The sequence below is a fragment of the Lontra canadensis genome, unplaced genomic scaffold (genome assembly GCF_010015895.1).
Source record: "Lontra canadensis isolate GAN:19392208 unplaced genomic scaffold, GSC_riverotter_1.0 scaffold106, whole genome shotgun sequence".
Taxonomy (NCBI): Eukaryota; Metazoa; Chordata; class Mammalia; order Carnivora; family Mustelidae; genus Lontra; species Lontra canadensis.
In genome coordinates this window covers 6,926,366-6,998,454 of record NW_022631100.1, presented here as the reverse complement: position 1 = coordinate 6,998,454, position 72,089 = coordinate 6,926,366, and the positions used below count along the sequence as shown (strand labels likewise).

Below are 72,089 nucleotides of genomic sequence, written 5' to 3'. Positions count from 1 at the left end.
TCTGGGAACTCATTTTGAGTGATGAATACGCTTATTAATACAATGAGTCTCACCGAGTTTATGTTCTCTCTCTTAAAGGAGAAGCCTGGTTATTACCCTAACCTCCTCCTCTAGTTGGGGCCAATTCTGCACATTATCTTCTTTCAAAATGTTCCATTAAGTCAGGCTTTTCACTGTCTGACCTTTTCTTCATTAGATGGGATTAGTAAATGTTTATTCAATAAGCATAATATAAATGGAATCCCTTTATTACCATTCTGGTCCTGATCTCATTTCTTGAATTTAGTTATTAAAAGAAAATCTACCCTCTTGACTAGCTTATAAAGTACTAATTTTATTACTTTATTATTTTCAGTTATTATCTTTCTTTTTTCCTCTGCAAAAGTTCTACTGTAGCTTTCAATTACACAGAACAATTTTCCCAGAGAATGACTGGAAATTTAAAAGTTTTAATCATTTTGATTCTTAGTTTGGACATACTCATCCAAAATGGCATTTTATGGGGGATTAAGGAGTACATTTATGATGAACATAATGTTGTATGGAAGTTGTATGAACATATGTTGTATGGAAGTGTTGAGTCATTCTATTGTACACCCGAAACTACCATTCATGGTATGTTAACTAGCTGGAATTTAAATAAAAACTTTAAAAAATGGTCTTTTATGGAATATATGCAGAAAGGCAAAAAAAAATCAAGTATTTTCTTATTTTTCAATAACTGTCTAATAAGTGAGAGCATTTTAGAAAAAGAACAAGTGCATAGGTAAATCAGTTTGTTTGGAGCCACGTTCCTTGCATCACACTTTGTTCTGCTTAATTTTATTTTCCAGGGCATCTGAAAACTACTAGGCTGTAAGCAGTCCGTCTGGTCACCCAAGACAAAGTCTTGGCACTAATCTGAAATAAGATATGCCTACCCTCCAGTATTATGTGACTGGCCTAGTTAGGGGATGTCTATACATGAGAGTCAGAGAGACATCATTAATATGGATGCTACGGAGTCATCATGTCATGAGTAATGTTACCTGTAGCAATGATAGGAACACTGAATTAGAAAGATTAAAATATGAATGATAAAGAATTAAGAAAAGAAAAAAAAACCTCAACATACCTAGTGTAATACCAATTTGCACAATTTAGTTTGAAACACCAAACAGCACAGGCTTAAACCTTCACTCTTTTAAAACTATATTTTAGATTCCAAAACTAATTTTTAAGTTAAGTCTTCTGTTTTTGTATTCCAATTTTCAAGTTATATTTTACCTTATTGGTTCCAATATAATTAAGACTTTTTAAAAACTATGTTTTGCCAATATAGAGCTCAAAAAGTATTATCCCCTAGTCTGAATTTAAGCCTCAGAATCCAGAAGTCACCAAGAAACACTTCTACTAAAGATACTTTTTAACACTTGCATGTGGTCCCATGCCCTATGACCTCAGAAGTATTAGAATGACGTTGATACCTACTAAAAGAAGCATCACGTAAATTTTAAGGGAAAAATTCACTTACATACTTGCACAAAGAGCAACTTGAGGACTTGAATTATAAGGGGAAAATGTGTGGAGGATGAAAGTAATAGGTACTATTAATATTTTGAGAAAGCTGCCATGATACTAAGGTTCTCCTGTTAATTCTGTTACAGTAAAAATCAGTTCCATTTATGGAGTACCTAGTAGGTGCTAGACGTTACATGTAAATTGTTTCATTTAATCCTTAAAAACACCACCATTTTCCCCACTTTATAAATGAGGTAAATAAAACTTGGTAACTTTGTCCAAGGACATACACAAGGTAGGAAACAGAGCAGGGCTTTGAATCCAAGTTGGTCTAATTCCAAAACCTATTCCTTCACTAGGCTATAATGTTCTACCTTCTGTTCTACAGCAGGGTTGCAAACCCAATGCCAACAGAAATCCGGCAACTAAACTAAAGTGTATGCAGTGAGTTTAAAAAAAATAAAAATAAAGAGTAAGGTGGTTTTCCAACCAAGCATACATCTGCCTATCTAACCTGGTACACATTGTGCAAGCATAACAAAGCAGCCAAATAAAATATGTCCACCGGCCACTAATCTGCTGGACCCAGGTTAAAAAAAAAAAAAAAAATCATCATTAGGGAATCACCAGAAAATAAAAAGCAATCCTAGTAGGAAAGTATTTTGAAAAAATTAGTGATTTTCATATTAGATGTATAGGACTAAAACCAGTCATTATGGACAAGTAGACTCCTTTATTCCTGAATCTTATATAAAACCTAGCAGCAATCATAAACTTTGTAGTAAAGCATCATTTAATATTGGCAGTCCTCTTTTATATATAGCATTTCCAAAGATAAATTTGAAGGCTGAAAGCATACAAATCTAAAAACAGACATACATGTTGTAATGGTGGTCGTGTTCCTACAGTACCAAACATAATCAAATCCCCAGTTATGGCTTTAAGGGCACTACCTATTTCCTGAACACCGCTCATTCCCCAAACCACCAAACCAAGGAGCAGCAGATAACCCTCACAGGTAACTCAACCCTCTGTTCCCTCAAGGAATTTGAACCAGTTATTTCTCTTTCCTACAAGCCTACAGTCCTTCCATTGACCAACCCTCACTCCCCACAAGAGCAAAAACTGGGTGGTAAAATGGCAGAAGAGTAACAGAAAGGAAAAGGCAGTACATGGGGGAATCCCAGGCCGATGGGCACCACTATAAGCAAACAAATTCCAAACCACGGCTGTGTGGTGATCCAGAGAAGCTCCTAGGCTATCTAGGAAAACTGGGAGGTTCCCTTCATGAGGCAGGACACAGTGAAAATACTCAGACCACTGTCAGCCCAATTACCTAAGCTAAAAAAACAATGTCAATGATCTGGGGCAAGAAATACCATAATGCAAAAGTTCAAAATTATCAAGTCTCAGGAAATAGAATATAGAAGATTCAATCCCACATGCAGGAGCTCAGGATGTCAATATAAGCACAGAGTGTTTATGAAAGTCAAGAACCACAAATACATACTATCATTTTATACATATACAAAGGAGGCTACCATAATAATACCCATATATTAAGAACTGTAGGTATTTATGAACAGATATTTAGGCTAAGTAGAACTGCTGATTTACAGATGAAATACCACACTGATAGGGCCATTCATGAAATGACACTGCCAAGTATCTGGCATATAATCATATTTTCAACCTGTTCTAACATTACATTTTATTTTACTTAGTATTATCCACCTATACATCACTGTACCAGGTTTATAACACTGACCATTTTTAAGAATCATATATATCAGAAAGTCTAATAATGTTTGATCCTCTCATCTCATTTTCTCTTCTTTATCCATTCAACAGGCTCTGTTAAATGCCTCCCATATAAATATCCATCACTTATTCTTCTACACAAAATTGTTGAGCAGCTCTAAAGAAATCTAATGCTTTAGCTAACACTACTAATTTAGCCACTCTAATTTCATGTATATTTCTTTCAAATAAAAAATTATGCATCTAAGCAGAGCTGATGTTATAACAAAAAAAAAAATCATACATACCCTCTAACCCACCCACAACTATTATAAGCACCAAAATTTCTCACTAATACTCATATCATATTCTAAATTTATTATTTACAAAGAAGCCACTAAATGAACATATTACTCATATGATTCTAGAACTAATTGATTCTAGAACTAATTGATATAACCAGAAAGGGAAGAGGGTAGAAATCACAATTAATGCTTACCTAGAGATGAGTGATTTTTATAATGTACAAAATGAAAATTAAAGGTAAATGAGGGAAAATTCTCAAAACAAATAAAAAGTGAAAATACTATTGTTCTTAAATCAATAGCTTAATTTCTTTGCATTTATGTACGTGCTTTCAGCAGCAAATAGTGAATAATTTCGTGGCTCCATTCTGGCATTTAATCTGCCTCAAATAAAATCATTTGTGAGCTTCTAGTTAAAAATTGGGGGGCTGCAAGTTTCTATTACAAGTAGTAATTACAAGCTCCCAGCTGGGAAGTAAATATTACCTGAACAGAACTTCTTAAAATGTTCTTTACAATTAAATACCTAGTAATCATTCAACAAGGCCAGAAATTTAAGGTTTATGGTGGGAAAAACAACCAAACACTACTTTACAACAAGTTTCTGGAAACTATGAACTCAACTGCCAGTTCACTAATTACCGGAAAGGAGAAAGGATGTTGGTTCCAAGAATCTCTGCAACAATTTAGATACAGATGTAACAGGACCTAAATAAATTGCTCCTTGCATAGAACAGGGGTACAATATTCTCAACAGAGTCCTACAGGTTACACCCACAGTCTGTTGAAAGATAGTCATCGGTGGGAAAGCCATTCACGGGGGCTTGAAGTAGAAGTGATAGAGGAAGTCTGATATATTCAGCATTTTCTCTAAAAAGAAAGAAAAAATTAGGCTGGCAAGATGACAGGGAACCAGCAAGATCTGTCTCCCGTGTTACAAAAGATGTAGGAGGCTGCTTGAGAACTGACTAAAAAAAATCCCCTGGAAGCCAGTAACAGATTTTTTAAAAAGTAACATGTAAATTATAACAATAGGATATCACCACCACACTTCCAATCCTTTTTTTTTTTTCCTGATTTATCACCTATTGAATGAGCTATAGTCTTGGGGAAGGGGAGACTTCCTTAAAATTTTAAAAATAAAGGGTAAGTTTAGTAGAGGAAATATATATAAATTATAATTAAGAAATTTGTTGGAAGACAATGCATGTAACCAGATGACCATGACTCAGAATTGTGTAGTTTACATCAGAATGGCATGAATGCTCTGAAATAGCCTAATGATCTCTGGGCCACCTGAAAAACATGGGAACAAGGACCTGTTTGCTGGTACTATATGGAGATTATCTGTCTAAACACTAGTTTACAGTATACAGATCTGGACTTCAGTGTAGAAAACTGAATTAATGACAGAACCAAAGTGAATGACGATTTCTTTTACCCATATAATAAGTCAACCAGGCTCAAAATCTGAAGATTCCTTTTCCTTTTTTTTATGCTTTATAATTATTTAAAACTAATAAAAGTTCTCTCAAAATGTTTATCTAATCAGCATAGCATCAAAATATCCCCCTCAAATATTGATCAATTATGTGGCAGGTTTAATTTGTGTCCACAAATTCTCTGACAGACCTCCTTCCAGGAGGTGGAGCTTGATTCTCCTCCCCTTGAATGTGGGCTGGACTTGTGAGTTACTTCTACTGAACAGACTACTGAAAGAGAAAAAAGCAACTTTGGAGAAACCTGGCATCCATCCCCTTATCAAGCGATCAAAGTTAACATCACCAGTAGTAAGTCATGATGATACCATGTACCCCTTGATATGACACAATGAGAAGGGTTCTTCAGACATCTGTGGTATTCTTCCCCAAAATACATAAGCCTAGTCTAACCATGAGAAGACATAATCCAACCCAAACTGACAGACATTCTACAAAATATCCAAGTAGTACTCCTCAAAAGTATCAAAGTCAGGAAAAACAAAGAAAGCCTGAAAAAGTATTATACATTAGGAGAGACCAAGGAGATATGACAATGAAATGCAACATGATTTCCTGGATTGGATCTATGAACAGAAAAAAGTATTCGTGGAAAAACTGGTGAGATCGGAATAGTCTACAGTTCAGTTAATAGAACTGTACTGATGTTAATTTCTTCATTTTGATCTATAGTTATGTAAGATGTTAACACTAGGGGAAGCTAGGAAAAAGAAATATGGGAACTCTGTACTATTTTTATAACTCTTATATAAATCTAAAATTATTTCAATATAAGGGTTATTTTTCTTCAATTTCTTAACCATATCCTCCCTTAACTTTACAGAGCTGCCACTCTAGCTCACAGGCCCTAACACAGAGATTTTCCAGATTCTCATGTCTTTAGGATCCCCCTCTCTGATTTATCTGACACATACTGAAGGATCAATCTTAACCATTTCTATCATCTCCTACTCAAAAACCACAGATTTTTTTACTCAAACTGTAAATGGTCCTCAGGGTGTCAGTATTATTTATCACCAAGCTTATCACTAAAGGGCATCTGCAAAATAGCTACACATTGCTTACCTAACCTTACATCTATACTGGAAATACTTTTTTCTTAAAAAGATTTTATTTATTTTTTTTTAAAGATTTTATTCATTTATTTGACAGACAGAGATCACAAGTAGGCAGAGAGGCAGCCAGAGAGAGAGGAGGAAGCAGGCTCCCCGCTGAGCAGAGAGCCTGATGCGGGGCTCGATTCCAGGACCCTGAGGTCATGACCTCAGCCGAAGGCAGAGGCTTTAACCCACTGAGCCACCCAGGTGCCCCAAGATTTTATTTATTTATATGAGAGAGAGAGCACAGAAGCACAGGCCCGGGGGTGGGGGGATGGGGGGTGGAGCAGAGGGAGAGAAGCAGACTCCTCCCTAAACAGGGAGCCTGGAAACATGGGGCCCGATCCCAGGACCCCGAGATCAAGACCTGAGTTGAAGTCAGATCCTTAACCTACTAGCCACCCAGGTACCCCAGAGATACTTATTTATCTTTTATCATATACCAATGGCATTTAAAAAAATTTTAATTCAGAAATAATACTGGGCATTCTGGGCAATAAGTGGGGGATTTAAGAGACAGAAGTATGGATTTTGCTTTTAGAAGGTTTTTCTTAAGTACATGATGGTTATGTATTTTATATTTTTATCTTATTTCCCATCACTTCAGTGAACTTTTTTAGTAATTTTAATAGGTTTCCTTCAAATGATATTTTGGTTTTCTAAATATTTAATAATATCTTCTATAACAAAACGCAATTGTCTATTTCCCAGTATTTACATATCTACTTCTGACAATGGTTAAGAATCTAAATTAGTTCTCTTTTCACATGAAAATACTGATTAATTCAGGTGCCTGGCTGGCTCAGTCAGTAAAGCATACAACTCTTCATCTCAGGATTGTGAGTTCAAGCCCCATGTTGGGCACAGAGATTACTTAAAAATAAAATCTTTTTTAAAAAAAGTACTGATTAATTCTCAACAATTACAAATGATGATATTATAAAATGGCACAGTAAACACACAGCTTGACCTAGAAGGGAACAAGTGGTAACAGAATTTCCAAATCTTATCATCAGACTCTAAAGAAGAGTCCCGAAAACATTCTTCCCTTTGCCAAGAAGCTTTTTTCAGTCCATTTTAATGGATAAATAATTCTCTAATTAACTTTAAAAATATTTTAACTATGTCCAGCAAGTTATTTCATGGATATTGACGCTGATTCTAAATTTTATATAGAACGGCAAAAAAAGCAGAACAAGTCAACATGATACTGAAGCAGAAAAATAAAGCTGCAGGACTGATGTTGCCTGACTTCAAGATTCACTATAAGCTACAACAATCATGGTAGTGTGACACTGCAAAAATGACAAATAGTCGATAGAATAGAATTAGAAAGTGCAGAAATAGCCCACATAAATATAGTCAACTAAAAAAAGTAGATAGATATAGTCAACAGATTTTTGACAAAGGAGCAAAGGCAATAAAATGGAAAAAAGATAGTCTCTTCAACAAAAGATGCTGGAACAACTGGACATCCACAAGCAAAAATGAATCTAGACACAGACCTTACATCCTTCACAAAAATTAACTCAAAATAGATAATAGACCTAAATGTAAAACACAAAACTATAAAACTCCTAGAAGATAACATAGGAGAAAATATAGATGACCTTGAATATGGTGATGCCTTTTTAGGTACAACACCAAAGACACTATGTATGAAGGAAATAATTCATAATCTGGATTTCATTAAAATTAAAAACTTCTGCTTTGTGAAAGATAACTATTAAAGGAAAAGATAAGCCACAGATTAAGAGAAAATATTTGCAAAAAACATATCTGATAAAGGACTGTTACCTGAAACATACAAAGAGCTCTTTAAAACTCAACAATAAGAAAACCTGAGGAACAAAAAAAGAAAGGGCCTGGGTACCTGGGGTGGCTCAGTGGGTCAAGCATCTGGCTCTTGATTTCAGCTCAGATCACGATCTCAGGGTCGTGGGTGGGATTAGGTCCTGAGCCAGGCTCCATGCTCAGCAGGGAGTCTGCTTGAGGATTCTCTCCCTTTCCCTCTGTTCCTCCCCCAGCTCACACTCTCTCAAATAAATAAATAAGATTCTTATTTATTTGAGAGAGCACGTGCACAAGCAGGGGGAGCAGCAGGGAGAGGAAGAACCAGGCTTCCTGCAGAGTGGGGAGCCTCATGTGGGACTAGATCCCAGGACCCTGGGATCATGACATGAGCCAAAGGCAAGATGCTTAACTGACTGAGCCACCCTGGCGCCCTAAGAAATCTTTTTTTTTTTTTTTAAAGGGGGCAAAAGAACGTAAAAGACGCCTCACCAAAGAAGGTATACGGATGGTATGGGCGCCTGGGTGGCTCAGTGGTTAAAGCCTCTGCCTTCGGCTCAGGTCATGATCCCAGGGTCCTGGGATCGAGCCTCACATCGGGCTCTCTGCTCAGCAGGGAGCCTGCCTCCTCCTCCTCTCTCTCTCTGCCTACTTGTGATCTGTCTGTCAAAATAAATAAAAATCTTAAAAAAAAAAAAAAAAAGGTATACGGATGGTAAACAGGCATGTGAAAAGATGCCCCACATTACACGTCATCAGGGAAATGCAAATTAAAACAAAGAGATACCACTACACACCTATTAGAATAGCCAAAATCTGGAACTCCAACAACACCAAATGCTGGCAAGGATGTGGAGTCACAGGAACTATCACACCTTGCTGGTGAGAATGCAAAATGGTACAGCCACTTTGGAAGACAGTTCGGTTCTTTCTTACAAAACTAAACATACTCTGACTATTAAGCCAGCAACTGCACTCCTTGGCATTTTACTCTAAAGAGCTGAAAAGTCATGTTCACACAAAAAAACTTCTAGGGGATGTTTAAGCAGCTTAATTCATAATAGCCAGAACTTGAGAGTATCCAAGATGTCATTCTGCAGGTGAATGGATAAAAAACGTGTGGTACCTTCAGACAATATAGTATTATTCAGCACTAAAAAGAAATGAACCATCAACACATGAAAAGACACGGAAGAACCTTAAATGCATATTACTAAGGAAAGAAGCCAATCTGAAATGGCTCTATACTATGTAATTCCAACTACATGACATTCAGGAAAAGATAAAATTATGGAGACAAGAAAAAGAGCAGTGGTTGCAGTAGAGGAGAGGGATGAATGGGCACCTCACAGAATTATTAGGGCAGTGAAAATACTCAGTAAGATACTGTAACAAAGGATTTATATCATTACATAGTTCTCCAAACCCACAGAATGTGCACCACCAAAAGTGAACATTACGGTAGACTGTACACTTTGAGCAATCATGAAGTGTCGATGTAGATTCATCCTTGGTAAAAATGTACCCATTCTGGTTGAGGGATGTTGATAATGGGGGAGGCTCAGCATGTGTGGGGGCAGGTGGTATATGAGAAATCTCTGCACCTCCCTCTCAACTTTTTGTCAACGTAAAACCACTCCTTAAAGAAGTCTTAGGGCGCCTGGGTGGCTCAGTCATTAAGCATCTGCCTTTGGCTCAGGTCAAGAACCCAGGGTTCTGGGATCAGGCCACACTCAGCAGGAAGCCTGCTTCTCCCTCTCCCACTCCTCCTGCTTGTGTTCCCTCTCTCATTGTCTATCTCTGTCAAATAAATAAATAAATAAATAAATAAATGGCCTTAAAAAGGGGCGTCTGGGTGGCTTAGTTGGCTAAGCATCTGCCGTCAGCTCAGGTCATGATCCCAGAGTCCTGAAATGGAGCCCCATAACAGGCTCCCTGCTCAGCAGGGAATCTGCTTCCTCCTTTCCCTCTCCTTCTCCCTACACCTGCTCATGCTTGCTCTTTCTGTCTCAAATAACTTTTTTTTAAAATAAAAAATAAATAAGTAAAATGAACTTAGAGAGTAAATGACCTCCCAATTCCTTCTAGCTCTAGCTTTTTATAATCCTCAGTAACAGGCACCATTAAAGTAAATGTGAAGGGATTCCAGGAAGATGGTGATGAAGGCTGCATATTTTGAATTTCTTTAAAATCCCCCATTAAAACAGAACAGCTAGGATACCTAAATCATAATTTACAAACAATATTTATAACAAAACTACATAACAAAGTATTCCTGTGAACCTCAAAATAGAACCAAACAAGGAAATGACACCAACAACTATAAGACATGTCTAATCAAAGATTCTGTCAACACAAACTGACCTTAAAGTACATTGGCACATACTTTCACAAATATGCAAGAACCCAGGGAATACTGTTCCCCTGAGCCCTTTCTGAAAACATACTATAAAATAGCAACATTGAGTAAAAATTTCTGAAATGATGGAAATGTTCTCTTTCTATGCAGTCCAATATTGTAACTTACCAGCTACATGTGACTATTAAGCACTTGAAATGTGGCTAGTATACTATGGAACTAAATTTTTATCTTATTTTTATTAATTTAAATAGCTATGTACTCAGTTTTTAATGGTACAGCTAATAAAATGAGGATTAGACAACTTAAAGTTCTGGTGTGTCATAAGAACAGGCAAAGTATCCCAGATAATAAATGAAGATATGACAGAATCAAAATGAATGAATGAATGAATGAATGAATGATGGATTTACCAATGGCTGATAACATCCCCAAAAGAGAGACCATCATACACTATGTTCCTCCTGATGGAACCATACAATAATTTAAGAAGTGGTCTTACAACATTTCTCCAAAGAAGATATACAAGTGGCCACTAAGCACATGTAAAGTTGCTCAGCATCATTAGTCATTGGGGAAATGCAAATTAAAACAATATTGTATCATATCCCATGCAGAAAATAGCTATAATCAAAAAGTAACACATTATCAAGTGTTGCTGAGGATATGGAGAAGTTGGAACCTTCATACATTACTGATGGGAATGTAAAATGGTACAGCCATTCTGAAAAAAAAAGAAAGTTTGGCAGATTTTTTAAAAGTTAATAAAAGAATATTAACATTCGCAGAAATTCCACTCCTAGGTAGCTATACGAAAGAACTGAAAACATATGTCTGCACAAAAACTTGTATACAGGGCCGCCTGGGTGGCTCAGTGGATTAAAGCCTCTGCCTTCGGCTCGGGTCGTGATTCCCAGGGTCCTGGGATCGAGCCCCGCATCGCGCTCTCTGCTCTGCAGGAAGCCTGCTTCCCCCTCTCTCTCTGCCTGCCTCTCTGCCTACTTGTGATCTCTGTCTGTCAAATAAATAAATAAATAATCTTAAAAAAAAAAAAAACTTGTATACAAAAGATCACAGCAGCATTATTCTTTTGTCTTTTTTTCCCCAGTCTTACTGAGATATAATGGGCACAATTGTACAATATAAATAATGATTTGATATAAGTTTATACTGCTAAATGATTACCATAATAAGTTAACATCAGTAACCTCATATAGTTATAAAATTCGTTTCTTATGATGAGAATTTTTAGATTTACTCTCTTAGCAACTTCCAAATATACTTCCAATATTTGGTAACTATAGTCACCAATGCTGCACATAACATCCCAGAACTTATTTTCTTACAAGTAAAAGTTTTACCTTTGGACCACCTTTACCCACTTCCACTCCCAACCCCTCCCCCACCCCACTTCTGGCAACCACACAACTGTTCTCTTATGTTCAGTTTATTTTTTATTCCATATAAAAGTGAGATCATACAATATCTTTCTCTGCCAACTTTATTTCACTTAGCATAATGCCCTCAAGGCCCATTCATTCATGTTGTCACAAATATCAGGATTTCCTTCTTTTTTTATTACTGAATAATTATTTCCACAGTATCTATACTATATATATACACACATATCACATTAGGTTGTTTCCATGTCTTGGCTATTGTCAATAATGCTGCAATGAACATGTAGACATAGATATTTTTTGGAGATAATGATTTCATTTCTTTTGGATATATACCCAGAAGTGGGATTGCTGGATCATATGGTAATTCCAGTTTTTATTTTTTGAGGAACGTCCTCCATACCGTTTGCCACACTGGCCGCATCAATTTGCATGCCCACCAACAGTGCATACGGATTCTCTTTTCTCCACATCCTTCCCAATACCCTTCATCTCCTGTCTTTCTGATAATAGCCATTTTTTTAAAGATTTTATTTATTTATTTGACAGAGAAAGAGAGACAGCAAGAGAGGGAATACAAGCAGGGGGAGAGGGAGAGGGAGAAGGAGGCTTCCCACTGAGCAGGGAGCAGGATGCGGGGCTTGATCCCAGGACTCTGGGATCATGACGTGAACTGAAGGCAGACGCCTCAGGACTGAGCCACCCAGTCACCCCGATAACAGCCATTTAACAAGTGTGAGGTGGTATCTCATTGTTATTTTGATTTGCATTTCTCTGATGATTAGTTATGTCAAGCACTTTTTCAAGTACCTATTGGCCATTCCAATGTCTTCTTTGGAAAATGTCTATTTGGTTCCTCTGCTCATTTTTTTAATCTGTTTTTGCTATTGAGTTATATTAAGCAACAATGCTCTTGTTTTTTCAGATTTTTAAAATTATTTTATTTATTGACCATTTTCTAATTATAAAAGAGAATTGTACCCAAACTCATCCCTATGCCAAACTGCGATGGACTCAAAAGCTTCTAACTGTACCCACCATCCTCCTTTTATCATAACTCACCAATTTGGGGGTGGGAGGGGAGGAATATATTCACTCATTGATATGTGATCCCTAACCTTATTTAAAACTGAATTAACTTGAAGGCCCACTGGAGGGAAATGGGATTCTGCAAACCAGGAACCAACATTGACTCTGCTAAGCAGAATTATTCTTATTAGTCAAAAAAGTATATCAATACTTTGGCTGAATGGTCAAACAAAATGCGGTATATCCATGTAATGGAATACTATTCAGCAACAAAAAAGAATTACTGAGACATGCTACAAATGGACGAACCTCAAAAACATGCTCAGTGAAAGATACAAATGAATTTATAGTTTATAATTCTATTTATATGAAATGTAAAAAAAAAAAAAAAAGCCCAATCTATAAAGACAGAGAGAAGTAGATCAGTGGTCGCTGAGGGCTCAGGCGGAAATAAGGGGTTACTATAAATGAGTACAAGGTTTCTTTTTGGATGATGAAAATGTTCTATAATCAGACTGTTATACTAGCTGCATAACTAAATATACATTCACCGAATTGTTCACTTAAAATCAGTGTACTCTACAGTATGTATATTATTGCCTCAACAGAGCTACTTTTAGAAAAAAGTCTTACAAAAAATACCTAAATAAAATGAAGTCTATGGTTCTACCTAAAAACATAAAGGAAGAGCAGGGGCAAGATGACATGTTAATAACACAACAGAGGCACAGTAAGCAAAACCTACACTATGGTAAACTGTAAAGGGAAATCAATTGTTTCTTCAAAGAAACAGTGCAAAGGGGAGGATGGGGGAGGAGCTTCTATATCTTTTCCAGGCACACCACCCTCCTAGCACCTCCACGTGTTTAAAAGTTCAGCCAATTCCACTGTTCAAGAGCTCCTAAAGTGGATGGAACTAAAACTTCCCACTTTCTAATCACTCTGGTGACCAGCCCCATCCTGAGGCCAACCTGGGGCCCCATCCTAAGTCACCTCTGTGAAATCTCAGGTGAGATTAAAAGGAGCTCATCATAAATAACAAAAGACACTCCTAAGATTCAGGAAACTCCAGGGGTCCTAGAAGCTCTGCCAGGAAATGGGGACACTGATTCACCTATAAACAGATAATGTAAAATGGCCTTTTATTCAGCTCCGACAACTCTAAAAAGCAGGCAAAGAAAAAACACTAACTAAAATATAATCTTCAAAAAGCACCATCACAGTGCCTGGCACAGAGATGCCTGGGTGCCTCAGTCAGTTAAGCCTCTGACTCTTGATCTCAGCTCAGGTCATAATCTCAGGGTCTTGAGATCAAGCCCCACATTGGCCTCTTTCTCCCTTTCCCTTGCAACCTCCCGACTCCCTCAGCTCTCGAAAGAAAGAAAGAAAGAAAGAAAGAAAGAAAGAAAGAAAGAAAGAAAGAGAAAGAAAGAAACAGAGAAAGAAAGAAAGAAAGGCAGGCAGTCACCATCACAATCTAGGCATGGCTTTATACATAAACTTCATGTTTTGAAACCTGGATACAAAACCTACATTAAAAAAATATCAGAAAGCTACAGATCTTTATAAATGTTGAGCTAATTCAAAACCATGTCCGTGGGGTGCCTGGGTGGCTCAGTGGGTTCGGCTCAGGTCATGATCCCAGGGTCCTGGGATGGAGCCCGGATTCAGGCTCTCTGCTCAGCAGGGAGTCTGCTTCCCTTCCTCTCTCTCTGCCTGCCTCTTTGCCTACTTGTGATCTCTGTCAAATAAATAAATAAAATCTTTATAAAAAAAAAACACAAAAACAAAAAACCATGTTCGCTACACTACTATAGCAAGAGCCTTGGAAATTCCGCAGGAGACAGGGATTACTGCACTGGCTTTTCTTACATGAGCTTTGGTCAAAAGTATTTCTCTTCTCTGGATCTGAATTCCCTTCTTTGAAATATATTTAAAAAAAAGAAAAGAAAAGAAAAGAAACCAACACAAAAGATGAATTCACAATGCTTATCTGTTTGGGGTTGTGGTAGTTTCCAAATCCAGTCTATAACAGCCATTTCTCGTCAAATTATTTCCATTAGCTAATGAGGGAGGATAACCAATGGTCAGAGAAGAGATAATTAAGTATCAGAGTGATCTCATTTGCATGTTAAATGCAATTTATTCTAAGTGCAACAGAAAATCTACATTATTTGATGAAATCTGCCTTCCATTTAGGAAGGTGGTGGAAGGAAAGATAATGGGAAAAGCATTTAACTAGAATACAGGACAATTTTGATTCCAGACAAAGAAAGAAAAGCATCCTCTAAACTGACTATGTTGGGGCGCCTGTATGGCTCAGAGGGTTAAGTGTCTGATGTGGGCTCAGATCAAACCCAAGGTCCTGGGACTGAGCCCCAAATCAGCTTCTCTGCTCAGTGAGTCTGCTTCTCCTTCTCCCTCTGCTGCTCCCCCAGCTTGTGTTCTCACTCTCTCTTTCTCTCAAATAAATAAAGTCTTTAAAAATAAATAAAGTGACTACATAGTTCCAATGTGGCTCACAGAGAGAACATGAAATCTCTCTCTCCAAGTGCATACACAAAGTTTGGCAAATGTAAATTAATGAATAAAGTATGGGAAAAGGCAAAGGTCATAAACACTATAAGCAAAGAACAGAAAATTAAGAGATGAGAAGTAGAAGAAGAGGTTGATATGGTTGAAGAGGCAGTAACAGGAATACTGAGGTAAAGGGGAAAACGTGAATTAAAATCACAACAGTTTTAGAATTTCTTATATTGACAATATGTACAACCAGAAACAAAAATAATCCACCTTGGGCACCTGGGTGGCTCAGTGGGTTAAGCCGCTGCCTTCGGCTCAGGTCATGATCTCAGGGTCCTGGGATCGAGTCCCGCATCGGGCTCTCTGCTCAACGGGGAGCCTGCTTCCCTTCCTCTCTCTCTGCCTGCCTCTCTGCCTACTTGTGATCTCTGTCTGTCAAATAAATAAATAAAATCTTTTAAAAAAAAAAATAATAATAATCCACCTTACAACACATGTTACTTAATCAGATTTTGGCATGCTCTTTAAGAGGTTAAAACTCCTACAAGCACCTAGTATGTTCCCTTGTATAAAGCAAATACTCAAAAAATATTATCTCATTCTCACTCAAAAAAATATCTCATTCTCAAAAGAAATCTGTGAAAGGCTTCTTCTGTACCTATCATATAAATTAATGAATATTTTACACTGGTTTAGATCTTTCACAGGGCAGAATCCTCCTTAATGAAAATGATTTTAATCATCTATATTTAAAAGAAAGGGAAGGATTAAAATAGAAAAAATGAGGAAGGAGGTTAGAAAGAGAGAGTGAGAGTGAGAACTTAAGCAAGTAGTTGAGAATTGTTTTTTTCCCTGGACCAGAGAAAGAGAAGTGAAGTGGAAAATTACAGTAAAAGAAAATGTAATTTGCAAAATTACAAAGACAATTTCTAAGATTATCTAAATAAACCCACATGTTTACACGTTGATATTCATGTAAGTGTATAGAGTAACAGCTTTAGGTGGCCATGAACAGCTCCCCAAATTTCTAAAGTCTAAGCTAGTTAACAGTAAACAATAAAATAGATGGACCCTTTTTAAAAAATGAGTTAAAAAAAAAACACTTTAATGACTTCAGTGTAGATGCTTATGATAAGCAAAAAACTCATCATTTTGGGTAAGGCGGAACAATGAAATCCACATCACTTCAGGAATAAAGTTGTTCAATAAGGTGAGCTCTCTGGATGTACATATGCATACAACCTAGTTCTTTCTAGACTGCATACAGACCACCAGGGAACAGTACCTTGACTTGTATAAGCTCATTTATTTGCCAAAAAGAATCTGTGTGCTCATATATAATTTTAATGGTTTGTTCATGTGTACTTTCCCATTTTATTGCTCATATAAACTAATGTAAGGAGAGTTGAATGGAAAGTAAAGATAAAGACAATTAAAATAACCAATCCAGGGACGCCTGGGTGGCTCAGTTGGTTGGACGACTGCCTTCGGCTCGGGTCATGATCCTGGAGTCCCGGGATCGAGTCCCGCATCGGGCTCCCAGCTCCACGGGGAGTCTGCTTCTCTCTCTGACCTTCTCCTTGCTCATGCTTTCTCTCACTGTCTCTCTCTCAAATAAATAAATAAAATCTTTAAAAAAAAAAAAAATAAATAACCAATCCAAATATAAAAGTTCAAAATAAAATAATGAGTTGTTAACATAAATATCTACTTTTGCATACTCAATTTAAAGGAAGATTTAATTACAGCTGTAATTTGCAACTTTATAAATAATCTAAATTGTATGAAATCAATGAACCAATCTTAAAACAGTGGAAATAGCCAAAGGCTACTGCTGGAAGGAAGCATTTTATGCTATTAAATAACTTTGGCACTCATGCCAAGCCTTTATATAGACATCTCCACCCACAGATTAGCCTGACAGACACCATGCTGAGAGTAGGTTGGTGTGGGAAAGGTTACTGCCATCCATCACTGTGAAAATTAATAGCTTTATAATAGTTGAAGAAATAAAGGTATGGCACAGCAACCTTGTAGCAAATACAATTTGCTACCAAAAAAGCGTAGGCAAAATCCATTCACAACATTCCCTTCCCATGGCCACCTACAAGTTAATTCATTATTCAAATGCCAAAGACAGCAGCAGGCACACATACTCAGCCAATAAGTCACCATTATAAAAACTGCATAAACATTTCCAGCTCAATCATCTAAGAATAATAGAATGAGACAGGAACATGTTTCCCAAGTATCTCAGCAATAAAACTTGCAACAGCTTTGAAAACAACATGATTACAGGCAAAAATGGGCCCAACTAATATTTTATAGTGTCTCATGGAATAATGTATATATCCATAGTTTTCTCTCATTTTCTTTTTGAACATCAGAAAACAAAGAATTCAATCTGACTAGAATTGGTAAGCATTAAAAAGCTAAATAAAGCTTGCAAGGCTACATCTATATCAATTTGCAAAGGATGATTTCAGAACGCCATTGAGGACTCCAAGGCTTAAGTATGGGGAGTAAAATTAGTCTTCTCTATAGTGAAAAATCAAAGTATAATGTTTCTTATTTCCCAGAAGTATCTTTTTAAAGCCCTCTCAGTACAAGTCCATGGCAACTGTCCATGTTCTTTCCAATAAGGAATTCATCAGAAAGGTCTTGCTAATATATGACTAAAATTAACTGCATATTGGAAATAATCAACTAAATTTTCAGAGCTACCTACTGTATCTCAGTAGAAACAAAAACTATTCTTTTCCTCATTTCAATAGAGAATGCTACTTTCCTACCCAACACGTGTTCTCTCTTCCTTCCTTAATAATGGGGACCCCATAAGCTTGTCAAATCGCTATGTTGTACACCTGAAACCAAGGTAACATTGTGTGTCAACTATACTCAATTATTTTTTTAAATAATGGAACCCCAATTTATTTAGGGCATCAAAGCACCTTGTTTAGTTTCCCAGTTTCCATTATAGATAGATGTGGCCGTGTACCTAAGTTCCGGCTAAAGAGACCAAGTGGAGATGATGTGTGTGACTCCCTGGTAAGGTTGCTTTTTGTAACTGACTCAACTGAAAGATGGGTCTTTGGGCCCTTCCCCCTTCCTTTTAGTTGCTACCTGAAATGCTGACACAATGGCTAAACTGTAGTCACAGCAGTCCATAAGGTCACCTGAAGGATGTTTCTTGGAAGACAAAAAAATTTTAGCTATTAAAATAGTTGATGGCCCTCCAGAGGGCCACAGCACATGAACAAATGCACATTATATCTATGATATTAAAATTTCACAATGGGATCTGAAAGGCTTCCTGAGATTTTTCTTTTCCAGTCCAACATATGAGAAGCTCAGAAATTCATAACTGCCAAAAATTAGATGCAAATAAGACATCCTTCGATAGGTAAATGTGTAAACAAATTATATCCAGGCAGTGGAACATTATTCAGCAATAAAAAGAAATAAGCTGTATCAAGTCACTAAAAGCCATGGAGGAACCCTAACTGTATATTGCTAAGTGAAAGAAGCCAGTCTGAAAAAGCTACATATGTATGATTTCAACCACATAATACTTGAAAAAAGGCAAAACTAGAAAAAATATCAGTAAGTGCCACCAATCGGGGGAGAGGAGATGGGAGGAGGGATGAAGAGGTTAAACACTGGGCATTTTTAGGTCGGCAAAACTATTCTGTATAATAGAATGGTGCATACATGACATTACTTATCTGCCAAAACCCACAGAACTATACAACACCAGTGAAACCTAACTTAAATTTGGGTTAATAATAATGTATCAATAACTGAGGGTTGCTGGAGGGGAGGGGGGTGGGAAGGATGGGGTGGTTAGGTGATGGACACTGGGGAGGGTATGTGCTATGGAGAGCGCTGTGAATTAAGACTGATGATTCACAGACCTGTATCCCTGAAACAAATAATTCATTATATGTTAATAAAATAAATAGTAATAATAATAATGTATCAATATTGGCTCATCAATTGTAATAAATGCACCACACCACACTTATGACAGAAATAGTACATGTTTTTCAGGGTGGAGGGTAAATAAGAACTCTTTCTACTTTCTGCACAATTTTTCTATAAAACCTAAAACTGCTCTAAAAAAGGGCAAGGGATAGCAGGTGGGGGTGGCAGGAAGGGGGAAGTTAATGAAGGGAAAAAAGGGCTAAGCAGTACTGATCTAGTCTGAAGAAAGGCTCCCGCTATTTAAGTTTCAAACTTTAATCAGCTTTCAGAGGTTTCAGAATAATGCAGAATTGGGTTCAAATCCCGAAATTACAAATAAGGTGACCAGCTCTTTAACTTCTTTCAGTATTGTACAATGGAGGTAAAATACCAAATAGGGTATATTTTTAAAAGTGTTATGTATAGCAAAGTAAATATATGTGCACATATAAAGTGCTCACACTTTGACCCAGAGGAGCTCAGTAAAAGGTACTCCTCTATTTTTTTATCATAAATACCAAAATCTAATATTTCATTCCCATAAAAGGTAATAAAGCATCTTGACTATTTTAACACTACTACAATTTACCACACCCTGAAAAAAAATCCACATTTAAAAAAAAAAATCCTGGGGTACCTGGGTGGCTCAGTCATTGAGCATCTGCCTTTGGCTCAGGTCATGATCCTAGGGTCCTGGGATAGAGCCCCATATCAGGCTCCCTGCTCCATGGGAAGCCTGCTTCTCCCTCTCTCACTCTCCCTACCTGTGTTCTCTCTCTCACTGTGTTTCTGTCAGATGAATAAATAAAATCTTAAAAAAAAAAAAACACTGGGACGCCTGGCTGGTTCAGTCAGAAGAGCACGCAACTCTTGATTTCAGGGTTGTGAGCTCGAGCTCAACACTGAGCGTAGTGATTACTAAAAATAAATAAATAAATAAACTTAAAAAAAATTAAAATTAAAGACAATTTTAAAACTTATGACAATTGATAACTTTATATAATTATAATATGACATATAGCTCACATGATTTAGTGAATAGTACAGTACTATATAAAAAAAAAAAATAACTTCTCTGTATTTTTTCCCCCATCACAGGCAACTTTCCTACTTGGTAAAAACTAAAGAAAATTTTGTCTATAGCTCTGTGCCAAACTGATAATTAGAATGAAGAATGAACAACAGTAAACAGTTACTTTTAAAAATTCAAAAGCTCTTGTTATCACTCTGGATTTCTATTTTTATGTCAGATGTGATACATATATCAGGAAAGAGGCCAGTAAATATGCTTACAGAGATAATCAGATAATGACTAATAATAATCTACTAGACTTAGTCTGGATCAACTAAAAATTGCAATTTGGACAAAAATTTTAATATTCAATTTTTCAAAACCATGGTCCTCTAAGGAAAAATGTTCTCTTAATTCCTTCAGAAAACAAAAGAAATCTAAATAGAAAATGTGTACCACTAAAGACTGACAAACTTCCAAAAAGCTAGACTCCACTAGATATTTTCTTAAAATCTGCTCCCTAACATCAGTACCAGAAAAACAAATAACAGAAACTTACATTTCTTGTATGAAGTATGATCATAAAATCTTTGGTTTATTATTAATACTTCTAATACTTTTTTTTAAAGATGTTATTTATTTATTTGAAAGAGAGAGAGAGAGCACGAGCAAGGAGAGGGGCAAAGGTAGAGGGAGCAGACTCCCCACTGAGCAGGGAGCCCAATGCGGGACTTGATCCCAGGACCCCGGTATCATAACCCCAGCAGAAGGCAGATACTTAACTGACTGAGCCACCCAGACACCCTGCTTCAATCACTTTCATTTACCTCTTCTACCCAATAATATTCTCTCCTTTGAATCAGTTATATATCTACAACACTAAGAAATTTTCTTTTTCAAAATGTCCAATGGAAAATGCTTATGTTCCACAGATAGAATTAATCTTAAAATTAAAATAACTTTAAAATAATCTTAAAATCACTGTTGTTTTATTTCTAACAGATATTAAAAATAGCTAACACTTATACAGCATTTACTAGGTATCAGGTGCTAAATACTTTATATATGTTAACTAATTTGATCCTTGAAAGCACTCTTTGAGGTAAGTACTATCATCAAATCTATGAGGGTAGTAGCTAGGTGCTATGATACCAGAAGTATCAAGAAAAGATCATCCTGGGACGCCTGGGTGGCTCAGTTGGTTGAGCAGCTGCCTTCGGCTCGGGTCATGATCCCAGCGTCCTGGGATCGAGTCCCACATCGGGCTCCTTGCTCAGCAGGGAGCCTGTTTCTCCCTCTGCCTCTGCCTGCCATTCTGTCTGCCTGTGCTCACTCTCTCTCCCTCTCTCTCTGACAAATAAATAAAATCTTAAAAAAAAAAAAAAAAGATCATCTTATAACTTCATCTCCATTATAATCTACCTGATAGACACAACAATCACAAAAATACATCCTAATTTTAGAGCACCTAGAATATGGAGTAAAAATGCTTGCAGTTCAGAATCAAAGGAAATAGATCATTTCCACCCCATTTTAGAGATGAAGGAGCTGAGAAATAAAAAGGTTATGCTACCTGCTCAAGGTTTTATGGCTCTTAGGCATAATCTTATAATCACTATCCACTCTAAAAAAGAGACCAACACAATGATGTCTACGATGCATTACAAAGAGCACATGCACAATAAAATCAGTTCAATTCATGATGCTACTCTAAGAAAGTATTTTGTAAAAATCTTCTACATTTGAGAATAACTACATGAGGCATAAAAGAACCACCATTCACATAGTCATGTGCAAGAGTATAGATCTCCCATCTCACAATATCAGGGAACTTGAGGGGAATTAGCTCATGACTTCAGAATGATTATCAATTATTATGCTCCGGTTTTTATAAAGGTGGCCAAAAGATGTTTAGATTCCAAACAAATTTCTCCCTGTGAAGTCAAATGCAGACATCACCATTTTTCTATTCCTACAATACTCAGAATACTTAACTGACATATCTAAAAATATTTAAACTTAATTTTAACTTTGTCACCTATGTGGAAAATTTGTGAAAACTAGAAGAGTGAGGGGCACCTGGGTGGCTCAGTGGGTTAAAGCCTCTGCCTTTGGCTCTCAGGTCATGGTCCCAGGGTCCCAGGGTCCTGGGATCGAGCCCCGCATCGGGCTCTCTGCTCAGCAGGGAGCCTGCTTCCCTTCCTCTCTCTATGCCTGCCTCTGCCTACTTGTGATCTCTGTCAAATAAATAAATAAAATCTTTAAAAAAAAAAAAAAATAGAAGAGTGACAGGAAATTTAGACTAACCAGCTATAGGAGCCAATATGTAAATTTTCTCTCAATTGAATCCTGCCAATGACTTTATTTTCCAGGGCTTCATTTGGGAACTTTCTTTTTTTTTTTTTTTTTTTTTTTTTTAAAGATTTACTTATTTATTTTTGAGAGAGAGAGAGAAAGCATAGGTGCCCATGTGGGGGGAGGGGCAGAGGGAAAGGGAGGATCCCAAGCAGACTCCCCTCTGACCATGGAGTCAGACATGGGGCTTGGATCTCACAACACTGAAATCATGACCTCAGCCTAAATCAAGAGTTGGTCACCTAATTGACTGAGCCACCCAGGCACCCCTTCATTTTGGAAATTACTTAAAGGAAATAATAAGTAAATAAAATGCATGATACTAATCTGATATTGGTTTGGACAAATCAGTTGTAAAGAAAATTTTGGGGGCTAACTGGCTCATAAGAGAAGATGAAAATTTGCTGAACTATAGAGGAAATCAAGCTGGAGGAAAAAAGCAAATTAACATTAAGTGTGCATACAATGGCAAGCTCTAAATGGTGGGAATTAACTTTTGCTTGACTAAAAATTTCAATAATATAATTTATATATTTTATAATTTTCAACAACATACCTGGACTGCTTCTGTAACAATAATTTTTAAGAAAGGGAACAGAAGGGGAAAAGACACAGAAGAGAAGGTAAGAGGGAAGGAGAAAAAAAGAAAGGAGGACAAGGACAAGGACACCAAGGTGGCTCAGTCAGTTAAGAAACTGACTCTTGATCAAGTCATGATCTCAGGGTCTTGAGATGCAAAACCCATCCTTAGGCTCTGTGCTCAGTGGAGAATCTGCCTGAGATTCTCTCTCGCCCTCTGCCCCTCCCGCCACTCATGCTCATGCTTTCTCCTACTAAAATAAATAAATCTTTAAAGAAAAAATAAAATAAGGATAGAAGAGGAGAGGAGGGGGAAGGGAAAAGGAGGAGGGAAGGGAAGGAATAAGAAAGGAAAAAGGGAAAATAAGGAAGAAAGAACAGATATAGTTTCAGAATTAGACCTGGCCTAGGTTCAATTCTTGACTGTACTATTTAAGAGATGTGTAACAGTGGTTAAGTTACTTAACCCCTTCAAACTTCAGTTTGTAGAGAATATCATCTGTGTTATAAAAACATTTATAAGAATTCAATGAGATAATGAGGTACCTAATATACACTATCTAAAGCACTAAGAATTCATTAAGTAACAGTCATCTACATCCTCTTCTTTCTCCATAGCTAACAGAAAGTAGGAAAACATCCCTGGGCTCCTCTCCTAAATGCTTCTCTAAAGTGCAGAGTGGGAGAGAAGTGAGAACGTCTCCATTTCCACAATGTCTCTGGCAATCCACAGGAGCAGAAATGGTGAATAAAAATGGTACTTACTCTAGACTCACTATATATTTTTATATTAGTTTAAAAAGTCAGTATTTGGTATTGGTTTAATCAAATCATCCAAGTCACAGTCATGATCTCTGGCCACAGATCATTTCACAAAATCCTTAACTCTGCTATTGACTATTTGAAATTCAAAATAGTTGACTTTATTTGAAATTGTTAGTGTCTAGGGTTCACTCTCTTTTGAAAAGCTCTTCCTTGTCAGTATAAGGTTTATTGTTATGGGTAATAAAATTCCCATACTTTTATTTTTTTAAAGATTTTATTTATTCATTTGACAGTCAGAGATCACAAGTAGGCAGAGAGGCAGGCAGAGAGAGAGGAGGAAGCAGGCTCCCTGCCGAGCAGAGAGCCCGATGCGGGGCTCAATCCCAGGACCCCCGGATCATGACCTGAGCTGAAGGCAGAGGCTTTAACCCACTGAGCCACCCAGGCGCCCTCACCCCCATACTTTTAACATGATTTAAAAGTTAACAGAGGTCAATAAATTAACCCCCAATATGATTCCCTACTTTTATCCCAGATGACAGATGCAAAGCAACAGAATGCTGTTAGCATAAAGAGAAAAGGGGGGATTGGAGTGTAGGTGCCTTAAAAGTATTCCAGAAAATCTGCTTAGCCAACAGTAAAAACTCCACAGAAAAACAACAGAGGGAGACAGCAGAACTCACTTCAAATGTTTTCAGTTCCTAACTTCCTTAAAAATGCAGTAACTGGAAGAAAGAGGACAGAGGGGAAAAGTACTTTAATTCTCAAAGCAGAAACAGAATGGAGAGGGGAGATTCTAGCTCCATTTCTGTTGTTATTTTAAAGTTCTTTAAAGTTTTTGAAGGATCAGGTGCCTGGGTGGCTCAGTGGGTTAAAGTCTCTGCCTTCTGCTCAAGTCATGATCCCAGGGTCCTGGGATCGAGCCCCGCAATGGGCTTTCTACTCGGCAGAGAGCCTGCTTCCCTTCCTCTCTCTCTGCCTGTCTCTCAGCCTACTTGTGATCTCTGTCTGTCAAATAAATAAATAAAAAATCTTAAAAAAAAAAAAAAGTTTTTAAAGGATCACAGACTTACACAGATCTCCTCTACAAACATTTATTCACTGGATTTTGAAAGAAGAAAAAAAAATCTTGAAACCAAGTAATAAACATTAGATTCTCAAATTCTGAATAATAAAAGAAAAATTAATCCTCTTCTCTGGGATTAACTGCAGCCTGCTGTCTCAAAATTTAGGAAATCAGTGTTAGGGCCCCAGTAGATGTAAATTCTCCAATGGTTTCCACTAAACTCAGAATTAAATACAAAAACAAGCTTACCACAACCTCAAAGGGCCTTCAGATCTGGCTCCTACCTCCCTCTGCAATCTCATTCCCACTACATGCAGGCACAAAGCTTTGATTAGTTATTAAAACTGTCAAGCTTGTCTTCAGCTATAACTTTGCACATTATTCCCACTGCCTGGAAAGGACTGGATCTTTAGGTCTTAGTTTAAGTACATCTCCTCAAGGAAACCTTTCCTAACTGCCTTATCTTTTCATCATTTCAGGGACAGGAGTAAAATTAAGGTAACTAACTGAATATCTAAGAAACACTGGGCATGCTTTCATATGATTTTCACTTAATCTTCACAACAAACCTCAGAGATAGGTATTATTCTTATATTAGGAGGAAAACAGATGCAGAGACTGAATAGCTGGTCCAAGGTCACACAGGTAATATACAACAAAGATTCAAGCCCAAAGTAGTCAAATCCCAAACCCACAATCTTTCTGCAGCACAATATTACTTCTCTGTTTAAACAGAAACAATTTTACTAGGAGGAAATACTTAATTAAATACAAAGCTACAAAAAGGCCTATAGTTTATATGAAGATCTATAAACTGACAGTCTGGATAATTAACTCTGTACTTGGAACCCTCATTTGGCATCTCTATTTCTTTTATATTACCAATTACCTAACTGGCATCATTAAAGGAACAACAGCTATTTCTCCTAAGACTCAAAGATTTCATAAGATATATTTAAAATGCAGCTATTTTTCTTCTATACTTTATATATTTAGTATAATAGGTAACTAAAGTAGTTAAATTACAGAATTTCTGAGTTTACTCCAAGAAAACTCAAAAACTCAAAAATGGCAACTGTTTGTTTTGGTTTTTTTAATGAAGAGGCAAGATTTTTAACATTCTCCAATTAAGGTTAATAAATTAGAACAATACTGAGGCAAAGTTAATTTGAAAAAGCAATGCCCAAGTACTTTGGAAATATATAGTTTATCTTGGTTTCTTGCTGTTTATATACATGCCTGAGATCACGACCTGAGCTGAAACCAAAAGTTGGATGCTTAACCAACCCCCTCAAATATTTTTAAAATGTCAATTATTAGAAAAATAAATCAATTTTCTTTTATATCTCTTGTGTTAGCTTTTTTTTTTAAGGATTTTATTTATTTATTTGACAGAGAAAGAGACAGCGAATGAGGGAACACAAGCAGGGAGAGTGGGAGAGGGAGAAGCAAGCTTCCCACAGAGTAGGGAGCCCAATGCAGGGCTCGATCCCAGGACCCTGGGATCATGACCTGAGCCAAAGGCAGACACAACGACAGAGCCAACAACAAAAACTAACCCTGTGTTAGTTTTTAAATGTGTCCACAAATTCTTTAGTGTTCCTCCCATTAGAATATGAAGCCTAATTCCCCTCCCCTTAAAGGTGGGTTGACTAGTGACTTCCTTCTAAGGAAAAGACTACCACAGAAGTGATTGTATCTGATTTCCAAGACTAGGTTATAAAAAAGCCACTCGTGGCTCCCTGTTTTGGATTATTCACTGTAGGGTAAACTAGCAGCCACATTCTGAGAACACTCGAACAGCTGATAGAGAGGTCCACATGGCTAAAGACTAAGACTTCCTGCCAATAGTCAGCAAGGACATAAAGCCTCCTAACAACAGTCATCTGAGTGAGCCATTTTCCTGCCCCAAACAAGCCTTCATACGACTACAGCCTGGCCAACATCTTGACTACAACGTTATATTGACACTCTGAGCCAGAACAACCGCACTCACTGGGTCCTCAATTTCTGGCCCACAAACATGTATGAGATAATAAATGGTCACTGTTGTTTTAAACCGCTAAGTTTGATGGAGGGAGGTCATTTGTTATACAGTGATAGATAAAGAATTAAGAAATCTCAATTATGAAATGCCTCACATTGTTTCTCATTAACATCTGTCTCAACCTTTATTCCTTCCTAACACTCATCAGCATCTTGGGGATCAAGGTAGTTACTTATTTAGAAAAGGCCCTGCCACACGATCCTGTCACACCTCTCCCTGATTTGGCAATCACCAATCAGAACATAATTATCTGAAAATAGAGTATCCCTTAGATTGAGTAAAGTAAGTAAAATAAGAATTTTTGCCAGACTTAGAACCTGGGCTCTACTTGGACTTCCTAACTGGGATGACTTAGCTAACCCTCAAGGGGATTCCTCCTGCTTTCTCTTTCCCCTGAGTCCTATGAACAAGCTTTCACAGCAGGCCAAGAGCTTCACCTAGAATGTTTATGGAACCTCTAACAGACTAAAGTGCCTAATTTCACATAAGACAAATTTTCCAAGTTTTGCTAGATAGTAAGGTACAGAACAACTTAAATTACTACCCCTCTCACCAACAACCCCCTACTCTGTTAAAAAAAAAAAAAGGGGAAGAAAGAAAAGAAAAAAAAAAACCTAACACACACACAAAAAAACACAAAACAATAGGAAGCATTTTCTGGTGGCACTTTTTTAAAATTAAGAGAAGCAAATAATCTCCTCTCACACATGCTGTGGCATTGTGACAGGACAGACATTCAAGTCTGTCCTACCGTTCATAAGTTACCGGTTTACTCACGGCTGATAATCATGGAAAGGCAGAAGATAGGTGTGTACTATCATGCCATTTAGAATCACCTGGGTTCATTCCTCAGGTAAGGTCCCTAAGGAGCTGGAAGTAAGGAGAGCGAGGGAGGGATGCAGGAAAGGCAGGATGACAGGAGACAAGGCACTGACCTCTAACACACACCAAATCATACTTTTACTTATGTCATGGATTTCATTTCCGTGCCCCAGTCGTTCTTGTAAAGGTGTCATTTAAATTTCCAAATTGCAAGAGGTGAATGAAAGCAACATTAAAGATGTACAAATCACAAACATACCCCGCAACCTCTGAACCTCAAGTAAAATCCATCCTGCTGTTAAATTCTATCTCCAAATTAAAAACCCAGACACTTCTCCCCAACTTGAAACAAGTATCATGCATCAGTTCATTCCCAGACCTTAGTTCTATTTGCCAGAGCTTATGATTATCAAGTTTCTTGTGTGTCCATTCAATTAGAAATTATTTATTTTTCAAACGCTTGCATTCTATTTCCTTCTGAAAGGAGTTATGCTTTATATTTATCTGTCTCCCACCCAGCACGCTGCATACAGTAGAAAATAAATATTGTGATTTAACTGTGACTTACAAAGTACCTGCTGTTCATTTATTTCTAGAACAATTCCAATAAACAAACTTTGCTTGTTTACATATATTTCATGTAACTTGAATAAATCTACAAAAATCATGTCACAGCACCAACAAGATAAACAGAACAAAAAAATATAAGACACGTATTTAAATACTGTAATGAAGTATTTGATCCTTCTAGGAAAAAAATCTTAATTGTCCTATATGACATCTTATAGTAATTTATGTTATCATTCATAACCTAATCACTTTCAGGTTAGAAACACTAACAAGATTGCACATCTGATCTTCAAGCCTACAGAAGATTATAAAGAAATATGAAGAGGGAAGAAAACAGATATGCTATACTGATAGTAAGTTTTTTCCCCACTGTGTAGATTTTTATTAAATCACTTTGACAAACATTGAGAGTTTAGACGCCAACATTCATAGGTGGCATCCAATTGTTTAAAATGACCCAGTGGATTGTTCAGTGTATTAGGTAGAATATAAATCTGGCTACTGACACAGAGACCCCGGATGGCTTAATCAAGATAGAGGTGTGTCTCTCTCATTCCTAAAAGTCCTTAAGTAAATGGTCCAGGGCTGGTGTGGCAGCTCCATGGTGTTGGGAAACGGGTTCCAAGAAGGCTTGTTTCTGAGTACTTGGTCCAGCCATAGTATGAGTTTTGTGGGGGGTTTTAAAGCCTCAAAATGAGGAAAGAATAACTGGAAGAGGAGATATAAAGGCTCAGAAAAAGAGTGGCCAAATCAAGATTTTAAAATAGGGATGAACAGCCTAACCATGTCAAAACCCACGAAGGACACTGTAGTAGCAACCAATTGTTGATTTTTATAAAGATGTCAAAGTAATGAAGCATAGTGATTAAGAATTCAAGCTATGCGGTCAGATTACCCAGAATTCACAATAACATTCTGCCACTCACAATTCATGTGACCTTCAGCAGATTAAAATTGTTTTACTTCCCTGGGGATAACTTGCCTAATCTTTAGTCTAAAGATACAAATACCTAATTTGTGAGCTGATGAGGAAATAAGATAATTGATACAAAATGTTCAACTTAATGCCTCATTTCTGGAAAAACCACCACCTCAACAGTTATAAAAAGAATATTAAATTAAATATTTGCATATGCTAAGAGGTCAAGAAAATGAATTTGAACATTCCCACCAAAAAGCTTGTTGTTAAAACTCTTGACACTTCTAAGTTATACTCTTATTATCTGCAGATTTAATTATACAAGTTAACCTAATAACCTAACAAAATCAAATTACAAATACTATTTTTTAAGAATAAAGAAAAAGGAAGAAAGAAAGAAGATAAAAGGAACAAACATTTATATGACAAGAAAAGCAAAGTCAGAAGGCCAAGAATAATATTTAATTATATCTGCCCAATAAGGTAAAGAAAAACATCTTTAGCCTTGGGGATTTTCCCCAAAGGTAACATTCTAAGACTGGAACCAAATCAGATATAGTAGATATGACATAAGCCTCTTTGATATTTCCCATATGATAAACTATTCAGGTTGACAACACTGTAGTCAAGATAGGATTCAACGTCTGACTTAAACAAAATACACAAAAGTTAAGAATGGATTCTCTCACACAGAGGTGATATGCTTAAAGTTAATAGGATTATTTTAGGAAACAAAAGATCCTTTGTCACATACCAAAAGAATAGGTGCTGCCCAGGAAAATATTAGCATAAAACAGAAAATTAAGCATTTCTCTTTCTACTTTCAACCTCTTGAAAACTGTATGAGTTGGCTTGAGATTCTTTCTTCTCCCCCCCTGCCTTTGCCCTTCCCCCGCTCGAGCTCGCTCTCAAAATAAATAAAATAAAAATAAAGAAAGAAAGAAAAATAAAATAAAGAAAAAGGTTGGGGGGTGGTGGGTGCCTTGGTGGCTCAGATGGTTAGGCAACTGCCTTTGGCTCCGGTCATGATCTCTCCAGATCCTGGGATAGAGCCCCATGTAGGGTGTCCAGCTCAGCAGGGAGTCTGCTTCTCCCTCTCCCTCTGCATCTCCCTGTTTATGCTCTCTCTCAAATGAATAAATAAAATCTTAAAAAAAAAAAAAAGCCATAGACTGTGAGAAAATATTTTAAACTCACTTGTCTTTATAATGATCTTGCATTCTAAATATATCAGGAATTTATACAACTCAACAAGACAAACAACCCATTTTAAAAATGAGCCAAAGATATGAACTGACATTTTGCTTAAAAAGATATAGCAATGTAGGGGCACCTGGGTGGCTCAGATCCTTAAGTGTCTGACTCCCGGTTTCCACACAGATCCTGACCTCACGGCTGTGAGATGGAGCCCTTTGACTGGCTGTGCTTAGTGCTGAGTCTCCTTAGGTTTCTATCTCCCTCTCACTCACTCTCACTCTTCCTCTCTCTAAAAATAAAGTCTTAAAAAAAAAAAAGATACAGCAGCATAATAAGCTCAATATCATCAGTAACCAGGAAAATGCAAATTAAAACCACAATGAAGTAGCTACATTCCTGACCCACTAGAATGGCTACTTAAAACATACATACAAATCAATATTGGGGGAAGATGTGGAGAAATGGGAAGTCTCATATATTGCTAGTGGAAAGGTAGAATGGCACAAGTGGAACAGAAAACAGTTTGGTATTTCTGAAAGGGTTAAACATGGAGTTACCACATGCCCTATCCCTTCCACTCCTATATATACCCAAGAGAACTGAAAACATAATAACACAAAAACTTACACATGAATGTTCACAACAGTATTATTCATAGTAGCCAAAAAGTAGAAACACAAATGTCCATCTATTAACAGATGGATAAACTAAGTGATATATCTATACAACAGATGATTATTCAGCCATAAAAAGAAATAAGATATAGATTCATGGCTACAACATAGATGAATTTTGAAAACATGGTGAAAGAAACCAACCACATATTATATGATTCCATTTATATGAAATGTCCAGAAAAGGCAAAATTAGACAGTCAGAAGGTAGATGAATGGTTGTCTACAACTGGAAGGGGAATTAAGTGCAAACGGTGATGGAAATGTTCTAAAATTGAAGTGATAGTTGCACAACCTGTAAGTTTACTAAAAATCAATTTTATAGAAAGTAAATTACACCTCAATAAAGCTGTTCAATGACAAGAAAAGACATATCAAAAAAATGTACAGAGAATTATGTTCTAAATCACATAAAATGATTCTCTTTGTATTATAATGTTACCAGTTTGAGATACTGAGTAACTCAATCCTCACAAGCTACCAGGTAGATTTCTATTATTATCTCTATATCACAAACAGGGAAACAGGGAGATTAAATAACTTGTTATTCAGTTAATCAACTACAGAACAAGGACTGGAACTATAGTTTAGCTGACTTCAAATAACAGAAATTGACAGGTCTTTCATTTTTTTTATAATGCTTAGTGCTGAGTCTCCTAAGGATTCTATCTCCCTCTCATTCACTCTCACTCTTCCTCTCTCTAAAAATAAAGTCTTAAAAAAAAAAAGATACAGCAGTGTAATAAGCTCAATATCATCAGTAACCAGGAAAATGCAAATTAAAACCACAATGAAGTAGGTACATTTCTGAGGTTTTCGAAAGGAAAGACACTCTTCAGATCACTGAGGAGAGGATGGATACCTAGGTACTGTTATAGAAAGTAACTTCATCAGGGTCAGAAGGCCTGAATGATAAACTTTGTGTAAAAATGAAGGAACTGAACTAGACTATCTTTAAAGACACTTTCAATTTTGTTCCACAAAATGAAAAGTCTTCCAAAGAAAATAGAGGCATTTTTACCACTGGTTTTCTTGAGCTTTAGTAATTTTGCCACTAGAGCAACCATTTGCTCCCTCCTAATTTTTTATAAGCTTTAATGAGTAGGGTGAAGGCCTTGCTCTCTATCTGGCCCTATTTTCCACTAGTCATTCAAGTCACTCATTGCAAACTTCTTTTCTTTCTTCCTTCCTTCCTTCCTTCCTTCCTTTCTTTCTTTCTTTCTTTTCTTTCTTTTTCTTTCTTTTTTAAGTAAACTCTCCCACAACATGGGACTCAAACTCAAAATCCCAGGATCAAGATTGCAGCTCTACTGACTAAGCCAGCCAGGAGCACCACAAACTTCTATTCTTCAGAAACAAAGTAACAATAACAAAATTAAATTTGAGTTATGTATAACTGTCCTGATCAGAAACTGGAGGAGAAATATGTCTATGGGCTAGGGAATAGGGAAGTACATGCATGAAAAGTCTAGATTCTACACTAAGTATTAAGGAAAAAAACCAAACATACTAATCGTCTTCTATATAAAGATGACCACTGTAGGAATATATCTCCAGCCTAAAACTCACAATCTTACAAAATATAATGTTCATTCCATTTCATCTATAAGTCTTGAGTTTTATTGCTAGCAGGTATGTATCTCAATTTAAGTTCCAAAAAGACGTGTTCTTCCTAAATAATCTATCCTTGAAATTTTAAAAATCAGAGAAGCATTATCAATGACACAAAGGAATGTTGTATCATTTTTACTTACTATTTAGGGAATGGAAAAAGTTAATGCTGTTCTTGCTATTCCCACAGGAAAAGGGGGACTACCACTTCCTTGTGCTTATAAATGCTTCCATTTCAGAACAGAAAGCATTTTTTTTCATGCTGCCTATTTTTTAAGAGGCTGTATATCTCACTAAAATTTAAGAAAAACTCAAAGCCAAGAGAAAACACTGAACTTAAACACAGATAAATATACTATCATTAAGTACAGTATAACAGTGATTGTTAGAATGAAATTGCTTTTAAAACATGAATCATCTTGGTAAGTTTCTATCTTCAAACCACTGTATCTTCCTATCTATGGCATATTCTGGAAATAATAAAATTAATCCAAGAAGAGGGGGCTCAATCCATAATCTGTGGGTCAATATGACTGAGGGGAAAATAAGTTATACAATGAAGACCAAAGAATGAAAAGCAGTCTTAATCTTCTAGCTGCTTCAAGTGGATGTTTGCTTCCCTTGTACTGAAGGCCAGGCCTCAATCAAACCACTGAGTCAGGTTTACTCAGACAGTCATGAGGAAGCAGTCTGCACATGACAGCATGCTCTGTAATGCATGACACACCGTTTCTGAGCACAGACCTGAAGCATTAAAACAATGTTAACAAAAGTCATTTATGGGATTGAATGAATCCAACTGTTCCCTTTTCTTCCATCTCTCCACCATCTCCCATGGGTTATTAAAAAAAAAAAAAAAAAAACTTTCAAGGGGTAATGAAAGTACAAATTCCTTTAAAAGGCAGCTAAGTTATAAAATATACATACTCCTAAAGCTTTCCTACAGTTTTATTTAAATAAATTAAAAATAAGGGCACCTGGGTGGCTCAGGCAGTTAAGCCTCTGACTTCAGCTCAGGTCATGATCCCAGGGTCCTGGGTTGGAGCCCCATGTCAGCTCTACACTCGGCAGGGATTCGGCTTGTCTTTCTCCCTCTTCCTCTACTCCTCCCCCTGCTCCTGCTTACTCTCTCTCTCTCAAACGAATAAATTTTTTAAAAAATATAAATACACTAAAAATGAAAGAATTTTAATAAACTATTCAACATAACTGTATAGACATGGCTAAATTCTTTTAAAATGAATAAGAAACACTAGGATGCCTGGGTGATTCAGTCAGTTAAGCATCTGGCTCTTGATCTCAGCTCAGGTCTTGATCTCAGGGTGGTGAGTTCAAGCCCCATGTGAAACCTCGTTAAAATAAAATAAAACAAAACAAAACATACTGCCTAAAAGAATGGTGTTTCTTTCAATCCTACTTGTTCAGAGTGCACATGCACAGTGCATAGCCCAACCCAGCTGCTCGATGCTATTCCGCAACAACACTGCAAGAGTCCAGAATTCTACCTCTGTACGGCTATGCCTAATCGAGTCAACTAAATTGCACCCATCTTCCTACTTACAACATTTATTTACAGTTTACAGCCTTGAAATATATATATATATTTGCATGAGTTTGAAATTTGTCACCTCCACTAGACTGTAGGTTATTTGAAGGTGGGAACGATGTCTTCTACTTTCTAGTGTAGCAGTTTAAAAGCACAGGCTTGGGAGCCATACTACCTGGACTCATTTCCAACCTCCATCATTTGCTTTATGACCTTGATGGAGATATTTACTATCCCAAAGCCTCACCTTTCTCATCTGCAAAATGAGGATAACCGCATATGGTTGTTGTAAAAATTACATGAGTTACAAATTCTGAATGTCTACAACAGTGTCTTGCACACAGTATACACTACAAAATATTAATTATAATTACCTGTATCCCCTACAATATCTAGCACCAAGCCCTGCTCCTTTAGTAGGTGTTCAAGTATCTGCCAGTTGGCTACAAAATGTACAACCGTATCAGCAATACAATTTCTCTCATCACCACCATGTAGCTGATGAACAATGAAGTCTCTACTGCTCAAGAACACCTTCTTGGGGTATGTGGCAGGCTCAGCTGGTGAAGTGTGCGACTCCTGATCTCGGGGTTGTCGGTTTGGGTCCTACGTTAGGTGTAGAGATTACTTAAAATCTTAAAAAAAAAAAATCTTTAATTCTTCAAAATGTTTTTCTCAATCTAAAATGTAGCATCCCTACTTTCTAATATAGCGCTAAAGTATTTTTCTTACATAGCTTTTAATAGCAAACTACTATAACAGAAAATGTTAAGTATGTTGTTATATTTTTGCTGTAGTAGGAAGATTACACTTGACCCAATATAATATCTTTGTGGCTCCAACTCACAGGACAATAAAGTTCCTAAGAACTTAAACTCCTGGGATGTTTGCAAAGAATGACTAGTCACAGCAAAACTTTGCACTAGGGGTGGGAGAGATGTGAGAAAAATCACTTGTTTAGTAATAGAACTAGAATCACAGCTTTTGAAAACTAGTGAGTAAGATATACTCCCAGTGAAGAGGATGCAGATATATGTATGCTGGGAGAGTTTGAGGAGGAGGAATTGGAAAATAACCACTGAAGCACAGAACAGATTCTTCAGTTGTTTGTTCTGCATCTGTTCAACAGTCTCTGCTCCTAAGTAGGAGAGAGCAGGAAACCTAGGACAATCCAATTTTAAGCTGGTTAAAATATCACATATATTATCAGAATACGAGAAAGTTCATATATATTCTTGTAAAAAATAGTTTAAGCTCTTAATTTCAAAAGCAAAACAAAATGACACTTGCAGAGACATTTATCATTATGTAATTAAAAAAAAAAAAACAGAAAACTTGTGGTATTAAAACGACAGTGAGATACCACTTCATACCCAGTAGAAGGCTATTATCAAAAGAACAGAAATATCAAGCATAGGCAAGGTTGTGGAGAAACCAGAACCTCTGTGCTTTGTTGGTAAGAATGTAAAATGGTGGAAAACACTAGGGAGGTTCCTCAAAAAATTAAACACACAATTAATATATGATTCAGTAATTCCACTTCTAGGTAGATAGATATCCAGATGAACTAAATGCAAAGACTCAAAAAGATATGTGTACACCAATGTCCACACGAGCAAAAGTCAACCCACGTGTCCATCCATTGACAGATGAATGGAGGAACAAAAGCTGGAATATTATTCCGTTTTAAAAAGGAAGGACATTTTGATATGTGCTTCATACAATAAGGATGAACCTTGAAGACATTATGCTAAGTGAACTAAGTCCACAAAAGGACAAATATTGTAGGACTCCATTTGTAAGAAGTACCTAGATTAGTCAAAGTCAGCATAGAAAGTAGAATTGCGGTTGCCAACACTGGTGAGAGGAAGAACAAGGAGCTACTGTTTAATGAGTAAAGGGTTTGTTTAAAAAGATGAAAGAGTAAAGGCGACTGGGTGGCTCAGTAGGTTAAGCATCTGCCTTCAGCTTAGGTCCCGATCTCCAGATCCTACAATAAAGTCCTGCGTTGGGATCCCTGCTCAGCAGAGAGTCTGCTTCTCTCTCTCTTTCTCCGTCCACCCCTCCCCACTGCTCATTCTCTCTCTCTCAAATAATTTTTTTTTTTTTTAAAAAGAAGATGAAAAAGTTCTGTGGAAGTATGCTGGTGATGGTTGCACAATTATGTGAATATACTTAATGCCACTGAACTGTATACCTAAAAACGGTTAAAATGATAAATTTTATGTTGTGTATACTTTACAATTTATTTTATTTTACTATAATCAACTTAAACACTTCTGCTTCCATAATAAGTATTCTTACTCTTAATAAGTATTCAATATGTAAGAAAACCGGCCGCCTAATTTTATACTACTTTGTTCATATAGAACAGAATTTTTTAAAAATCATGTTTCTTGTTTTGACCTCCAAAATTTGCATTTTTCTTTTTCTTTTTTCTGTTTTTCTCTTTTTTCTTTTTTAAGAAGGCTCCACATCCAATGTCGACCCCAATGCAGGACATGAACTCACAATCCTGAGATTAAGACCTGAGGTAAAATCAAGAATTGGATACTTACTGGGCGCCTAGGTGGCTCAGTGGGTTAAGCCGCTGCCTTCGGCTCAGGTCATGATCTCAGGGTCCTGGGATCGAGTCCCGCATCGGGCTCTCTGCTCAGCAGGGAGCCTGCTTCCCTCTCTCTGTCTCTGCCTGCCTCTCTGCCTACTTGTGATCTCTGTCTGTCAAATAAATAAATAAAATCTTAAAAAAAAAAAAAAAAGAATTGGATACTTACTGACATGAATGGAACCGGAGGGAATTATGCTAAGTGAAATGAGTCAAGCAGAGAAAGACAATTATCATACAGTTTCACTCATATGTGGAACATAAGGAATAGCACAGAGGACAAAAGGAGAAGGAGGGGAAACTGAAGGGGGTGGGAATCGGAGAGGGAGACAAACCATGAGAGACTCTGGACTCTGGGAAATAAACTGAGGGCTTCAGAGGGGAGGTTTCAGGGGGCATGGGGGAGCGAGATGATGGGTATTAAGGAGGGCATGTGTTGTGATAAGCACTGGGTGTTAGACACAACTAATGAATCATGGAACACTACCTAAAAAACTAATGATATACTGTATGATATAGCTAATTGAAAAACACACATAAAGAATTGGATGTTTAGTCAACTGAACCATCCAGGTGCCCTGAGAAGGCAATTCTAAAAGAGAGGCTGGGGGACCTGGGTGGTGCAGTCAGTTAAGTGTCTGACTCTTGATTTCCTCGTTGGCTCTGGTCGTGATCTCAGGGGTGGGACTTAGCCTCTAGTCATGCTCCCTCAGCAGGAAGTCTGCTTCTCTCCCTCTCCCTTTGGCTCTCCCCTTGCTTGCACTTGGGCTCTTAAAAAAAACCTTAAAAAAAAGAGAGAAAGAGAGATGCTGTTGTCTTATGCAGCACACACCTAATAGGCAATCATACATAAAATAGAAATAACCCGGGGCACATGAGTGGCTCAGTGGGTTAAGCCTCTGCCTTTGGCTCGGGTCGTGATCTCAGGGTCCTGGGATCAAGCCCCGCATCGGGTGCTCTGCTCAGCAGGGAGCCTGCTTCCTCTCTCTCTGCCTGCCTCTCTTCCTACTTGTGATCTCTGTCTGTCAAATAAATAAATAAAATCTTTAAAAAAAAAAATAGAAACAACCCATTTTATTAAAGATTTTGCTGAAACTATTGAAAGAAAACATGTTTAATCAAAATGTCTGCAAAATAAACACCCTAATGAAAGAGTAACCTAACAATAATATCATGACAATCTACCCAGTTACTCATTCACTAAAAACATTTGCCTCTTGTCCACTGAACTCTTAGGTGCAGAGAATATGGTCTATAAATCAAATCATATTTTTTAAAGATTTTTTTATTTATTTGACAGATAGAGATCACAAGTAGGCAGAGAGGCAGGCAGAGAGAGAGAGAGAGGAGTAAGTAGGCTCCCTGCTGAGCCAAGAGCCCAATGCGGGGCTCGATCCCAGGACTCTGGGATCATGACCTGAACCGAAGGCAGAGGCTTTAACCCACTGAGCCACCCAGGCGCCCCTCAAAGCATATTTTAAACATTTGTTTCATTAAGGCAGGGTTTCTCAACCTAGGCACTACTAGGCAGGACAATTCCCTGTCATAGGGGCTGTCCTGGGCACTGTAGAATGTATAGCAAGGCTCTGACCTCCCCCATTAGATACTAGTGGCTCCCCTCCCTCCATCCCAGATATGACAACCAAAGAAGACTCTAGACATGCCCAAATGTCCCTTGAGTGGGGCAATATTAGCTCAGCTTAAGAACCATTGCTCTAGGGGCACCTGGGTGGCTCAGTCGTTAAGTGTCTGCCTTCGGCTCAGGTCATGATCCCAGGGTTCTGGGATCGAGTCCCACATCGGGCTCCCTGCTCAGTGGGGAGCCTGCTTTTCCCTCTCCCTCTGCTGCTCCCCCTGCCTGTATGTTCCCTCTGTCGCTCTCTATCAAATAAATAAATAAAAATCTTAAAAAAAAAAATTGCTCTAAGACCTGAACAACCTTGACAGCATTGCAGACTTTCTTTTCTCTCTACTAGTAATTTAATAAATATTAACTACTTTCCTTCCTCTGATTTTCAAATTTTATACCCCAAACCCTTGAGCACCCAGGAAGTGCTTCAGGAGCACCCATGGATATAACCTGAGCAGATCCACTTTCATTTTTTCTGGGGTTCTGGGTATTTTCCTTGAGGGGGTGAGGGAAAACTGAAAATCCTGACAAGAACACATCATAATGCCAAATTTCATATAGCACTGCATGAAAAACCTCAAATTTCCCCCCTCCTTTCTCTTTTTATATGTTAAATCAAGGCCCGTTTTGGAAAAGCAGACAGGTGGAAGAACACTGGGAAAAAGAGGGTGCATAGGAAAGGGGGGACCAGAAGGCAAGTTGAATGTGCAGCTTATTTGTATTTCTTCAGCCCAACAGGAACTGAAATGTAGTCTTTAGAAGACTTACAGTACTTTCTACCCTGCTTAAACAAATATCAGATGTTCCAAGCTCTGAATTGTAAAAGTTGAAGTCCAAGTTACATCCTCAGGAGAAACCGATAATGTTGAAATTATATGTTAACGTTGTTTGAAACCACTAAAAAGCCGTTTGATTCTTTTTCTCCCCCAGCTGATAAAATTCGTTTCCAGTTTTATTGAGAAATAATTGATGTATATCACTATATAAGGTATACAGCATATTTGGTTCTTAAAATTAAAATATTCTTATTCTTCCCTGTCTTCAAAGATCTCCTAATTCAACCATTTTAAACAGGAAAGCAGTATGTGTAAAATATTGAATCTTCTGCAAAAATAAGTCTTCAGGGGCGCCTGGGTGGCTCAGTGGGTTAAGCCTCTGCCTTTGGCTCAGGTCATGGTCTCAGGGTCCTGGGATCGAGCCCCGTATCAGGCTTTCTGCTCAGTGAGGAGCATGCTTCCCCTCTCTATCTGCCTGCCTCTCTGCCTACTTGTGCTTGCTCTCTGTCAAATAAATAAATAAGTCTTTGAAAAAAAAGCCTTCAAATTTTAATGTGTAACGAAATTACCTAGGTGCTTGTTAAAATACATACCTTAGCTACAGCTCCTGCAGATTGTGATTTAGTGGGAGATAGGGGTAGGAAGGGTCCAGTGATCTGCATTTTAAAAAGCATTCCCAGTGATTCTTATATAGATGGTCTAAAAAACTCATTTTTTTTTAAAGATTTTATTTATTTATTTATTTGACAGAGAGAGAGATATCACAAGTAGGCAGAGAGACAGGCAAAGAGAGAGGGGAAGCAGGCTCCCTGCCGAACAGAGAGCCCAATGTGGGGCTCGATCCCAGGACCCCGAGGTCATGAACTGAGCCGAAGGCAGAGGCTTAACCCGCTGAGCCACCCAGGCACCCCTAAAAAACTCATTTTTTTTTTAAATTTTATTTATTTATTTGACAGACAGAGATCACAAGTAGGCAGAGAAGCAGGCAGAGAGAGAGAAGGAAGCATCCCTGCTGAGCAGAGAGCCCAACTCGGGGCTTGATCCCAGGACCCTGAGATCATGAGATCATGAGCTGAGCAGAAGGCAGAGGCTTAACCCACTGAGCCACCCAGGTGCCCCTAAAAAAACTCATTTTTAATAACACTAGTTGACATGTTGAATTTGGCACCAGTGTTATATGTTATAAAATACTAGCATTCTCTATCCATAGACTGTATCATATTTGGTATTTATTACCACTAGCTCTGGTCAACTCAACTAAGATCTAAAAATAAAAATAAAATTTGAATACTATGCAATTAAATGGTCTAGAGTAATGTGTGAGGAAAGAAACAGAAAGTATTAACAGATTCATTTTATGATCAAGAGCTAGACTATAAAATCTGGTAAATCTGTATCATTAATTCTCCCCTCATGTAAAAACTATACTTATCCCACCTAAAATTTTATATAAGATATGCCAAAAAAATAAATAAAATTTTACTGGTTATAAAAGTCCTAGCTCTCCAATAACGGTTTTTCATGCACCACAAATATACCTGCCTCTAACAAACAGTACAGTCACTTCATAAATCAGTCATTTTGATTCATTTTGTTCCTGGATAAACATTAAGATGACATGTTAGGATGTAAACAGAAAAATGACTTCTCGGGTCATTGTTGACATCCGATCATTTTTACTGCATTCCAACTACAGTGTTCATTCCTGAGGACCTGAAAATACTATTTAAGCAAATGGCCATGTCAATTTCATATTCTACATTTTTGACTTAAGCACAGTTAATGCAGACAGCATCATTTTCTTTTGGACTTAATGTCATATTTTGCCTTCCAAAATACTCAATTTTTTCAACTCCTATGTCAGTTTTAGAAAACTGATGAGCGGTCCCATACTTATCTATTTTTTCTTATACCAGACAAAAATAGGATTGCTGATAAAGCACACTAACATTTTCACACTTCACCTAACATTCCAAACCCATTCAGTTCAACATTTCATAAGTCTCAAGCTGGTGGCACATTTAGTCATAATTTTTTTCAGCAGTAGCAACAGGAATCAGCTCCACAGACTCCATGCTCTTTACGAAAACTCAGGGTACCCTTTGTTTTCAAGACAGAATACCATTTTTAAAAAATGAGGCAGTCCTAGAGCCAGGCTTAGCTTTTAAAGAGCATCTATCTCCAAAACTTCCAAAGAAACCCAGAAATGAAAAACAGTATCAGGAAACTAAAACCAAAAATGAGGTAAGGTTAATGAAAAATGCTAATAATAAAAGAGAAGGGGCTGGGTTGTTTGGTTTTGGGGGGTTTTGTTTGTTTGTTTTTTAATTTGTTTGTCTTTAACCTATGTACAGAGAAACATGAACAAAGAAGAGAAAGGTTTAGGATTTGGGAGGAAAAAGTATAATGACAACAAAGGACAAACAGCAAAATTACTTGTTTTCTATTAGCAGAAAGTAGATCCAACACTGCATTGGGGTCTCTAACTATGAGCAAAGTCACAACCTGTTTTAGACCCAGTTCCATTACCTATAACTCTATTTATTTCACAAAATTGTTATGAGGAACATGAAGGGAAATGTCTATCACACATGTCCAAGAGGTATGCAGATATAAATTTTTACTCCTTTAGTGAACAAAATACATTTTTTTTAAAGAAAAAAACATTAAGAGGAAATTGGGAAAAGATTAAAAATGTATTCACAAAATTTCAGGAGGTGATCATATATGAAGAAAATACCATACCAATTTTCAAAAAGCAGTTACGGTAAGTCTTAGGAACTAGAACCAAGTAAGTCTGTTAACACTCACCTGGAAAAACTTGAAAATGTATTATGGAACAGGTGATTTGTGAAAACTTGGGGAAAAGGAGGTTGCTGGGATCCTGCTTTGATTTTCTCTAACACATTGAAAGAACTTGAAAGAATCATATTGTCATATTCCAAATCTTTTTATTTTTATTCATTTATTTGAGAGAGAGAGAGAGAAGGAGAGAACAAGCAGCGGGTAGAGGGAGGGAAGGAGCAGGGGCAGAGGCAGAGGGAAAAGCAGGCTCCCTGCTGAGCAGGGAGCATGATGTGGGACTCGATCCCAGGACTCTGGATCATGACCTGAGCTGAGGGCAGATAATTAATCACTTAACCAACTGAGCCACCCAAGCGCCCCTGTCATATTCCAAATCTTAACTGGACTTTATTTACAAGATTTTGCTATTTCCTTCACTGAGGTATATTTTATTTTTAAACATAAGTAAATCTATTTTAAAATGCAGGCTTACTAGTTACTTGGAAGACACATTTAAGGACTTTTTAACTAACAAATGAAAACATCATACAATATTTAACCAGAATGAGTTAGAGTTGAGTTCATCTCAGAAACTAAACCTGACTGAGATATTAGCCCGTAAAGCTACCCAGGTCAAATCATCAAAAAGATTATGATTTAAACAGTATCAGTTACTTTCTCAAAGACTTTCAGTTAACTCTACTAAAGAGTGTAAAAAAGAATATTTTGATCTTTAAAAACACAAAATAGGGATGCCTGGGTAGCTCAGTTGGTTAAGCGTCTGCCTTCGGCTCAGGTCATGACCCCACAGTCCTGGGATTGAATCCCACATCGTGCTCCTTGCTTGGCAGGAAACCCACTTCTCCCTCTGCCTGCCATTCCCCCTGCTTGTGCTCTCTCTGACAAATAAGTAAGACTGATGATTAAACCAATCATTACAAAAACAACCTGTTAAGAAACTTTCAGCAAATGTATCCATATTTTTAAAAACTATTCTTATTTAACTGAAGTACTTATTTAAAAAGTAAAGTTTAATAATGGTTAATGATCTAAATAATGGGCTCATTCTACCATTATATTACTCGAATGAATTATTGTATGTTGATATCCTAATGTACACAAGACTTTTAATTTACTGAAATATCATACTCCCTCATGGAACCCACACCTTCTTCATAAAGCCATAGTATATGTTCATTCAAGAAAGAATTACTGTTAGTTATGAAACTATCAAAATGAACAACACTCCTTTGCAATAAGTAGTTTTCAATTCAGTAAGGAAACATACACAAATAAGTAGAATACAACTTAGATGATGAAAAGTTCCATAACAGAAATATAATGAAAGTTTAACAGAAGTTCAAAGAAGGCAAAGGTTATTTCTCGCTATAGGGGAAGGTTGATAAAGAAATGTCAGGAAAGACTTCAAAAAAAGAAGTCATATTTGGCGCACCTGGGTGGCTCAGTGGGATAAAGCCTCTGCCTTCGGCTTGGGTCATGATCCCTGGGTCCTGGGAGGGAGCCCCACATCAGGCTCTCTGCTCCGCGGGGAGCCTGCTTCCTCCTCTCTCTGCCTGCCTCTCTGCCTACTTCTGATCTATCTCTCTCTCTCTCTCTCTCTCTCTCTGTCAAATAAATAAATAAATAAAATCTTAAAAAAAAAAAAAAAAAAGTCATATTTGTGTTGGGTCCTAAAGAATAACTAGGATTTGGAAACATCCCTAAATAAAATGCATATTTCTCTGAAAGAAAAAATGCTTCCAGTTCACTAGGGGAAAAAACCTGTATCTTAGTAAATAGTATTAATATTCCTTCAGTTTTTCTTCACCATTGACACATCTCCCCATCTCTCCCCGTATCAAGCGTCCCAGATCTAATCCTTCGCCAAATCTTATCCATTTTAACCTTCTAAATATCTCCCAAGTCTGTCCACTTCTCTCTTCTCCACTAGCCCATTATCTCCCTAGCCCAAATTACCATCATCTCTTGCCCAAAATAAAATAACCTTCTGACTGGTCTCTCTGCAGCACACCAATCTATATTCTACATTTCAACCATAGTGATTTTTCCTAAAGCTAAAAGAACAGGCATTATCTTCTAGACCCAGATCCTTGACAGATGATCACTTCTCTAGCCTCATCCTATACCACATGCCCTCTCACTAACTGCGATCCAGCCAGTCTGGGCTTTAAATTCAGTTTCTCAAACTTATCAGGCTCACTAACACCAGGACCTTTGCACATTCAATCCTCTTCCTAGAATTTCACCCACTCCTGCCTAATACCTTTCACCTAGTTAACTCCCATTCACACTTTAGATCTCAGTCACTTTCTCAAGAAAGTCTTCTCTATTCTGCCAAACTGAAGTAGATCATTTAGTTATACAAACTTAGGACAGACACCACGTACTTTCATATACAGTATTTGTTAGATTGTAATTATGTATTTACTTTTTGTTTGATTAATAATTACCTCCCTGGGGACACCTGGGTGGCTCAGTTGGTTAAGCCGCTGCCTTCGGCTCAGGTCATGATCCCAGGGTCCTGGGATCGAGTCCCACATTGGGCTCCTTGCTCAGTGGGGAGCCTGCTTCTCTCTCTGCCTCTGCCTGCCGCTCTGCCTGCTTGTGTTCTCTCTCTCTCTTTGACAAATAAATAAATAAATAAATAAAATCTTTTTTTAAAAAATAAAAAATAATTACCTCCCTGACTAAACTATAATCACTATTAGGACAGGGTCCATAAATTATTTTGCCTTAGGGGGTGCCTGGGTGGCACGGTTGGTTAAGCTTCTGACTCTTGGTTTTGGCTCAAGATTGTGATCTCAGGATTGTGAGATCAAGTCCCCGGTCAGGCTCCAAGCTTAGTAGGGAGTCTGTTTAGGATTCTCTTCTCCATCTGCCCTTCCCCATGTGCTCCCTTGTGTGTATGCGTGATCTCTCTCAATCCCTCTCTTAAATAAACCTTCAAAAAATAATAATTTTGCCTTAGGTTAGACCTGCCAACATACATATTTGTTTCTAAGTCAATTTGTTTTCTTTTCAGTCAAAATATCTACAGTGAACCCACAAATATAGACATTATTGCCCTGCCTGCACTGTACCAGGTAGTCTGTGAGCCAAGCACAGCCCCTTCACCAGCTCCCCACACCCTTGCTTACCATCATATATCTAGCAAAAATTGCTGTTTTTAAAACCTAATAGTTAGCATAATATAGTAGCCAGTTAGTTACTTGCTAAGAAGCAGCTTAGGAAGTTTAGTCTAAACCTAGAAAAATTTACTTTGCTTGCCAAAAATCAGCACCATCAAAGAAGAGAAGAAAATATTTCAGAGATTTATTCAGGTCAAATAAGCATTCCCAACTTCCACTCCACCGTTTACAGGAAGAGATAATGCTGTGAAATTTGTAGTCAGGGCTTATGCCATTAATAGTTTGTGGTATATTTGGAGGAATTTAAGGTAGCATATGAAGATTTTTTGTTATATTGAATTAAAAAGCTATATAAGTGACAGGAAAGAGATGTGGTGACCTCCTTGGAGCACTGACTTTGAAAGGCACTAAAGAAACCCAACTTGTCAGAGCTCAGGATCATACATACCTGAAGATGTGCAAACACCAGATTTGAAATTGCAGAAAGGAAAGAATACTATTAATTTGCCCTCGGATGCATTGTTATTCAGGCCCAAACCAGATATAGAAGGATGTCTGCTATCAGCCAAAATGGATTAATAAGGACTAGATTTGCCCTTCTGCCTGAAGCAACTAAAATTATTATTTTCTTATATTATCTCTCTTTGAAAGATAAAACAAAAACAGTATCTTATTGGGGACTTTATAAGTAAAGTAAATTGTATGACAACAATAGCACAAAGGCCAGAAAGTGAGAAATAGAGGAGTATAATGTTATAAACTTCTTACGTATACACAAAATAGTATAATATCACTTGAAAGTAAGCTGTTACAAGCTAAAATAAGTACACTATAAAGTAATCACTAAAGTTATACAAAAAAGATAGAAGAATTATAAAAAATACACAATTAATACAAAAAGCATTAAAAGAGTAAAAAGAGCAAAAAGAATAGATAGTACAAATACAAAATTAACAGTAGGATAGTAGATTTAAACTTAACCATTCAATTTAAACCCAACCAATCACACTAAATATAAATAACCACATTAAATATAGTCTAAATACCCCAGCTGCAAGACTAGATAAAAGATCAAGACCCAAATTTATGCTGCCTACAGGAGACTTTGAATATAAATAATCAAGTGGGTTAAAGTAAAAGGATGGAAAAAAAAAAATCCCATATTAACACAAATCTCAAGAAAGTGAGAATGGCTACATTATTAAGATAAAACAGATTCCAGAACAAAAAATATCACCAGAGATACAGGGACATTTTATAACAATAAAGTATATAACATTATGTCTTTATCAGGAGGATAAAACAGACCTAAATACCAATGCTCCTAACAAAGCTTCAATATATGACGTAAGACGTGGTAGAACTGCAGGAAAAAATTGACAAAACCACAATTACAGTCAAAGAGTTCAACAAATCTCTCTCATTAACTACTAGAAAATGAGGAAGAATATAGATTTGCACAATACTACCAGTCAATTAGACATAATAGATGTTAATAAAACACTTCATGGCAGCAAAATACATATGTAAGTGTATACTACATTCTGGGCCATAAAACAAGTCTCAGTAAATTTAAAAGGATTCAAATCATATAAAATATATTGTTGCCCACATAGCAGAAAACAGTAATAAAAAGATATCTGGAAAACCCTCAAATATCTGAAAATTATAAAACATATTTCTGCATAGTTCTTGGGTCGAAAACAATTTTCAAAGAGAAATGAGAGGTTAATTTGAACTGAATGAAAATGAAAACACAACATATTTGTGGGATGCAACTAATGCAGTAGTTAGAGGGACATGTATAGCAAGAAAATGCCCTTACTAGAAAAGAAGAAAGGTCTCCAATCACTGGCCTCAGCTTCTACACTAACTAACTAGCAAAGGAATAACAAATTAAACCCAAAGTACACAGAAGAAGAGAAAAAATAAAGATCAGAACAGAAATCAGTGAAATTAAAAAGAAAAGAAATTTAAAAAGGCAATGAGTGTTGCCTGGATAGCACAGTGGGTTAAAGCCTCTGCCTTCGGCTCAGATCATGATCCCAGGGTCCCAGGATCGAGCCCTGCATCGGGGTCTCTGCTCAGCAGGCTCTCTGTCCTCTCTCTGCCTGCCTCTCTGCCTACTTGTGATCTCTGTCAAATAAATAAATAAAATCTTTAAAAAATAAAAATAAAAAGGCAATGAAACCAAAAGCTGATTCTCAGATCAATCAAACTGATAAACCTAAACCAGACTAAGGGGGAATAAAATAGTTAAGACACAAATTTACAGTATCAGGAATGAGAGAAGTAACACTGTCAAAGATTCTATAGATATTAAAATGATAAGGAAATACTATAAACAATTTTATGCTGACACATTTGAAAACTGAGACAAAACTGACACAAGCCTACAAGACACAAACAATAAAAGTTCATCAAGAAGAAATGAATAACATAAATGGCACATAAATGGCCTTATATCTATTGAAGAAATTGGATTTGAAGTGAAAAATCTTCCCATAAAGAGAAGTCCAAGTCGAGATGGCTCCTCTGATGAACTGTACCAAATGTAAGGGGAATATTACCAATTCTATATAAACTCTTGCAGAAAATTAAATCTGAAAAAAATACCTTAAAATGCATACTATGATTTCAGCACATTCTGAAACCAAAGCCAGAGATATCAAAAGAAAACCACAAACCAATATTTTTCCATAAATGTAAATAAAAAATTTAACATAATTTTAGCAAATCAAAGAAAACCAAGTAACACATAAAAAGGATAAGACTTGACCAAGTAGGGTTTATGCCAGAATGGCAAGGTGGTTTCAAAAGTCAATGTAATTAGGGGCACCTGGGTGGCTCAGTCGGTTAAACATCTGCCTTTGGCTCAGGTCATGGTCCCAGGTCCTGGGTTTGAGCCCCTTGTTGGGTGCAGGGAGCCTGCTTCTCCCTCTCCCTCTGCTCCCCACCCCCACCCCTGGCTCATGCTATCTCAGATAAAAATAAAATATTTTAAATGAAAATCAATGTAATTAATATTAAAAGACGAAAAGAGAAAAATATATATGATCATCTTGATAGATAAAGAAAATGCATTTCACAAAAAAATTCAACATCCATTCCTGATTTAAAAAAAAACAAAAAACAGGGGCGCCTGTGTGGCTCAGTGAGTTAAGTCCCTGTCTTCGGCTTAGGTCATGATCCCAGTGTCCTGGGATCCAGCCCCGCATCGCATCGGGCTCTCTGCTCAGCAGGGAGCCTGCTTCCTCCTCTCTCTGCCTGCCTCTCTGCCTACTTGTGATCTCTGCCTGTCAAATAAATAAATAAAATATTTTAAAAAATAAAAAAATTAAAATAAAAAATAAATAAGTAAAAAAAACAAAAAAAAACCCTCTCAAGAAACTAGGGATAGAAGAAAATGTCTTCAAAAATTGATAAAGGGCATCTACGGAAAAGCAATAACAACAAAAAAAAGCTATCATCACACTTAAATAGTAAAAGACTGAAAATTTTCTTTTATTTATTTTTTTAAAAGTAAGTTCTATGCCCAGTGTGGGGCCTAAACTCATGACCTAGAGATCAAGAGTCACATGCTCTACCGACTGAGCCAGCAAGAAGTCCCTGAAAATATTTCTCCTAAAATAGGAAAGGATGTCTGCTCCTATCCCTTCTATTAAGTATCATCCTAGAAATTCAAGCCAATGTAATCAGGCAAGAAAAAATAATAAAAGGCATCCTGATTGGAAAAGAAGTAAAACTGTCTTTATATGCTATATATATATATTATATATATATATATATAATATATATATATGCTATATATATATAACATATACATATGTTATGTATATATATATAAACATACATGATTCCATATACAGAAAAGCCAAATTAATCTACAAAAGAATCCCACTAGAAATAGCAAATGAGTTTATTATCGAGTCTGTAGCCTATACGATGAAATGCAAAAATATATTATAGTTCCTTACACTAGCTGGAAATAATTGAATTAAAAGTTTTTAAATCATACAATCTATAATATGAAAATTATGAAATAGGGGTAAATCTAACAAAAAATGTGCAAGACTGTATACTGAAAACTTTGTAGCAAGAAATTAACAACAAAATAGAGATGTACTGAACTGAAAGACTTAATATTATTAAGATATTAATCCCCCGGCAGACTGAATCTAAAATTTATATGGGTGTGCAAAATGACCTAGACTAGCCAAAATAACTTCTTCTTTTTTCTTTTTTCTTCTTTGAAGATTTTAAAGATTTTTATTTATTTGGCAGAGAGAGACATTGAGAGAGAGAACACAAGCAGGGGAAGTGGGAGAGGGAAAAGCAGGCTTCCCGCTGAGCAGGGAGCATACGATTTGGGGCTCCCTCGCAGGACTCTGACATTATGACCAGAGCCAAAGGCAGACGCTTAACGATTGAGCCACCCAGGTGCCCTCCTTCTTTTAAGATGTTATGTATTTATTTACTTGAGAGAGAGAGAGAGAGAGAGAGAGAGCATGCATATGAGCAGGGGTGGGAGGAAGTTGTAGAGGGGTAGGGAGAGAGATTAATCACAACCCTGAGATCCCAACCTGAGGTGGAACTGACAGCCAGACATTTAACTGACAGAGCCATCCAGGCACCCTGGCCAAAATAACTTTAAATTTTTTTAAAGATTTTATTTATTTATTTGACAGAGAAAGATCACAAGTAGGCAAAGACGCAAGGGTTGGGGGGGAGGCCCCCTGCTGAGCAGAGAGCCCGAGGCGGGGCTTGATCCCAGAACCTTGGGATCAAGACCTGAACTGAAGGCAGAGGCTAAAACCACTGAGCCACCCAGGTGCCCCCAAATAACTTTAAAAAAGAAAAACAGGGGCACCTGGGTGGCTCAGTGGGTTAAAGCCTCTGCCTTCGGCTCAAGTCGTGATCCCAGGGTTCTGGAATCAAGCCCCACCTCCGGCTCTCTGCTCAGCAGGGAACCTGCTTCCCTTCCTCTCTGTGCCTGCCTCTCTGCCTACTTGTGATCTCTATCTGTCAAATAAATAAAATCTTAAAAAAAAAAAAATGGACACTCTACTTAAAAAAAAAAAAAGAAAGAAAGAAAAGAAAAACAAAGTTAGAGATTTATACCTAACCTTAAAACTTATTATAAAATTATAGTAATCTGGGGTGGGGAGGAATCATAGTAATCAGTCGCCTGGGTGGCTCAGTTGGTGAAGCGACTGCCTTAGATGCAGGTCATGATCCCAGAGTCCTGGGATGGAGTCCCTAATCAGGCTCCTTGCTCAGTAGAGGGTCTGCTCCTTGCTCAGTAGAGGGTCTGCTTCTCCCTCTGCCCCTCCCTCCCAACCCCCCACTCATGCTCACTCACTCTCTCTCACAAAAATAAAGAAATAAAATATTTTAAAAATTACAGTAATCAAAATAGTATGCTTGTGAATCAATATGGATAACAGAAAAGAGTAAAACAGAGACCAGATATAGACCCATTTTATATATTTGATTTTCAACAAAGATGCAAAGGCATTTGAGTACAGGAACAGTCTTTTCAAAAAATGGTGCTAGAACAATTAAATATACATTTCTTTAAAGATTTTCTTTATTTATTTGACAGAGAGAGAGATTACAAGTAGGCAGAGAGGCAGGCAAAGAGAGGGGGGAAGCAGGCTCCCTACTGAGCAGAGAGCCTGATGCAGGGCTCGATCCCAGGACCCTGAGATCATGACCTGAGCCCAAGGCAGAGGCTTAACCCACAGAGCCACCCAGGTGCTCCTAAATATACATATTTTTTTCAAGAATTCCAATATTTTGCATCATACTCACTGAAAAAATAAAAATAAATCATAGACCTCAAATTATAAAAGTTTTAGAAGAAAACGTAAGAAAATCTTTGTGATCTTTGCCTACACAAAGATTTTTTTTCTTTTCTTTTCTTTTCAGTAACTCTACACCCAACGTGGGCCTCAAACTTATGACCCTGAGATAAAGATTTCTGAAATACAATATCAAAAACACAACCTATAAAAGGAAAAAAAAAATCAACATCATCAAAATTAAGAACTTCTATTCTTTGAAGACACTATTAAGAGTATGATAAGGCAAGTCACAGACTAGGGAAAAACAAGTATAAATCACATACCTGATTAATGATTTATATCCAGAATATATAAAGAATTCATATAAGTCAATAAGACAAACCCAATTTTAAAAAAGACAAAAGATGAGATTGGACATTTCATTAAAATAAGATGGAAGTCTGATTAGCACATGAAAAGATCATTAGTCATCAAAAAAAATAAGTCATCAACAAAAATGCAAGTTAAAATCACAATTGGTATCACTACACACTTCTCAGAATGGCTAAAATTGAAAGAACTGACCATACCAAGTGTTGGTGAGGTAGTGATACTGGAACTGCCATACTTAGTAAAATGGTACAAGGGTTTAGGGAAATAGTTTAGTAGTTCCTTGGATTGTTAAACATATACCTACCATAGGACCCAGTCATTCCACTCTTGGGTATTTGCCCAAGAAAAAGAAAAGCAGGGGCGCCTGGGTGGCTCAGTGGGTTGAAGCCTCTGCCTTTGGCTTGGGTCATGATCCCAGGGTCCTGGGATCGAGCCCCATGTAGGGCTCTCTGCTCTGCGGGGAGCCTGCTTCCTCCTCTCTCTCTCTCTGCCTGCCTCTCTGCCTACTTGTGATCTCTGTCTGTCAAATAAATAAATAAAATCTTAAAAAAAAAAAAAAGAAAGAAAGAAAAAGAAAAGCATACGTCTATACAAAGACTGGTACACAAATGTTCACAGAAGCTTTGTCATAGTCAAAAATATGGCAACAACCCAAAAGTTCATTAAAAGGTGAACTGAAGAGGGCGCCTGGGTGGCTCAGTGGATTGAGCCGCTGCCTTTAGCTTGGGTGGTGATCTCAGGGTACTGGGATGGAGTCCCGCATTGGGCTCTCTGCTCGGCGGGGAGCCTGCTTCCCATCCGCCCCCCACCCCCGCCTGCCTCTCTGCCTACTTGTGATCGCTCTCTCCGTCAAATAAATAAATAAAATCTTAAAAAATATATTAAAAAAAAATAAAAGGTGAACTGATAGGGGTGCAGGGTATCTCAATCGGTTAAATGTCCCACTCTTAATTTCCTCTCAGGTCATGATCTCAGCCTACATCAGTTTCAGTGCTCAGCAGAGTCTGCCTGAGATTCTCTCCTCCTCCCCCTCCCACCACGTGCACATGCTCTCTAAAATAACAAATAAATAAGGTAAATAGATAAATAATTGTAGAAAAGCCAATGTAATTCAATACTACTCAACAATACAAAGGAATTAACTACTGGTATGTAAAAGAACATGGATGAATCTCAAAATGTTCTGAACAAAAGAAGCCAGACTAGAAATAAGTATATATTGTATGATTCCATTTATTCAAAATTCTTGAAAACCTAAACTAATCCATAAAGACAGAAAGCGTATTACTGGTTATATGGTGATACGATAGGATGGATGGGGCGGTCAGATTACAAAGGGAGGCAAGGAAACTTTTTAGAGGAAAAAGATGCTCATTTTCTTGATTGTGGCGATGGTTTCACAGTTACTAACATATTTCAAAACCTATCAAATCATACTTTAAATATGTGTAGTTTGTTGCATATCAGATACCTCTTATGAACTCATTTTTTTTTTAAAGATGTATATGAACTCGGGGCACCTGGATGGCTCAGTAGGTTAAGCATCTGCCTTCAGCCCAGGTCATGATCCCAAGGTCCTGGGATCAAGCCCTGTGTCAGGGCTCCCTGCTCAGCAGGGAGTCTGCTTCTCCTTCACCCTCTACTCCTCCCCACCCCTATTCATGCTCTCTCTCTCTCCCAAATAAATAAATAAATCTTTAAAATAAAAAAAGATGTATTAACTGATCAGAACTCAAGACTATACCTCATTTCCCCAGCTACATTGTCTGTAAGCTCAAAAAAAAAATCACAGATTTTGAAAAATTATAATCTATTAGTAGGAAAGAAGTTAAATTTCAGAACCAATTCACACACCTTACTACGGTATAAATCATCCTTTAATTTTCTGAGTCCTTGAAATACAAACTTCAGGATAGGTTTAAATTATAAAGCATATGTACCACAAGGATAGCCAGGTTCAAGAGGAACTAAGAGGAAAGCAGGAAAGACCCATCAAGAGGCCACTGTTGGGTTGCCTGGGTGGCTCAGTGGGTTGAGCCTCTGCCTTCATCTCAGGTCACAATCTCAGGGTCCTGGGATCAAGTCCCATATCGGGCTCTCTGCTCAGCAGCTCCCCCTGCCCCATCTCTCTCTCTCTGCCTGCCTCTGTCTACTTGTGATCTCAGTCAAATAAATAAATAAAATCTTAAAAAAAAATTTATAAAAATAATAATAAATAAATAAATAAAGAGGCCACTGTTCCAGGGCTTTTAGAGAAGAACATGTGAATTCTATAAATATCCTAAAATATCTGCTATCTGGGCAAACTCTGATCAATGTTTGGCCTTACCTGGCTCTATGAAAGTGGATCCTCTTTTTAGAATTATTAATATTGAAGTGGAGAGCCATCTGAAATGTGAATCCTGGAATAAATAAAGCTGCATCCCAGATGAATACAACTCATGGTTCTAAAGATGGTGTGGTCTCTTAGATTTCGGTATTCTCGGGGGCACCTGGATGGTTCAGGTTATATGGGATCAAGCCCTGCACTGGGCTCCCTGCTGGCCAGGAAGCCTGCTTCCCACTCTCTCACTCTCCCTGCTTGTGTTCCCTCTCTCCCTGTGTCTCTTTCTATCAAATAAATAAATAAAAATAAAATCTTTTTTTTAAATTTCAATATTCTCAGTGGCTTGATCAAAAAACAACAGGACTAGAAAGGCATGCTTTTATTAAAAAACAAACACATTTCCTATTTATTATTACTGCTAAAAATACATAAATTTCAGATAGCTAGGAGACTTAACCTTTTTTAAATATAGAAATATCATAGGGTGCCTGGATGGTTCAGTTGGTTAAGCATTCAACTCCTGATTTCAGCTCAGGTCATGATCTCAGAGTTGTGAAATCAATGCTCGTATTGGGCTCCACGCTAAGCATAGAGGTTACTTAGGATTCTCTCTCTTCCCTCTGCTCCTCCTCCCTCCCCACCATGGGCTCTCTTTCTCTAAAAAAAAGAAAAAGAAAAGAAAAGAAAGAAACATCACACTATTCACCCACATAGTTTTCTCAAGTTGTATACAGTTAATAAAATTTGGACAATTCTACAAAGATATTCAGTAACATCATAACATCCAAAGCATATCCAGCAGATCAAATGTCATTAGTTTACAGTTATGGTGGTATATAAAACATATAGGTAAACTACGGGTTCAAGGTTCAAATGAACAAACATCACACTTTATGCTTTTTATAATAACAGTTTGAATTTTTCATAGGTGAGAAGCCAAATTATATAGTAGTTAAGAACATAACTCAAGAGGGAACTGCTTGGATTCAAATCCTCCATCAGCCACTTGTTTGCTATACACCATGAGTAAGTTCCTTTACAACTCCATGCCTCTGATTCCTCATCAACAAAATGAGGGTAATAAAAGTATTTAATTCATAGGGCATTCATGAAGATTAAATAAATTCACAGGCATAAAGCACCCAGAACTGTGCATGGCTCATAATAAGCACCCAGTAAGTTTTTCTTTGTCACTACTGCTATTGTTATAATTCAGCTCATGATTGGCACTGCTACTAGTTAAGATTAATATACAGGATAATTAATGCTATCACTGACAATTAAAAAAATACGAATATATCTACTAAGAAGTAATATAAAACAAGGACTTGAAAAGACAGTTTTCCAAATAAAATCTAAAAATGATCAATAAGCACATGAAAAGATACTCAACATCACTTTTCATTAGGGAAATGAAAATCAAAGCCACAATTAGATACTTCACACCTACTAAGATGGCTATAATAAAAAAGGATGGAAAATAACAGTAAAAAAAGTGTGAGCAAGAATGTGGAGACACTGGAACCCTTGTGCATTACCAGCAGGAATATAAAATGGTACAGATATTGTGGAAAAGTTTGGCTGTTCTCAAAAAGTTAAACAGAACTACCACAAGATCCAACAATTCTACTCTTAAGTATATATCCAAAAGAACTGAAAGCAAGTTCTCAATGAGATATTTGCACACCAGTGTTCACACAAGCATTATTCACAATACCCAAGAGGTGGAAACAACCCAGTATCCACAAAGAGATGAATAAACAAAATGTTATAAACACTTATAATGGAATGTTATTTGGCCATTAAAAGAATGAAATTTTGATATAAACTATAAGGATGATACAAGTTACCTTGAAGACATTATGTTTAGTGAAATAAGCCAGACACAGAACAACAAATACTGTATGATTCTACTTGTATGAAGTACCTAGAACTGACCAATTAATAGAGACAGGAAGTAGAACCAGTGGGAGGGGGAAAAGGACAGTTATTGTTTACCAGGTAAAGAGTATTTGTAGGGAATAACAAAAAAATTTTGAGTATAGATAGTGCTGAGGATTACACAACATCGTGACTGTATTTCTAAAAATAACTTTTTTAAGATTTTGTTTTTAAGTAATACCCAACATGGGGTTCAAACTTACAACCCCAAGATCAAGAGTCCCAGACTCCATGGCCTAAACCAGCCAGGTGCCCCAGGACTGTATTTGAATTGCACACTTACGAATTGTTAAAATGAAATTTAGTGCGTATATTTTAATACACACACACAAAGAATCTGTTGGTTATTCTATTGAGCATTTTCACTTTTATTGCTGCAGTTCACCAATGAAAAGTTCAATATCCATTCTTTTTTTAAAAAAAAAAAGATTTTATTTATTCATTTAACAGAGATCACAAGTAGGCAGAGAGGCAAGCAGAGAAAGAGAGGAAAGGAAGCAGGCTCCCTCCCAAGCAGAAAGCCCCACGCGGGGCTCGACCCCAGAACCCCGAGATCATGACCCCAGCCGAAGGTAGAGGCCATAACCCACTGAGCCACCCAGGCGCCCCTCGATATCCATTCTTAACTACGTAACTCTGAAAGAGGCAGAGAAGCATAAGACCTACTGTTAAATTCTAAAACAACTTAGAAAAGAATTAAAATGCTACTTTAAAAAACTTGTGATACATTTTAACACAAATATATTAAATTGGAAACAGTAACTATGAACTTAGATAATAAAGATAAAGTAATCTTTCAAAAAAAAAAAAAAAGGTATTGGATTGGAACTCAGATTCTGGCCTTACCCAGATTCTAATCTTACTTCACCAAGAATCTTTAAAGCAGGGGCACCTGGGTGGTTCAGTGGGTTAAAGCCTCTGCCTTCTGCTCGGGTCACAATCCCAGCGTCCTGGGACCGAGCCCCGAATCGGGCTCTCTGCTCCACGGGGAGCCTGCTTCCTCCTCTCACTCTGCCTGCCTCTCTACCTACTTGAGATCTCTGTCAAATATATAAATAAAATCTTAAAAAAAAAAAAAATCTTTAAAGCATTAATTTTTTCATGATTACCTCCCCCCCAAAATAAAGACTTAACTGTCTTTCATAAATTTGTTGAAAGAGAAAAAAGCAGGGTATTTGGGATTGCAGGGGAAAAAACATTTTATAAAAACATAATTTTAGGGGCGCCTGTGTGGCTCAGTGGGTTAAAGCCTCTGCCTTCAGCTCAGATCATGATCCTAGGGTCCTGGGATCCAGCCCCACATCTGGCTCTCTGCTCAGCCGGGAGCCTGCTTCCTCCTCTCTCTCTCTCTGCCTGCTTCTCTGCCTACCTCCTATCTCTGTCAAATAAATAAATAAAATCTTTAAAAAAAAAAAACATAATTTTATACAATATGTTTACAAGTAAATGGAATAACATTACTTTATATAAGACAAACATCATTGTTAGTCAAGTTTCAGAAAAAGAAAATGACTGGCCAACAGATAGAACATAGTAATATCTCTTGAAGGTGACCCTCTGGCCTGACTATCAAGGTATATACCAAAAACACAACCTAAAGTGCAAGTAACTAAGTAACTAAATAAAAAATTTCCTCTTAAGACTTCTGACTTATATTGGGGCGCCTGGGTGGCTCAGTGGATTAAAGCTCAGGTCATGATTCCAGGGTCCTGGGACCGAGCCCCGCAGGGAGCCTGCTTCCTCCTCTCTCTCTGCCTGCCTCTCTGCCTACTTGTGATCTCTGTCTGTCAAATAAATAAATAAAATCTTAAAAAAAAAAAAAACTTCTGACTTATACAAAACAGCAAGAAATATGGCCCTATCAAATCTTCTGTTATTACCCTTCTATTTTAATAGGAATCACCACAGATGATGCTGTTCTTTCTTAACCATGTTATCAAGGTAGATTTAAAAAGTAGGCATATAAATCTTCATTTCTATAAAAAGGAAAACCATGAAGTATTTGGGGGGGGGGGTTGTTTTTTTTTTAAACCATGAAGATTTATGAAGCCAGAAAATACTATAGAGTCTTTTCTTAGATATCGAAACATGTCTTTTGTTAGTAGCAATTGTCTTGGCCATCTTTTTCAAGGTCTGTTTGCTGCTACAATCTAATCAATCACCAACCACCTGGGCAAAACTAGCCCATTCTAAAATAGGAACATGCATTGGAAAGGTCTTGGGTTTCCTCATTCAGAAGCATTCCTGAAATTTACAAATACAAAGACTCAGTGGGTTAAGCCTCTGCCTTCGCCTCAGGTCATGGGTCTCAGGGTACTGGGATCTAGTCCCAAGCCCTGTACTGGGCCCTCTGCTCGGTGGGGAGCCTGCTCCCCCTCTCTCTCTGCCTCTCTGCCTACTTCCGATCTCTCTGTCAAATAAATAAATAAAGTCTTTAAAAAAAATTTTTATATATTGAAGCCTAAGGGAATCATGGGAGCAAGATATTTATATTTTATACCATGGCCAAATTTAATTCAATCAAAATTTCCTACAGCCTTCACAGTATTAACTAAATACAGGATTCCTAGTTTCACTCTCAAACTGTTCTACAACATTGTCAAAAGTTAAACTACTTTGTTCCTTTCTAAATTTGCTCCTTTCTGACTTAGTAAAGCAAGCTTATGATTATATATTACATGCTAAATAAAACAGCTAAATGATAGAAGAAAATGTGGGTATGATTCCAACTATACAGAATTCTGGAAAAGGGGGGCGCCTGGGTAGCTCAGTCATTAGGCGGCTGCTTTTGGCTCAGGTCTTGATCCCAGGGTCCTGGGATCGAGCCCCACATCGGGCTCCCTGCTCTGCGGGAAGCCTGCTTCTCCCTCTCCCACTCCCTCTCCTTGTGTTCCCTCTCTCACTGTGTCTCTCTCCATCAAATAAATAAATAAAACCTTTAATAAAAAAAAAAAAAAGAATTCTGGAAAAGGCAAAACTATGGCGACAGTAAAAATATCAGTGGTTGCCATGGGGTAGGGGGTAGGGATATGGGAGAGATGACTAAACAGAGCACAAAGGATAAAGAGCAGTGAGTATTCTGTAGGGGGGCACCTGGCAACTCAGCAGATGGAGCATGCAACCCTTGATCTCAGGGTTGTGAGCCTGAGCCCCATGTTGGTATAGAGATCACTTAAAAAATAAAATCAAAAGAAAGGAAGGAAGGAAGGGAGGGAGGGAGGGAAAGGAAAGAAAGGGAGGAAGAAAGTAAGGTAGACTGATACCGTATGATACTACAAGAGTGGATACATGCCACTCATTTGTCCAAATCCACAGAATATATACACCAAGCTCACTAATATGAACTATAGACTTTGTGTGATAATGATGTATTAATATGGGCTCAACAACTGTAACAAATGCTCCACTCTGGTCAGAGATGTTGATATTTGGGGAGGTTATGTCGGGACAAGGAATATAAGGTAAATCTCCATACCTTCCTCTCAATTCTGCTATGAATCTAAATCTGCTCAAAAAAAAGTCCTTAAAAAAAAACAACTTTGGTTAATTGGTTAATTAATGGTTTATATAAACTATGATTTTCCAGAGACTACTCCATTTTCCTACCTTTTTTTTTTCAGTTAATTTTATCGTTAATCTTAGTTCTTGTTGCCATTCTTTGAATTAGGCTTTGTTTGACATAATAAACCTCCCTAGAATATACCTAAATTAAACCCATGCTAAAACGTCAGTCCTTAACTCAGTACTATATAAGACATATACCTTAGTCATTCATCCAGCTAAAACTAAGTGAAATTATATATTCAAACCATGTTCAAAAGAATTTTCATTAATGTCACTTCCTTCTTAACACTCTGAGAAACAAAGAAAAGGAGGACACCAACAGCTGAGATGAAAGCCAGCAACTATGTTCTTAGAGTATTTGAACCACTATGTGTCTATGTCAGGTTATTTCAGTTGGAGCCTAACATAGTATAAATAAAGCCACAATCATGGATTTGACCCTTAGCAGACCAACTGCTTTGACTCTATACTCATGCTCTTCCCTCCTTCATTTGGAAATACAGCATTAATGAAAAGGAATACCATTGGGAAAAAACTCCATTTTTTTTTTAAGATTTTATTTATTTATTTGACAGTGAGAGATCACAAGTAGAGAGGCAGGCAGAGAGAGAGGGGGAAGCAGGCTCCCTGCTGAGCAGAGAGAACCCGATGCGGGGCTCGATCCCAGGACCCTGGGATCATGACCTGAGCCGAAGGCAGAGGCTTTAACCCACTGAGCCACCCAGGTGCCCCCAAAACTCCATTTTTTGAAGGCAGTGTTATTACCATTAGAATTCTGAGGGCTTTTAATACATGCTAAAACAATGCTTGAGGCACTATATGACATCTATGTAAAAATACTTCAATATGTTAAAAGTAGCAATACAGAAGTAGGATTTAAATTATAAGCCATAATTTCATATATTTGTGGTAGGAATTGCTTTCCAGGAAGGTCACACCAATTTGGCACCAAGTCTCGGGCCTTTAAAATCATACTCTTCTAGGAATTCAGCCTAAGGAAACAGTCAGAAATTCAGTTTAAAGACTTGTACACAAAGACAATGAGTAGACTATAAAATTTGGGAAAATGTTAACATCTAAAATAGGATAATGATTAAATAAGTTATGTTAAATTATACTCAATAACAAATAATACTTTCATATTATAAAAGCTTAGTAATAAAACAGTGTGATACCGACACATCAGTATAGACAGACCAATAGAGTAGAAAATCTTGAAAGAAACTAAAATATAAATGGTAGTCTATCAAAGGATAGACCTTTTTTTTTTTTTTTAATTCATTTGACAGAAAGAGATCACAAGTAGGCAGAGGCAGGCAGAGAGAGAGAAGGGGGAAAGCAGGCTTCCCACTGAGCAGAGAGCCTGATGCAGGACTGGATCCCAGGACCCTGAGATCATGACCCAAGCCGAGGGCAGAGAATTAATCCCCTGAGCCACCCAGGCATCCCTAGCAAAGGATAGAGAAGTCATCTTAAACCAGTGGAGAAAAGATGGGTTACTCAACAAATGGTGTTAGGACAAATGGAAAGCCATTTTTTTTTAAATGAAATTGTATCTATATCTCATACCTTATAGCAGGATGAATTCCAAATGTATCAAAGATTTAAGCGTAAAAAATGAAAACAAAGAAGTACTTCATAAACCATGAAGAATTATTTTATAACCTCAGAAGAGGATGGGCCATACTAACTTCAACATAAAAACAAAAAGCCATAGAAGACAAGGTGGATACATTCAACTGCATGAAAATAATTTTCTTATAGAGAGGGAAAGAAAAGACAAATGAAAATACTGGCAATTCATCACAGATAAAAGCCTCCTTATTTAATAAGGAGTTCCTACACATCACTAGGAAAAAGATCCAACAACCCAATAAAAATGGGCAGAAGATATACAGAATCCATGGAAAAGGACACATTTAAATGGCTCTGTAAGATAGTCAATGTAAGAGAAATGAAAAATTAAACTAAGTCTATTTTTATCAATTTAGATTTTCATATTCAAAAATTCTTGATAATTCCCTATGTGTAGAGAGCTAATTCCCCATGATAATTCCCTATGCACTCTCATACATTGTTGGCGAAAGATAGTTACAACCTACAACGAGAGCAATTTGGGAATATCTTTCAAAACTACAAGTACACATATCTTTGACCTATCGATTCTATGAATTTTTCTTACAAAAACATTCATACACAAGCAAAATGGCTTATATTCAAGATTATTCACTGCATTATCACTTGTACCAGCAAAACTTGGGGGCTGGTTAAATAAATTATGATTCATCCAGGCATTAGGCAGCCACAAAAAGAATGAGGAACTGCTTTACAAACTGACAGGAAACTATGTCAAAAATATATTAATAAGTGCACAGAGAGGGGATGTGAGGCAGGAATAACACAAAGTGCAGATAAATTCCTATAATGGGTTATCATTTATGTAAAAAAGGAGAAAAAAGCAATACATACAGTAAAAAATATGATAATATCAACTCAGATATAAAGCAATTAACAACTGGCTCCAGACCCCCAGAACTCCCAGCCAACTTCCTTTGAGAGCCTGCTCCAGTTCATTCATTAACCTCGAAAAAAACATGACCTTGCATTTTTGAGAACAAAATTTCTTGGACCCCACTCTTCGTGGAGTTTTGTGTTGTTGTTTTTTTTTTAAGATTTTATTTATTTATTTGACAGAGAGAGAGACAGTGAGAGAGGGAATACAAGCAAGGGGAATGGAAAGGGGAGAAGCAGGCTTCCCGCAGAGCAGGGAGCCTGATGTGGGACTAGAACAGGACCCTGGGATCATGACTTGAGCCAAGGCAGATGCTTAAGGACTGAGCCACCCAGGCGCCCCCCTGGTAGAGTTTTTACATATCCATCTACTTATCTGTTTCTCCGGGCAGGGAATAGATATGGGAGGATACATAAGAATTTCAAACATTTATTGATTATGTGGAGTGAACAATGATTGCCTGCCAGATGGTAAGTAAGGGGTATGCAGGAGGAAAGAGGCCTCACAGAATATCTTTTTATATCTTTTGAATATTGAATGATGGAAATGTTTATCTGTATTTTTAATTAGTGCTTACTTCAGCACATATATTTTTTTAATTAAATTTAAAAACAAAAATATATTTGAAAAAGTTTTAAACATTTTTAAAAACCTAAGAAAAAACAGTTAGAAACAAGGTAGGATTTAAAGTATATGCAATATGACAGCAAATACATACAAAAAAGTACATTTTGGGGGGCTCCTGGGTAGCTCAGTTGGTTAAGCCTCTGCCTTCAGCTCGGGTCATGATCTAAGGGTCCTGGGATCTAGCACCACATCGGGCTCTCTGCTCAGTGGGGAGCCTGCTTCCCCCTCTCTCCGCCTGCCTCTCTGCCTACTTGTGATTTCTTGCTCTGTCAAATAAATGAATAAAATCTTAAAAAAAAAAAGTACATTATTGCACAGAAAAGACAAGGATAAAATACAACAAAATATTTAAAAAATAGTTATCTCTGAGAGGTGTAATTACAGGTCACTTTAATTTTCTTTGGATTTTCCTATAATTCAAATTCTTTACATTAAGCACTACCATATTCATAAGAAAAAAGGTATTAATTTTTTAATGATATGAATCAGAGAAGGCAGAAATTAAAATACAAGGCAGAAACTTATTAGGTATTATCCGGGTTTTTAAGCATCATAAATGAAATATTCAAGTTTCCTTAAAACATTATTTCCAATTACAGAATAAAGAATTTATGGATAAAAAAATTAGAGATGAAAAATATCTAACCTGTCCTCTGCTCTACTTCTTAAGAATCACACTATGAGATTATTTTCATCCTCTTTCCTGGATGTTTTGTCCATTTTTGTTTTCTGTTACCTAGGTAATGGTACTTCCAGCATTTCCCTTAAAGACTGTGAAACTAACAATCTGGTATTTCTCACTGTCATGTTCTCCTGACCTTCAGCTTTGAAAGGCCATCTCCCTAAGGGAAAGCAGTAAGCTCTAGAAGCTAAAACAGGAGGCTGAGGAATCTGAGGTTAGAATTCTAATCCTGACAAACTGTGGAATTTGTCTCCAATTTTGGGAACAAGCTAAATTTCCTGATCCGGTTTCCTTAATGAGGTAACTTAAAGGATTGTTTTGAAAATATTTAGGACTATCAACTTTAAAGTTTTTAACTTTCTACACTATTCTTTTGAATTTTGTTTTCTTGCCTTATGTCAAATATTTTCCTTTGTAAATTTTTGCTCTCCCGAACAGTATCTGCAAGTATTACCAATCTTTTAGACTTGGGAGTTGAGTAAGGGGTACTTTTAGAAAGTCCACTAAAAATGACACAATGGGAACAGAACTTAAGCAATGCTGAAGACAATTTATGGAGGCATAAGAATGCAATCAGGATCTACACTGGACTCTTAAGAGCAAAGACGACTCAGGCAACTAATGAATGTAACTAACACTTGGTGGGAAGGCAAAACTAAGACTCCTAACATCCAAACCTACTATAGAGATAAGGAAGATGATAACCTTCATGTTACAGCCCAGCAAATGAAGTTTTGTCATGCCTTGAAGCATTCAATTTTTATTTCTTTTGTTTACAGTAGACCCACTGACATACACTACTTTACTACCTGGACCTCAGCATATCTTCTTCTCTACCGCTTGCACATCAGGTACTTCCTGATGGCTGCCTTCTCAATAGAAAATAAGCTACATTAAATTTGTAAAGGGTTCTCTACCTACAGGTCTTGCAAAGCACTTGATAGCCTTTGGGAAGAAAGATGTTTTTACAAACATCAGAGGGCAATTATCCCTCTGCCAAGAGAGGGTGAAGCAATTTCAGTAGTGCCCTCAGCACACTTCAAACTCCTCCTCCTGGTTAACAAGACCAAACACCTCTCTTGTTACTTAAAAGTTATTACAATAGGGAGGGACTAGGGAGCAGACAACTGAATTTTTTCTGGATTAACTCAGGCATTAGTTGAATGCTTTTTTGTGGCTCACCTACTTTAAAAGGTGATCAAATCACTCTGTGCTACTGAAAAGAGCAACTGCAAAGAACAATTACATAAACCCTTTGGTTCAACTTACCTCATCCTTCTTTCTAATGAAAGAAAGCATTAGAAACCACTGCCTTGCCACCACTTCCTTAGTAATCTCAGTAAAACCTACTTGCTTGGTCATGTGAATTCCTTTTTTTTCCTTAGCAAATCAGAGAAATTTACTTCATTCAAAATAATGAGACACAATTGTACATCATATTTTTTAAAGTACATGCACTGAATTTTATATGATGTAGAAAAGATAAAGGCACTCCTTTTAAGTGAACTATTCTCAAACAGGTGCATTCTAGAACTTTGCATTATTTATGTCAGAAAATTTGTACATATCCTCAATTCCATACCTATAATTCCTAAATCCAAAAAAGTCTGAAAACACTTTCTTGGGGCGCCTGGGCGGCTCAGTGGGTTAAAGCCTCTGCTTTCGGCTCAGGTCATGATCCCAGGGTTCCTGGGATGGAGCTGGCTCTCTGCTCAGCAGGGAGCCTGCTTTCCCCCACCCCCTCTGCCTGCCTCTCTGCTTATTTGTGATCTCTGTCTGTCAAATAAATAAATAAAATCTTCTTAAAAAAAAAAAAAAACACACTTTCTTCATAACTTGTTTAGCAGTAAAATGTGACCTTCACTGACATAACACTATTTATAGTCTTAAGCCATACTTAGTGTGGATTTTTACTTAACCATAGGAATATTAATATGATTGATTCCTGGATGTTTTTCCAGACCCCACTAAGGGGGTTACGTCACTGTATATATATTATTTTTCTACAATCAAAAAAAATTTAAATTCTGAAATACTCTAGTCTTAATGATTATGGAAAAGAGATTATAATTGTATAGTTCTATTCTTCAAAAATATTTTCATTCTTTGAAAATGAAATAGCATAGCAACAAACCAATATGACAGAGGGTACAAAAATACTAAGATATGATAAAGGAAATTGTCCATATCTCTAACACTAACAGAACACAAAATTTAAATGAGATATACAAATTTTCTCTCAAAGGAAAAAAGGGGGGGGCTATATGAAATCAATGTAATTTAAAATAAACAGTATATTCCTAGGCCTTCTTGATAATTCTCTCTTGTTTCAGTGAACAACTGTCTACACCTAATATACATAAAATATACTGGGAAATTAACATATCAGCATTCAAAGCTAATGTCACATCCTAAGTACTGAACTCAAGCTTACAATCCCAAGAATTGTTAAAATATTAATAATCATTATAAAAGTTCAATTAATAGTATTTGAGGAAATTAAAACACTTAAGTAACACGAACATGTTTTGGGATGTACTCGGTACACATTCACTGATATTCTTAAAGCAATCAGCTAGAGCAGACAAAACTTGGTTGAACAATTTCATTCACCACACACTAACACACAAAAAAAGTCAAGCATGGAGTACATATTTAAGATATGTAAGAATGAGTGATTCACTGAGAATATTCAAAGTTAATTATGTTAAGAACATTCCTTATAAGGCCAGTGAATTAGTGATTCTAATTCATACTGGACCAAAAGGAAACAACTTTCTGTACTTGTTACTGGTTACAATGTTTTAAGTAAATATAAAGGCATATTCTCTAAAAATGCAATGAAACATATCTTATTCTTTGTCCTAATTCATGAAACATAAGCAAAACTCTTTACTACAAACAAGGAAAACTGTTCCCCATCAACTCATATCGAGTTCATGAGAAATTCTTACCAAATTCTCATTGTCACATTTCCAGAATTATATGGTATATGATGCAGTATGATTAATTCTTTCTCTGTTCTGCTTACTGAAATAGTACCAGCCTTTAGAAAATTTCCAGCAGATCCCTATCAGTCAATAAACAATAAGCTATATACCAGCTTAATGATAAGCAATAACGCTGATGTTATTTATTTTATTAAGTGAATATTTTAGATAAGTCCTACTTACACTATTAAAATCAAAACCATATGATTTCTTGGTGAGCACTTTAGTGTGATAACTGTATCTGAGGGTACATCTGTGGATACACTTGTAGACCTGTTGTGCTGATGGTGCTAAGCTCCAATGCAGTCGCCACCAGAGACCGGTATCTTCAATTTCTCCCAGTGTCCTGCACTCGCCATCCATTCATGGTAAAGTAGTTAATTTTAATGTTCTCATTGTTTACCAGAAAGCACAGACAGTGAGGCTGGCTTCGCCGCTCCCGTTTCCTTTTGCTAGGCGGCTGTGCTTTTTCAGCCAATTGACTTTGCTTTGAGGCTATAAATATCTGAAAAATGTTCTGCATTTGATGCTCTTGGATTCTGCATCCATATTTAGCTGTTTGTGGCATGCCTTTGTTTAAGCTACTCTGCCACCCATACAATCAGTCAGGTTGAGATCTGGATGGTCAAAGGACACATGGCTCAACATTCAACAGACACTATGAGCAAGGTACCAATCTGCTAGAAAAGGTGACAATGAAGGGGGTGGCAAGACAGCAATACAAAGACAAACAAGACAGACTTCCTGGTATCAAACATTTTATAGTCTTGACAGGGCATGGGCACGACTTATTATAAAACTGTAATGAAACAAATGAAGCATTTTACAACTAAAAGAAAATGAAGGACAGGGCAGCGTATTTTCTCCTTAACTATGTCTCAAAGATAGGCATTTGTGTTTTAAATATACATCTACCTATTATAAAGCTCTGACAAATTCCAGAAAAAGTTTTCCAATGCTGGCAATACACAGAACTCTGAATATATGTATTATCAACAAAACAGCCAATAACAAGCTCAAAACAGGGCCTAGTCTTCAAATTTCGTGAGGCAAACTAATAAAATATTATTTCCCAAAGTTTCTGTTAAGGTATTCAGGTTGGGGGGAGGGGTTGTTATTGCCGTTTGTTTGCAAGTTGATTTCAAACATAAGTATATGGTAGAGGATGTGAATCATAGCCAGAAGCCAGGAGCACTTAATACAGCTCCTTACTTTGTACCCTTTTAAATCCACATGGCTATTTCAGGCCAGTACTTAAAACTGAATAAGCTTTACCTGAGCAAGATCCCCATTTCCCCCACCTTCCTATCTTGTCAAAACATTCCAAACAAATATACATCTGCCCTTAACATTCCTGCTTTCACAACTAAGTTCACTGACCTTTCGATAAAAGTGCTCCCCAGAAGCCCCTGACAATTATGATTTAAACTCATTAAGGGCTTGCCTATCCCCAAGAGTCAGCCTGGAATTGGTAGGCCAAGTTATAGGTGAAATAATAGGGCAGGCCACAGAATCAGACAACTCCACAGTTAAAATGGACCACTGATACCAATTAGTCCAGATTCTCCATTTATGTAGAAACCTAGAGCCACAGAGTTAAAATTACTTAGCCAAAGTTAGACAACTAATTTGTGGCAAAGAGAGAATGAAAACCCCGGTTCTCAATTCCCAGTTGTATACTCTAGGTTCCCAGTTTCTGAATTTCTTTTAAAAACATTAGACTACACTCATAAAAGTTGGCTTAAATTGTGCAGAAGAACCTAAACATTCCAAAAACAATCAGAATTTGAACACACAAACAAGTAAACAAGAAAAAAAAAAACAAAAAACAAAATGAATTAGCGTTTTCCAAACTGATTTTCTACATTCAATTATTTTTACTTCAAAGCTTTTCAAAGAATTATGCAATAGGCAAAAACTAGCTAAGGACACAGAAAAGTCGAGAATCATTCAGATAGCTTTGGAATATTTACATCAAACTGAAGACAACAAAGTAGTATCCAGGATGAGCTTCCTTAGAGGAAGGAAAGTAGTAGAACTAAACAGTAAATAAAAACAACATCTGGTTATTGATAGGGAAGGCAAAAAAGTTACAATGCACTGGAAAGTCTGCAACTTGACACTGAAACGCACAGTCTGTATGAGTAGAGAATATATGCATGTATACTTACCCATACAGACTTAAAAATATCCACATATTTTTTTGTGTATATACACACACACCCACCCCCACAAATCTACCCCTAAAAATGGACAACAAAAACATGCACATATTTTATGGGTTTCACGCAAAAACAATAATTTATGCTAGGTCTGGAATACACAAAATAGTTTTGGACAATGAAATACCAAATTATCATATATTCTTGCAGTAACACAGCCCTATCTTTACCTGTATGTAAAAAACAATGTGCCGAAGAAGTATGTGAGGATAAAAAGGAGGATACGATGGGAAAATGTAACTGCGATATACCCTAATTCAAGCTTATTTGCAAGTTCTCATCAACCTTTCCTATAAGCTATCAGATAAGTGGGACCAGCAAGTGGATGGAAAATCAGGCACTAAAGTTTTTAATTTGCTGAGAATGAATTGGGTGACCTTGCATCATCTCCTACTTCTTTGCTTTAATTCTTTCGGGTACTTAGAATAATATAAAAAACCATGTATAAACATCAAGCAAAATATAAAGCGGTACATATATAAATCCTTAAGAACTGGTTATAAGACCTATAGGATTTTTAGAACTGAAAGAGCCATTAAGAAATTATTTAATCCAATTCATTCGTTTTACAGATGAAGAATCAGAGGTTAAAAAAAAAGTGATCCCAAATCACATAGGCACTTTATTGTCAGAACCAAGACAAAACCTCAAATCTGTGGATTCCTTGTTCTGTGATCTTTCTGATAGTGATGGACTTGAAGTCTTGAAATGGACTAACTATCTAGAGAGATAACTTCTAAATCTTGATCACTCCCGAATAGTAAAAATATACCCTTCTCTGAAGGATGAAGAAAAAAAGCATAATGTACGTAATCACTACAGGCTTAGATTGCACATGACTGGAGGACAACATCTTAACCTTGTCTTTGATCCCAGGCGCTTCAAATCTGCCCTCTTATATTCAGCCACATCACTAATGTCTTGTGTTCACGTGAGCTAAGTGATAAACATCTTGACGTTTTAATATTTTGCAAAGCCACAGCTCAGTCCTGAATTCCAGGCTATAAATCCTTGGGCTATGAGTTTTCCAAACCAGCATGGGTTTAATGCTGCCACAAGGCTCACCCTAATAGAATCTCATCATTCAGTTTTAATTAAAGAGGTGGTTACTAGGAATGCAGAAAGGGAAAGTTTTAGTGTGTTCATCACTTTTAACTTGCTGAGTCGCAACCCAGTCACTTTACAAAGAGAACCAGAAACAATAGTGCAATCTGACACAATCCACACCCCTTGGACTAAGTGGTTGCCTTTGGGAGAATGAGGTTCAGAGAGAGGTTATAGATTAGTCTGTTCCCACCAAATAAATATTTTTTGTTATTCTATTTTATTTTATTTTATTATCTTATCCACTGCTAAGCTATTTCATAGTATCTTGGGTTTCCAGCCCTGCCTCACTCAAGAAAAAGAACTGAAACTCTGTTCGCTGAATTTCATGGTGTGTTCCATCAGACCTCCTTGAAATCGGTTGACAGTTCCCTCGAAGTTATCACCTAATTATGAAGTCTGCATAGCTCAACTCTACCTTAAACTTCCTGCAGGTGTTTGAAAAGGTCCAAAGACCGTACTGGATGACATCTCTCGGCTCAAGCGCTAGTCTGGAGAAACTTGTCAGAAACGCACGCCAGAACAAAAAGCAATGTGGGAAACTGACCCAGGAAGGATGGGGACTGAGAATAGGACTTGAGACTAGGGATGAATTTCAGCAAAAACAGAGCAAAAACACCAGCCTCTAGGATGGCCTGTGGTCCTTACCGTACACCCGCACCCAGCTCTGTTGCTGGCACACGGACTCCAGAAGGATCCGATCCAACATGCCACCAGCCACGGCCCCACCGACTGGGACAACTGCTTCCAGCTCCTCCGGGGGTAGCGGCGAGTCAGACTCCAGTCCTGGGAACATCTCCGGCCAGGACAGCGCCTCAGCGGCTCCTCCGGACGACGGGGAGAGCTCCATGGTGCCCCGGAGGGACAAGGCGGCGGCGGGGCCGGCGCGCAAGTCCGCGCCCTGCCTGCGGGAAGGGGAGGAGGAGAGCGCAGCGGCGGGGGCAAGGACCGGAGCGGCAGCCGGCACCAACGCGGCTCACCTCCTTCCCCGCCGCCCACTGCCCGCGACTCGGGCGCTGCAGCCCACCTGCAGCCGGCGGGCGGGACCCAGGCCGGGAGGCGGATCCAGCGTGGCCCGGCCGGGGGTGGGTCCGGGCTCAGGTGTGGGTCGCTCCCGGGAGGGGACGTGGAAGGACCCGGGAGGGGCGGCTCACCCGCCTGCCCCCGCGGAGCCGCCTTCCTCAACCCCCGCCGGCGTCTCTAGCGGCCAGACCCGGCTGGAGCTTGGAGCCGGGGATGGAGTGGGGCCGGGCAGGGCAGGGCTGGGGGCGTCGCCGCCAGGGGCCGCCCCCTCTGACCGGCTCCCGCCGCCGCCGCCGTCGCCTCAGAGCCTCGGAGTGTCCGCTCCCTCAGGGAAGGGGGGCGGTGGCCCCGGGTTCTCGCCCGCCAGACCTCGGCCCCCACCCCAGGAATGAGCCGGCCCGCCCCCCTAACTCTCAGGCCACGGCTCCCGCCGCGGCTCGGGCTCCGGCTCAGCCACCGATCCCACAAGCCCGGCAGCCGCGGCGGCGGCAGGCGGCATCCCAGGGTGATAGGCCGGAGCAATCGAGGGCCGAGGGCTGGGCCGCGTGTGCAATTGAGTAACGAAGCGGAGGAGGAACTGCCACCAAAGGCAGGAAAAATCGGACACCGAATTATTCATCTGGCCAGTCCCGCCTACTTTCTAAAGACCCTCTACCCGGCCGCCCAGCAGCGCGCGGTACGGGTCTCCCGAGCTGCAGCAAAAGCGGGGACGGCGTGGGGAGGCGGGGAGGAGAAGGGGTGCGGGAAATTTGAAAAGAAAGGAAAAGAGCTTCCCTTCCCCTCTTTCCACCTCTTTCCCTTCATGCAGTTATTTATGTATTCATTTATTTGGACCGACATTTCGTTCTTACTGGAGGAAGAGATTAGAGAGGCTGCTTTATTTTACAGTTGCCCAAAGGGAAACGCCTCCTTCCTTCCCAAAGGAGAGACTTGGCAGCGGGATCTGGATTGTGGGATCTGCGCTTTGCGCCCTGTCCGCGCCGAGGCTGGACTTGTCATCGGTTTAGAATAGCATAGTTACGAAGTGTGGTGTGGATGGATAGACGGGCCTCGCGAGCACAAGAAATGCTCAAAGGCCCAGTATTAACCAAACATGTTTCTCTTTCTTTTGCCTTTGATCTTTGTGCAATTATGTTGGCTTTTTTTCCTCTAATGATATCACAAGCGTTTTATTTTTGGTCTATTTGGAGACTGTCTCCCTTGACCTTGGCTTTGATTTTTCTGCCCACCCAAAGCGGTATTCACTAGTTCAGGTTAAAAAGATTGCTGGCAAAGTAGTATAATTTTTAAACCGAAAAGTAACAACTTCGACAGTGCCTCGCCCGTAGTAGGTCTCCAACAATGTTTCTTGAACATGCTGCTTGAAATGGAGGAGTTCCACAAGTATATGGTGCTTTTGGTTTAGTACATGAGGGGCATCCCCCCACACATTTCTTCCTACTTTGCACAGAGACTGGTCTACAAGAGGATACTTTTGTTTTCTGATCTTGTGGTATCCTGGTATGTTGTTTGGGCTTATCAAGAACTATAAGGATGCATTTTGTAATTTTCTCCAAACTGTTTAGGGAAATAGTATTTCAAAGCAGGAAGTGACCTTCAAGATAAT

The 72,089-nt window shown here is 37.7% G+C and overlaps 1 pseudogene; it reads right to left on the bottom strand.

Annotated features, from left to right (window-relative positions):
* Nucleotides 1-50,042: 50,042 nt before the first annotated feature.
* On the bottom strand, nucleotides 50,043-71,102 carry LOC116855802 (annotated as a pseudogene).
* Nucleotides 71,103-72,089: the final 987 nt, after the last annotated feature.